This window comes from Rattus rattus, chromosome 8, assembly GCF_011064425.1.
Source record: "Rattus rattus isolate New Zealand chromosome 8, Rrattus_CSIRO_v1, whole genome shotgun sequence".
Taxonomy (NCBI): Eukaryota; Metazoa; Chordata; class Mammalia; order Rodentia; family Muridae; genus Rattus; species Rattus rattus.
Window position 1 is genome coordinate 89,927,993 of NC_046161.1, and position 71,670 is coordinate 89,999,662.

The following is a 71,670-nucleotide window of genomic DNA, read 5'->3' on the forward strand; positions in this document are numbered from 1 at the left end:
TCGGAGCTGGGGACGGAACCCAGGGCCTTGCGCTTCCTAGGCAAGCGCTCTACCACTGAGCTAAATCCCCAACCCCGGTTCCTGTTCTTAATCTGTGGCCCTTACAATGTTCTGAGCCTTGAAAACCCCATGGTGATCGATTACACTTAAAGTGTGATAAGCCAGGTAATGAATTCATCAGACTGGTGACTGGAAAAATTAAAAAAAAAAAAAAGGCATTTCTGTGAAACGAAGTTGGCTGAAGGGGAAGGAAGGTTGTCCATGCACGGTTGGAAGTGGTGCCAAAACCCAACCAAACCTACAGTTAAATGTACCTCACCACGACAGAGTTTGCTGGTAGAAAACACTTTGTCCTTGGGGTGTCACCTCCTCTCATCTCTCCGTGTACTGGGACCACTTCTTTACCCCTTTTCTGAAGGGACTATACTGGCTGGCTTTGTGTATCAACTCGACACAAACTAGAGTCATCCGAAAGGAGGAACCCTCAACTGAGAAGATGCTTCCATAAGGTCTGTTCATTCCTTAGGTGATGAACAGCAATGTGGAAGTGTAAGCCCAATAAACCCTTTCCTCCCCAACTTGCCGTTTTGGTCATGGTTGTCTATCGCAGCAATAGAAAATCTAAGACAAGTTGGTACCAGGACCTGACAATGTTGGCGTAGGTTATGGAAGGACTTTGGGACTTCAGGCTAGAACAGCTAATTGAGTGTTGAGAGCTCAGTGGGCTGTTCTGTAGCTGCTCAGAAGATAAGACTGTTAAGAGAAGTGCAGAAGATGGAGGTCTGGCTTGTGAAGCCTCAGAGGGAAGTTTAAAGACCCTACTGGGGCCATTTGTTGTTTTGAATTGAGATTCTGTCATGCTGGTCAGCTGGGGCTGAAGTAATCAGCTTGTGATTAACAGGAGACGGGCAACATTGAAGAGAAACCCTTGTGTTACTGGGACAATCGATGGTGGTTAGTTAGAGCTGAGAGGTTAGAAGTGATTGAGAAGAGGCCAGCATCACTGAGCTGGAATCCTCTGGGAAGTGTTAGTTCAGGATCAGTAAGTACAAGGTAAATTCCAGAAGTGGCTGAGGTTGTTCCTTGTGCTGGCAGCCAAACTTGGTAGTGTAAGAGTGGAACTGGTTTTGAAGGCATGAAGGGGTCATGGAGAGCAGTTTAGGCTGGGCACTGTGAGAGGCCGGGAGAGTTCATGGGTGAAGATGCAGCCTTAGCAGCAGTTAAAGGCCCAGGACTGAGGGATCCATGCAAAGCAGTTGAATTTAGGTGCCTTGAAAGAGCCTATGAGAGGCTATTGGCGAAAGTGCTGCCCAGTTGCAGCAGAAGACATCGGTGATTTGGAGATGGGGGTACCATGAGGTGACCACCAAGAACAGCAGCAGCAGCAGCAGCAGCAGCAGCAGCAGCAGAGTAGCTTAGAAGACAAGTCATGTGTACTGCAGAGGGCAGAGCTGGAAGAGTGACTCAAGTGCCTTGGAGGAGCCCAGAAGACCGTGAGTCCCAGATAAGTGACATTAAGTTATTTATATGGTTGGAGTCTTGTTTTGCTTCATTCAGACTGTGACTGTGCCCTGGTTCTTCCCTCTAGAAGAAGGTATTTAATTTAACTTTGATTTTGACAGAAATCCACAGCTGAAAAACTTTGAACTTTTAAAATTTTGGATGTTTTATCTGTAGAGATTGGGTATTTTAAAGACTAAAATTTTAATGTGTTTGAATTTGTAAAGATTGCGGGACTTTTAAAGTTATTTGCTTTTAATGTCAGATCTTGGGGACCTAATAGTGATGTGTTTGTGGCTTAATAGTGATGTGTTTGTGTGTCAAGTTAACAAGAGATCAGTTGTACTGACGGGCTCTGTATGTCGTTTTGACACACACTAGAGGTTTCTGAAAGGAGGGACCTTTAATTGAGAAAATGCTTCCATGAGAACGTGGGATATTTTCTTCTCCATGGCTGCCTTGTCTGGCCTCCGTGGGAGAAGAGGAAGCACCTAGCTTCACAGAGACTTGATTTGCCAGGGTCAGGGAATACCCAGGGGTCCCCACTCACTCAGAGGAGAAGGGAAGGGAGATGGGGTAAGAATTGTGGGAGGGGTGACCAGGGGATGTGTAGTGAGTGTGATGGAAAGTGAATAAGATGGTGATGGTGGTGGTGGTGGTGGTGGTGGTGATGGTGGTGGTGGTGGTGGTGGTGGTGGTGATGGTGATTATAAAAGCCAATATTGTTAAGCTTAAAAACAAAAGATCTGCTGTAAAGCATTTTCTTAATTAGTGACCAATAGGGGAGGGTCCAGCCCCATTGTGGGTAGTTCCATCCCTGGGTTTTATAAGAAAGCAGGCTGAGCAAGCCATGAGGAGCAAGCTGGTAAGCAGCACCCCCTATGGTTTCTGCACCAGCTGCCCTGTTTGAGTTCCTGTCCTGACTTCCGTTGGTGATGGAAATGTAAGTCAAATAAACCCTTTCCTCCACAACTTGCTCTTTGGTCACAGTGTTCATCACAGCAATAGGAATCCCGAGTAGGGCAAGCAACAATACCAGGAGCCTGATGAGACCTTGTAGGGTGAGCTTTTTATCTCAGAGAGCTGGAATGTGGATGATCCTGGAAAGGAACCTGCCTAGCTAGGATGATGAAGACGTTCAGAACAAAGGCTATTTGACAATTAGGAATTCAATATTTTAATGCTATATATCTTGACATAACCAGTACATACCAACTGAATAGAAGCCCTGCTTATAGCCCTCCCTCCCCAGAGTCTCAATTCTCTTCCTCTGCTCTGTCTGTCCCCGACCTCATTCTTCTCCTTGCAATTTTAAACCTCACAATAGACTAGCTTCCCTGTATGGTTCTACTGGGAATATTCCTTAACATAAACTCATTCCTTTCTCAGAACCTGGCTCTCAGTTCCCTTGAGACAATTAAAAGGGGGCTGTATATATAATTTCTTTCTTGCAAACTGTTCGTTTCTGATGTGACAGTATTATCCTGGCAAACCAAAAGTATGTTTTATAAAGCGAAAATAAGAAGCCTTTGCTGTTCAGATTCAAATTAACTTTCCTTCAAAATGGCAAAGTCTTAGTGTGGTGCATGCCTGTACACTCACACTCAAGCTGAGGCAGTAGGATCAGGAGTTCAAAGTCATCCTTAGCTATCTAGCAAGTTTGAAGCTAGCCCTGGCTATATGAAATTCTGTCTCAAAAAAAAAAGAAAAAGAAAAATAATGAAAGAAAGAGAGGAAACATGACAGGCTCTTTAGAAACACTTTATATTAGTTTTGGGTAACTTTTTCTTCTTACATAATTTATATAAAAATCTGACTACAAATAAAATCACCTATCACCCCTCCTCACAGTCCCATACTGTCTGGGCCTTCTGTCTGTATGAAGGTATATAATGTAAAATGTAGCATTCACTTTATAAATAAATCTTTTCAAGATGAACTTACATCTGCAACCAAAATGCAGTCTGATTTAGCAAAAGCAGCAACTCATCCTTTCCAAAGCGTCATTTTGGAGTCAGTGAACCCAGCGTGGACTATCGCTGAGGTGCTCTGACGTTGAGTGGAAAGGTTCACAGTAGGACAGATGGACACGGTTCAAGTTATGTTCATAAACAAACCACATCACGAGCTCAGCCCAAGGACTTCATTTTTAAATCCTGGGGCCAGCACTACATTTGAATTCAAGTTCAATAACATCTTTAGATCAACTTAAGCTGACAAATTCCGTAGAGGAAAGTGGAATGGAGCCATTTGATGGGAATTATGCTGTGCAGAGGCTTGTCACTCCAGATATTTCACTTTTACATTCAATTTTTTCCCAATTAATTTAAAGGTAACTGCCATGTGCCAGGTAGCCAGGCCATTTGTCACCATTATTCATTTATTTTTATGCAGGTCTGTCACTTACAAGGACATAATTCTTAAGGGAACATAATTGCTCCAAACTTATCAACTTGGTTAGAAAAAACTTTGTGAAATCTTCCCCAGAAGAAAGCTAAAGGGGTTAGGACAGAGCTCACCAGGGATTGGGGACCGGCATGCACTGTCGGGCCTTTCTTGTCCTCTCTTGTCTGATGTGCTCCTTACCCTGGGTCCAAGGACCATCACCCCTATGGAATATCATTCCAAGCATGATGGAGTTGACAAAACTCACTGGTGGGGTGCGGCCTGTGGAGACAGAGAAGGAGTGCTCTGAACCCTGTGGGCTGAGCTACACATCATGTAATGGAAAAACACACATCCATCCCCAGATCCTGTAGCTATTCTTGTCACATTTACGAGCTGACAAGGGTAAGAACCACAGACTCGAGAGTCTAAAAAGCTTGAAGTGGGAAGGGACTTTAGAACCCATGATATCTATACAGCACTACCATGTTATGGTATGTCAATGCCATGACATTAGAGAGTCATAGAGTGACCCAGGAAGTCAACCCTGGGATAGAAAAGCTCCTAGAGTCGTCTGCGCATGACCTACCCCAGGGTGCTCTTAGCACCCCGTGTGTGCAGTGGGAGGCACAGAACGCTTGGGAAGGTTGTCCACCATGGGCTCCTAAAGTTCTGCAGTTGTATTTACAGTGGAAAGCAGCTCCCATCCGGGAAGTTACTCCTGCTTTCCACTCAAAACCCACTCTTCCTAAACAATGGTTAAAAGACATGAAGCTGGTGGGAAAATTAAAGGTAAAATTATATCTAAGTGAAAGCATGACCATGAGAGGCTGAAGAGACGACTTGCAGGTCTGGAGCCCTTGATGCCCTTGAAGGGGACACAAGGCTGCTTCCCATGTTTGGTGGCTTTCAACCATCTGCAACTCCAAACCTCCAGGAGGCTTCTTCTGTCCTCTGCAGATACCAAAACACTGACACCCACAGCCACATGAGGGAGGGAGTTAAAAATAAAGTAAATCTTTAAAAGAAACATAAAAACTATGACCAAATATGACCAACCTAGTTTCAGTTTTCAGTTTAAAAAAATGTATTTTTTTCCCATCACATTTTGCATCAAACTCACATGGAGTAAGTTTGTTTGAGCATATTTTGTTTTTTTAAATTAGCATCCTATTTTGAGATCCTTGACATAATAGATTTTGCAGATACTAATTCTCCTTACATTCTCTAAAGCCATCAAGACCACAGCCACCCTACTTCCTTCCAAATCATCTTCCTTCCGTGCAACCAGTGTTCTCCTGGTCCTTTTACTGACACCCCTTAGCGTGCCCTGTTCTTATTTTTAAGTTATGATTAATCAAAACTTCTGTAATCAGTCAGGCGTGGTGGCACATGCTTGTAATCCTAGCACTTGGGAGTTTGAGGCAGGGGTTAGGTTACATGGTGAGTTTTAGGCTAGCTTGGCTATATACATCAAGACCCTATCTCAAAAAATTAAAGTTTTTTTGTTTGTTTGTTTTTGGTTTTTTTGGGTGTTTTTTTGTTTGTTTGTTTGTGACAGGGTCTCCTGGCTGTCCTGGAACTCACTTTGCAGACCAGACAGGCCTCAAACTCAGAGACTTGCCTGCCTCTGCTTTTTGAGTGCTGGGGATAAAGGTACGCACCACTATGCCCAGAGAACAAAACTATTTTTAATATCTACAATCTGTCAGGCTTGTCTGCAATATCAGTACCCAGGAGGCTGGAGCAAGATCATTTTTCAAAGCTCTCTTCAGCTACATAGTAAGTTCATAAACCAGCCCGGGCTACAGATTGTGTCTCCACAAAGACCAAAAACGTTTGACAGCAGCCTCCCTCCTTCCTTCCTGCATTCTCTTTCTTCTGTCTGTCCAGTTTTCTCCTGGTTCTTATGCTGACATCCCTCACTGCTCGCCCTTTCTCTCCCCCTCCCCCTCCCCACCTCCTAGTCTTTTTCTGATTGGTTTCTCACTTGACCACTGTCACTCAGACTCCCCATATTCCTCTAATTAAAAAGTTAGGGTTTAATGGATTCAAAACAGCACGAACAAGCTTCCTTCTTTGTCGGCTCTACAAACGCCATCTTTGTGTTTATTCTAGCTTCTTGGACAGAGCGGAAGCAGATGAGAAAGTTCAAAGGCATTGGGATAACTAGATACAAACAACTTCAGTATGTTTGAGTTATAAATATCATGTCTGTCATCTGGAGAAATGTGGCCTACTGCACACTGCGTACATCCCATTTGGGTCTCAGTTTCTCCCCTATAAATTAGACAAAACAACATATACCTTTTAGATTTACCATATAAATCCCAATGGTGAGTACTTGTGGGCATGCAATAAAACATTTATTACTGTTACTTTCACACCCACTTGCCCCATACTTTATAGTCTATTTCTCCCAAATCATTTCTTCAATTGTCTCATATACCTCAGTCGTTTCCAATAGTTTACTGTATCAATGCCCCCAATCCTCCATATTTACAAATGTTCAGGTTCCAATCCCAGTCCCTTCTTCCTTCTCCCTCACTGCTTCCAAATGAATACTATTTTCCAAGCAAACATGAAATATTAGGATCTGCAAAGCATACCGTATACACTTTACAACTTGAGATTTGCCTTGAAGTCTGTGTGTGTAATGAGGCTTGTCATCCTCTAAGCTGGACCTTTTCTTTTGTTCTTGCTTTCCCCTCAGGTTAGTCATATTCTGCCCAGTATGCAATGTTTTGTGCATAACTGATCCTTCTTGTTTGTGGACTGTAACCTTCAGGGGGAGCAGCTAGCTTCCTCTTTGTGCTATTTCTCTGCTAAGCTAATATGTATTAAACAATAACAAAAACAAACCGTTTCCTTGGAGAATTTTCATTGTCGTAGCCTCTTAAAAAGAAGTGGAAATACGATGGTGGGCGAGTTAACTTTTTGTTAACTTGTCACAAGCTCAAGTCATCTGGGAAGCAGGAATCTCAATGGAGAAAATTCCTCTATCAGACTTGCCTGGAGGCAAGTCTGGGGGTGTTTTCTTGATTGAAAGTTCATATGTGTGGGCCCAGCCTACTGTAGGCAGTGCCACCCTGGGAAAATGCCCCTGGGGAGCCCAGCAAACCATGGAGAAGCAGGCAGGATGCAGCATTCTCTGTGGACTCCGCTTCTGTTCTTCCCTCCCAGGTTCAAATCTGGGTCATGTCTTGAGCTCCTGCCTTAACTTTTCTTGGTGATTGACTACATCTTGTAGTGTAAAAGAAAGCCTTTCCTCCCCAGGCTGGTTTTGGTCAGTGTTTTATCACAGTCACCGAAGTCAGACTAGAACAGATGGGGCTGGGGCTGGGGATAGGGCTGGGGGTGTTCATACAGCACTGCTCAAGCAGCGCTGGAAGGATGCCCACCTGGTTGACACAGCCATCCTAGAGATTGACCAGGTAAGACTTTAAGCTTGTTATCAATTGCAATCAACCTCTTGGGAAACCCGCTACCAATCTTCCAAGCTTGACCGTAGTCCTGTTCTTCCCCAGAGCTATTTTCCTAACCTTCCAGTCTCCTCTAAGCCAGAGTAAACAAGAGATTCTGTTTTAAGCCCACAATTGGACACTTTTAAGAAATGTGTGTGGGGGGGTGTGAATTTCTGTGTTAGTATTTGATTATTTTCTTGAAGTTTCTCTCAATCAAAACCCAAGTCCAGAGTTTTAGAGGCATTCTCTTAAAGCAGTACCTAGCATAACTTTTCATATAGTGTAAATTCAGTAGATAATTTAAAAGAAAAAAAATAGTCTTGCACAGACTGGTATTGAACTCCCAACTCTTCAAGTGCTGTGATTACATGGGCATGACACAATGGCCTGGCTAAGAGTTGACCACAGGTCACTATTGCAAAGCTTGATGTTGGTGAAGTGTGACAGAAAAAAGATGGAGATACAAAATAAACACAACACTTGGGGGCTTAACTCTCCAACAGGAAAACTATATACATCTTTGAGGCCAGACATCACACAGATTTAAGTTTTATCAACAGGTTCTGTGCAATGTAGATATTGTTTTATTTTGTACTTATTGATACTCTGTCAAATCAAAAATGCAAGAATTAAGGAATCAAAAATAATAGCTCCACTATTTTACCACACTAGATTATAGTTCACATTTAAAACATTTTCAACTGATTTTTGCAATTGGTTACTGCACAGTGTGCAATTATGTGATTATTCATCTCACTCACGTAAAATCTCATTACTGAGAGAAAATTTGTTTTTACTGAGACAAAAGAGTAAAGATGGATTTTTGGAAACTACCCAACTTTTTGTACATGAAAATCGAGGCGCATAAATCTCCCAAGAGCCAGGAACTAACTGATGAAAACACCTTCTTTCTGGAAACCTAGGCTTTTCTCCACCAGAGGTTTATAAGCAGCAAAGGGCAAGTTCCATTTGTTTCATAGCATTTGCTTTTTAAAAGGTGTATGTGTGTGTTTGTGTGTGTGTGTGTGTGTGTGTGTGTGTGTGTGTGTGTGTGTGTGTGGAAATCGGTACACAGTGCATTTGCACTTTTCCTGGCGATTCTTAGGGCGTGATATTTTCTGAAATTGAACTTATTAAAGAGCTGCTTTGGCGTAGCAGATAGAGCACGGGGTTCCCAGGGCATATCCCCCTGAGTCCAGATTCTAAACACTGCTTACTATGTCATGTTGGCCAGTAAACCCAAGTTCCTTGAGCCTTACTTTCCTAATCAATAAAATGGAAACGACTCCTGTGTGATGTTGGCTATACATTCAGCTGTAACCACACAAACGACCAGGAGGATGCTTTTTTAAGGGCAATCACTCGACTGACTCCGGGAGGATCCAGAACCAAGATCTCAGGACTCCTCGGAGCTTCAAAGGCGGGAGACGTGCCTACATCTTTTCCGCCTCGGTCGGTATCACCCAAACCAGACACCGCTCTGGGCTGGAGTACACTGTTTCAGAGCCTTCTTTTCTCCGCCAGAGGCTCATGTTGTTCGGATAGGGCTTCCGGGCCCCATCGCTGTTGCCGGCGTTAAGCAGGAATCCAGCACCCCGCTCCATCTTCTTAGCTTTCTGAACCTGCTAGCAGGTAAGCTGCCGGATGGCCGCTGGTCACCGCCCTACCCTAGCCTCAGCAATACACGGAACAGCCAACTCAACAGCTCCGCAGCAGAAGACGCGGAAGGCCGCGTTACCTAGGAAACTGGGGCGGGACTTACGCGCAGATTGCCTTACGGAGAGTTTGCGCAGGCGCAGAGCCTGGTTCCGAGTGTCGCGAGAGCCGCTTCCCGGAAGTTCCACGTCAGTGGGTCCACCGCTCCGTGGGTCTGTGTGTTCCTGAGTACCAGTGTCGCTCGGAGCCTGTGAGAGGCTGGGGCTCGGACAATCGGAGCCATGGTAGGTCGAGCCTCATAGGACAGAGAGTGGAGCCCACCGGCTACGGCGGGTTCCCGGGGCTTCCGGGCTAGGAGCCGTAGTTAGAAGCGGTCTGCGCTGCTGCTGCTGCGGCCTGGCGGGGTCCTCCTGTCCCGTTGGGAGTCCTGGGAGGAAGAAGGCCAGACCGGGAGGCTGCCGAGGTTACACGGTAGTGTAGTGGGGTGCCTGCGAGTTAGCGGCCGCCGACTCTCCTGGCAGTCAGGGCTCCTGTCAGTGCACCTGCAGTCTGCGCTGGGTCCAGTAGTGCAAGTAAATGCTAGAGGCAGGAGTCGGGCGACAAAGGCTACTTTGACAAAGTCACTTCATTCTGTCATTGAGGTGGTGTTTGCTAATCCAGGTTGCGCGCGGTGTTTGATAGTGTGCACACACCAAATTGCAAACTTAAGCAAAGGGGGGGGAAAAGTTAATTGTATGTGGAGTCAGAGGCGGAATTTCAAATGCTTTGGCGGCCCAGTTCGGCGTTTTCTAGCTGGTGTTGATTGGGCCTTCTAGGCTCACAGAGGATGGTATTTTGGGGAAAGGCCCTTAGATCTGCCTCATTTCATTTTGAGACATAGTTTTGTTTTGTTTTTTCTTGCAAAGAGACATAGTTTTAATAGTGAAACCTTGCTTTCATTCTTCAATGTATGTGAGTCCTATACCCACAAATTGAACCAGCTTTTGGTGGAAGACATTTGGGGAGAACTATTGTGTGAACATGTGCTGTTATTTTTTTCTCCTTGTGATAATATACAACAACTCTTTACATCTTTGACCCTGTATTGGTGTTGTAACTAATGTAGAGATGACCAGGAGTCATGGGTAGATTATAAGCACTAAAATAACTGAACTTGAGGGTTTTGGTTTGGTGGCGGGTACTGGAACCATGTGCAGGCACCAAAGGATGACTGTATTTTAAGTCTCCGGTAAAAAGTACAAAACACGAATTTATTTATTTGCTCACTCACCATAGGAGAACTCACTCTCCTGCATTTTGCTAAACATTTACCAGCTGATTGTCACAGCAGCCTGTAGATAATTATGAGTAATGTTTATGGTGGTTACTGTAAGCCTTGCTCTGGTCTGCTCTAACTGAACTCTGATTTTAAATCTCGGAATGCTAAGAGAGATATTATTATCCCCATTTATACAAGCCAAACCTGGGAGGCTAATTAAGCCTGACTTGAGAGCTGCAGATGAGGCTTGAATGTAGTGTGGATCTCAGTTATACTACCTGCTCCTCCCCTGCTCCCAAGTAAATACGGTGTGGAGAGAAGGACCTGGATAAGCATTGAGGCAGGCCCTTAAGAAATAATCCACTCCACAAGCAAGAAGAGCTGTGCACGTGGATGTACCGTAAACGGGGGAGAATCCTCTGGCTAGGCCAATCAGAGAGGGCGTAATGGTGGCAGCGACATTTAAACTAAGTCTGGAGTTGAGGATGCAGTGTGAGTAGGTTAATCATCTAAGACCTGGTGTGATGTCTTCTTTTTAAATCATGACTGAAATGGTAAGTATGTCTCCAGGAGCTCTTGCCTGCAGTAATGGACATTTTAAAATGGGTGTCTTTCCTTGGAGTATGTGCAGCTAGACTAGATAGTTCAGAGATCCCTGGCCATTTTGAAAATCAATTTTAAGACATTGTTAGGATTTATCCTCACAATCCTATTTCACACACACACACACACACACACACACACACACACTTACTTGGATATGTGGCTTATGTTATGTTGAAGACCCACTATGGCTCCTGGCATAATATACTTCCTGCTTGTTGTTGGGTCAAAGAAGAAGTTAAAATCCATGTCAGTAGTCAGTGGGGCAAAAATTCAGAAATCATTGAAAAGGTTTGCTTTCCTGAAATTAGCATGTGATTTGAAGATGGTGGCTTGGGTATGTAAGAGATAGGCAGGACCACACAGCAGTGGAGGAGTTCTCAAGAGAGCTGAAGAGAGAGAACACCGTCCTAATGCCGTTCTTGAAAGTGAGGGAGGCAAACATCAAGGAAGTTAGAAGTAGACAAAGACACAAAAAGAGGTGAATAAACGCCTTATTAGGTGTTTGTTTCAGGGTATTATCTCTGCCGGATCCACAGTTTGTGCTTAGAAGCAACCTTAGATTTCTGTTGAATTCATGATTGTTACAGAACAGCACAAGACACTAGCACAGAGACTCATCTGGCCAGTAAGCTTTCAGGCTGTGCATTAGGCTTATTGAAGGGGACGTGCATTTGACCTGCGCGGATAAGAGAGAGTGCTCCGGGGCATCTTTGAACGAATTAACTTTTCTTTTGTGGTGGGATCCCTAGGAGAAACGGAACACAGTCACTCAAATCAGTTTCTGTTCTGCGGTTCAGAGAAGGAGTCTAACTGGAAAGGGGCGGTTTTAAACTGTTGCTATTTAATGGCTTAATTTGTTTAAAATTGTTCTACTTTTCAGTATGTTTCTGTACATTCAAAAGACCTTTATGAACATGAGTAAACCCTTATTGATCAGGCATTACTACTTGTCTACAGTTTAAATGTCCTCCCCATCTGATTATTTTTAAAGAGCTCATTTAATATTATGGTTTAGGATTAGTACAGCTTCAGGAATGACATTTTCTGGTACAGCACTCATGCATGGACATGAAATTGTGACGTAGTTGATGTTTTGAATTTATTTACCTATCTATAAACTGGGTGTTCTAGAAGTATGTTTTGTAGTTCCTTAGAAGTCTCTTCCTGTTATCAGGACGTCACAGATCAGAAATTTTAGTGAGATGCTGCTGGCCTTTTCTGCTAGGTTTGTATCTGCACTGATGAAAGGTAACCATGCTGGTACAGTGATTCAAGAATGTGCTAGTGATACATTCTTTTTGAGACAGTTTTGTCTTATAGCTCAGGCTGACCTTGAACTCACAGTTCTGTTTCCCAGAGTGGTGAAATTGCATGAGTACACCACCACGTCCAACCTGAGTTAGTGTTCTGGTTGTCAGACACTTGTTTGTAAGGAGCCAGGTTTTAAGTGAGATTGCTGTGGATGAAACAGTAAAATATCATTAATGCTGTCAGTCTTAACACCTCAGGAGGCATCTTCTGAAGCTTCTAATTAGTGTTATGAAAGGAGGATGGATAAAGTAAGATGTGTCTGTTGGAACAAGCATTTTAGTACAGATAAAGGTTCAGGTTGCAAGCTTTACTTGAAATGATGGCCGAGAAACTAACTGCTTATCCAGATATATTTAGTAGACAGTCTGATAACTGGAAGAAGCTGGCTGGTCCCTGACCATGTTTGTTACTGATGATAGAATTCTAGTTTTCAAATGAAAGTTTGAATTTTAAAGAGTGAATGTCATGTATTTCTGATATTCAAAGATCTGTCAGTTAAAGTAGGAAGTGGTTAGTATTAATACTAATCATTAATTAGTATTAATACTAATATATTAATATAATAAATATATTTAATATATAATATATAATAATATAATAAATGTGGCTTTTGATTAAGGGTAATGAAGTTTGTTGTATATGTGGATCTGTATAACTCAATGAACTATCATTTCCCAAATGACCAATGTATTCTGTTACAAAAAACAGGCAGGAGTTAAAAATCTGCAAAGTGTAGGATAGACTAGTGGATTTTAATTTAGCCGAGTGTAAACAGTTACTCCTTAGGCTTCAGATCCCACACGTGTTCTTTAAGGAACCCCCACTTCTCAGGCAGCATCAAAGCAGAACATCCCATTCTCCAAAATGGCTGATATATTCTGTGTCCTAGCTTTATGTGTTTGAGGCCAGATGGTGGTTGTTTTGTTACATGTCAACCAAAATGGTATATCTGGAAACCAAGCCAGTTATAACAGTCTTCTAAAAAAATCAAATTGAGAGTTTTTATATAAATATAAAACATCACTTGAAGCCCTTATAAACTTTAAGGGTGTAAAGTCAGGATAAATTGGAAAACCACCTCTGAAATCTAAAAATACCCCATGCTTTAGACTAGAAACTATTCACAATTTAGCAAAGTTAAAACAGAATTTTTTTTGTAAGCCTCTTCATACACTGTTTCAAGCATATTTTATTTGGCTTAAGAATTTAATTTTATTCAACAATTGTCTTTTCCCCTTAGCCTCTTCGACTTGACATCAAGAGAAAGCTAACTGCTAGATCTGATCGGGTTAAGAGTGTGGATTTGCATCCAACTGAGCCATGGATGCTGGCTAGTCTTTACAATGGCAGTGTGTGTGTTTGGAATCATGAAACTCAGGTAAGATTTTTGAAAGGACTTCATTAGCAATAGAAGCTATAAAATACCAGCACTAATAATGAAAGAACCACCAGATTCCAAGAAGCCGTGTGTGCACTGCTTCTCGAAGTAGGATGGAGCGTTAATTTCAGGAGCTAGGTTTGTGTGGGTGTTGCCTGTGGAAGAGGTTCTTCTGGGCATAGTGTATATGATATTTAAATAGAGCAGCATCGATGTAGGGAGTGTTAGCACCAGCTTCTGTTCTGCTTATTTTCTCCCTCTGTCACCAGTGGCAAAGAGGCAGCTGCCAATCATGTGTATTGAGAGTGGAACAGCACTCTTGCAGGGCTGTTCTGCAGGGTGAGGTCCATCCGGATGGTCTTACATTCAGATAAGGAAGTATTGGAATCTCCTTGAGGTAGCAGGTCAATGTCTTAAAACAACAGCAGTGTTTTATTACTTAAATCCCCCTGCTGCTAATTTACTGGCAAGTCTTAACCACACTGAGCCTTGATTTATTCCTCTGAATGGATGCTAACTGTTGTGACCCTTGCATGAAGAAAGAACGTGGAATAAAATCTTAGGCAGTTGCTTCTCACTCACATCTTGGTGTTAGCTGTTGCTTTCTTAACTTAAATGTAGCCACTTCTGTGGTCTGGGGATGCAGCATTTTGCTCTTTCGTTTAGCTCCTGGAGTGTAAGTTGACTTTTCTTGCCCTTTGTCCAACCATGCCCCTCATGTGGTACTCAGTCATGGAGGTTCTGTAGCTGGCCTCTTGCTGCTCCACATATCCTTGGATTTGTTGATGACTCAGAAGATTTGGACATTTTTCTGCTGTTGTAGAGACTGCGTGCTCGCTTTCTCTGTTTGTTCATGCCATATTCCCTAGTAGCAGCTATGTGTCTGTGTGGCACTCAGCTTTGTCTTAGCCTGGGAAGCCAGATGGTTGCAACAGTGAGCCAATAAGATTATGGTGAGCTCCTGAGATACTCCATTAAAAATGATAAGCTTAATTTTCAGAATTTTAAAGAACGGACAAAGAGATCTCTGGTTTTCCTAGATCTCTTGAATTCCCACCTTTAATTCATGTAGATGATTCACTCTGAGCACCCAAGAAACATCTAAACCTCATAGTTTTTATGCTTATTATTACAACAACCAAACACAAACTCTCAGCATTTTTTTTCTGGAAATGTGTTGCTTTCGATGTAAAAGCAAAAAAAAAAAAAAAAAAAAAAAGAACAAAAACCAAAGAAAAAAACAAACCAAAACAAAATAAAAAACAACCCAAAAAAACCCAAAACATCTTGTTGAGTCATTTCTATGGGTTCAATATTTTTTTTCTTTGAAACAAGGTCTCGCTATACAGCCCTAACTATCATAAAGCTCACTGTGTAGAGCAGGCTGGCCTTGAACTCTCAGCGATCTACCTGCCTCTGCCTTCAGGTGCTGGGATTAAAGGCTCACGCCAGCCACTATGCCTGGTTTATGGGCTCAATTTTTTAAAAAAGGAACCTAAGCTAAGAGACAATGCTCTCAACAGAGAGTGGAGTGAACTACACAGCGGCTGAGTCACGAGCTATTGTAGGTGTGAGCTGTACAGTGGTCCTGCTTGGAGAGTGTGGTGGGGAAGAGTGAGCATGGAGTCTAGCCTAGTGCTTGGCAGTGGTGCAAGAAGGGAGCAAATGGTTTCCTGGGTAGGTTTCCAGACAGGTGCGAAAGGCAACGCTGGAAAGGAGAGGCAGACCAGGACACAGGGTCTGGAGTGCCATCCGCCTTCTGACCATCTCTTCGAAGTTTCTGATTTTCAAATCTGCTGAAGAGAAGTTGATTGCCCCCCGCCCCCCAATGTTGAGCTATCATACATTTGTTTGACTAGAAATACTTTACAGGCTGATGCTTTAATCCTAGCAGAATAAGACTCTTTAGTTACTTCTTCATAACTTAATGTGTCTATTCTTGTTAACATTTCAAGACACTGGTGAAGACCTTTGAAGTGTGTGATCTCCCTGTTCGAGCTGCGAAGTTTGTCGCAAGGAAGAACTGGGTGGTGACAGGAGCAGTAAGTAGCTCTGAGTATCAGATCCTACCCTCTCATTGGCCAGTGGTCATAGATACCAGTTACAGAGTTGTAATGCCTGGTTCATTAAGTTAATTAAACGTAGTATTCTGAAGGTAGGAGGTTATACCTTGAGCCTGTAATACAGTTTAGTTGTGTATACAGTTTATCTCATATAGTGATGCTTTAAAATCTCCATTCCTAGGATGATATGCAGATTAGAGTGTTCAATTATAACACCCTGGAGAGGGTGCACATGTTTGAAGCACACTCGGATTACATCCGTTGCATTGCTGTTCATCCCACCCAGCCGTTCATTCTCACGAGCAGTGGTAAGAGACAACCTGCTTCAGTCCTGTGCACTGAGTAATGATTTGCTTCCACGAGACATGTTGTGCTTTAACTGCTGTTGCAAGTGGAGCTCTCACTCCAAGCTTCTTTTAAACAATTTGAATCCATTACTGTGCTGTTGGTGCTGCCCACCTGTGTATTTTAGTATTTTAATAGGATTATATTGCAGTTGCTCTAATTCCTGATGGAAAATTCGAAGGTCTAGAAGCATCTGTATCTGGGGAGCAGAAAGCGCATTAGAATGCTGATGAGCAGGCTGTTGGCGGATTGCCACAGGCTCTGTTGGTTTATCTGCATATGCAGACTAGCTAGCTCGCTCCCTGGTATTAGTGTAAAGCGGACCGCAGGAGGGCCATTACCTGGGTATCCCTGAGTTGGTAGTAGTCTTTGAAATATTTATAAATTTAACAAGTGAGAACTTCTGTAAAAGCAGTTTATCTCATCAGGCAAATTCTGCCTCTTTCCACAGTCAGCTTTTTCAGCCAGACTTAGTCAGTAACCACTGGGGTTTTTTTGTTTGTTTGTTTAATTAAATTTAAGAAGTTGTCATGTTTTTTGTATGTCTTTAGTAGCTGTCTATATGCACTTTGTCCGCACTGTTCTGTAGTCAGTATGCTCTGAGGGCAGGTGAGGACTTGGAGGACTTTCCCAGTATTAGTTCTATGGCATAGGTACTGGGACTGAACTATGCTACATGTGTTACCTTAAAACTCACTGAAACTGTCTTACTACAGAGATGAAAACAATCCACAACTGACTTGGCTCTCTTTTGGTATAGATGACATGCTTATTAAGCTCTGGGACTGGGACAAAAAATGGTCTTGTTCACAAGTGTTTGAAGGACACACGCATTATGTTATGCAGATTGTGATAAACCCCAAAGATAACAATCAGTTTGCCAGTGCATCTCTCGACAGGACCATCAAGGTAGGTGTCCACTACATTGGTGCGTTACTCTGACTGGCCAGAAAGCCCCTGTGCTCCTGTGCCAGGCAGAAGCAACGCAGTAGAACATTGGTTTCCACTCTAGGATCTACAGTTAGAAGCACTGCCATGTTTCTAGGACACTGTGTGTGTGTGTGTGTGTGTGTGTGTGTGTGTGAGAGAGAGAGAGAGAGAGAGAGAGAGAGTGTGTGTGTGTGTGTGTGTGTGTGTGTGTGTGTGTGTGTGTGTGTGTCCTTTAGTCATTCTTGTCTCCTCATCATTGGTCTGTTTTATATTTAAGTTCTTTCTGTTGTCATCCCCTCTTTCTGCCTCTTGCTGTGGACTGCTTGTCTTCAGGGTCTGTTTTGTTTATTTTCTGTTGGAGAGTAAACTACAGATGTCTAAGAGTGAAATACAGGATGGTTAGGGCTAGCCTGGGCTGCTGATACAGACACCAATATGACTGACCTACTCGCTGTCCTCTAGAAATGCTCTGAGTGTTCACAGAGCAGTGCCTTCATCAGCTCTCCCTCTGACTGCAGGTCTTTGCATTCTCGGATTTGGATTTATTTTTCTTTGAGCATCTTCATAGCTCTCTAAGGGTTAGCACAGATAGTCATTATGAGAAACTCCAGTCTAGCGCTTAATGGCTGTAGACAGAGTATATGTTATTCCCTTTAGATTTTGTTTCTATTAACAGTCTTCACATTGAGTGATAATTCATGTAATTTAAAATCATTTATCCCCGTGATATCCTGGATATTTCGGATAGGAGCTGTGTCTCCCCTTGCACAGCCCCAAGGTGTTCTGGGAGAGTAGCACAGTACTTTGGCTCTACTGGATACTGACTATTTGTTGCCTTGAGTACAGTCAGATTTTCTTCATCCTCTCAGTACATTGACTTAAAATAAATTTCAAATCACATTACTTTTGCTTACACATTTGCTTACATGTATATAATATTTTTAGTAATTTAACTCATATAAGCTATTTTGTGTTTTAAGAGCTTCAGGTTTTTAACTTGACTTTGTTATCATTTGTTGAATTGCCCCTGCTTTTGACATAGATGGGAAACTGAGATCAGTTTTAACTTCTTCACTAAATTAAGTTTATCTGATTTTTTGAGTCAGGGTCTACAGTGTATGCTAAGGTGGCCTAGAATTTATTGTGTATCCACCCTACACTGGCTTCACATTCTTAATTCTCTTAACTTCCCAGACACTGGGAACACAGGCTTGTGCCTCTTTCTCTCCGTGGCGAGCTCTCTTCCATTCTAACACATGCTACTAAGCACTAAGCTCCCATCCAGTCAGTACCTAATTTAAAGTAGAGGCTTTTCAAAGTGTTAATTTGTTCATTGATTCCTGCGCGTCACCTATATACAGTTTTCTTAGTTTTCTTTCTGTTGCTGTGATAAAACACTGACCAATCCATCATCAAGGCAGGAACCTGGAGGTAAATGGAAGCAGAGCTATGGAAGAACACCGTTTATTGGCTCGCTCCTCATGATTTGCTCAGCCTGCTTTCTTGGGTGGCACCATCATGCCTTCAAAGGCTTACTATAGGCCAGATGGAGGCATTTTCTCAGTTGAATCCCCTCTTCCCAGATAAGTACTTATGTCAAGTTGAGAAAAACATAACAGGGTCACCAACTGAACTATATCTATAATCTCCATGGAGAAGCCTTAAAATTGGCATCTTCAGAGAGCAGTGATTCTGCTTTCTAAAAATTATCATGAGACCAGAGCAAATATCCTGGAACACTGTGTCTTGGGCTGTGGTGTTTGATGTCTTGTGTTGAAAGCGGGGGAACTGCCTCTGAAAGTGCTGACTGGCAGATGCCTCTGTTCTCTGAAGGTGTGGCAGCTGGGCTCTTCATCACCAAACTTCACGCTGGAGGGACATGAAAAAGGCGTGAATTGCATTGATTACTACAGTGGTGGTGACAAGCCATACCTCATTTCAGGTGCAGATGACCGGCTCGTTAAAATATGGGATTATCAGGTACAGTTTCTATAACCTTCCGTGCTGTATGCTAGACTTGGTCTTTACTGCTTCCGATAGCACCTAAGACGGAACTCTTCACAGAGTCATAGGTTAAGGCCCCAGTGTTTACAGCTAAACTGTGGTCCTAGAATTTTCCCCTTTATAAAAAAGAATGCAAATGCATTTTAAGATTTTAAAAATAAGATGCCAGCATGCTTATTGTTTGTTTAAAACCGTCATATTAAACCACGCATCTTTGAGTGTCCATGTTACCAGACTTCTGTATCTGAGTGAAACAGACACAACAGTGAGTGTTGTGAGGTAACCGTGGCACACATTTCACCATGGGAGCAGTCATAAACCTGGTTATTACCCATATTGCTATGCTTTATGTCTCTAAGGTTTTCTTACACCCCTCCCCCTTTGCTTCTAACGTAAGTTTCCCAACAGTAGAACATAGTAACTTTCTGTGTCTTGATTTCAGAATAAAACTTGTGTGCAGACCCTGGAGGGACATGCCCAGAATGTGTCATGCGCAAGTTTCCATCCTGAGCTGCCCATCATCATCACAGGGTCAGAAGACGGTAAGTTAGAGTCTGTTATGTGTGTGCTTGGCATGACTCACTGCATATTTCAATCAAGTGGTGGCCCTGCATGGCACTGGGCAGTTTCTAGCAGTTTCCATATCTTGATTAGGATTCTAGACTTAAAATACAGAAGAATAAAAGGGCTTTATCATCATCACCATTCTAATGACTTTCGACTCTATCATTTAAAGATAAGGACATCAGATATTCTAGAAAAGAACTGAAAAGGCCTGTGCATTGGAGTTTGACAGACCTGGGTTCAAAATCAGGCCCTCTCACTTTGCAAATGTATGGTTTGGGTAGACTAAGAGATAAGAACATGCTAGTCTACTCATAGGATTATAGCAAGAGGGAAGAAGAAATCACACGCAGCAAACATGTACTGCATGGTAAGCACTCTACTCAGGAAACCCTGCTGTGATTTTACAATTAAGATTAATTCTAGTTTTCTAGTTGCAAGTTTTTTTTTTTGTTATTTTATGCTTATGTTGCTTTGTAAAATCAGCTAAAGAATTAGAGATCTGAATGTCATACAGTTGCTAGAAAGTACATGTACTGACTTAGACTTCTAGCAGCTCACTCACCTGATAGCCATTTTGGATGTTCACATCCAAAGGGGATGTTTACATTGTTGATTTTTAGGAACGGTGCGAATCTGGCATTCCAGCACCTACCGGCTTGAGAGCACACTGAATTACGGAATGGAGCGAGTGTGGTGTGTGGCCAGTCTGAGAGGCTCCAACAATGTCGCTCTGGGCTACGATGAAGGGAGCATCATTGTTAAGGTAACTACTTGTTTTAAATGGATGGAGATAGGCAAAGCCATTCCAAGTCTCCAGCTTTGTTAAACTAGCACTTCTGTTGTTCTTTAGAAAAGATGAGGCAATGTCAGTTTAACGTGAAGTAAGACTCAGTGAGGGGAAGTTGGTGTGTTGTCTGGTTTTTGTTGTCCTTTTAGTTGCTAAGAGCTGTTGCCATTGTTCCAGCTTGGTCGGGAGGAACCTGCCATGTCCATGGATGCCAATGGAAAGATAATCTGGGCCAAGCATTCAGAGGTCCAGCAGGCCAACCTGAAAGCAATGGGTGACACCGAAATTAAAGATGGAGAAAGACTGCCACTAGCAGTAAAGGATATGGGCAGCTGTGAAATATATCCACAGACCATTCAGCACAATCCTAATGGGAGGTAAGCTGTCAGTGACGTCCCCCTCTGCGCTTGTGTATGGTGGAGCAACTTTGCATATGCACAGCGTGTCCCCACTCTGCCTCCTGGAGCTGTGCCCAGCCCACAGTCTGCAGTTGCCAGCTGCCAGCTCAGTTGATGGAGGTGGCATGCAAGGGGGCACAGTTACGCAGTATTGTTTCCTTGTTCTTCAGATGCCCAGGATTTGTGTTCTCTAGGTCTAGAACCTGGTGCTGTCCAGGAGTAGGTGCTGTGTACTGCTTACTGCTCTTATGGAAGACTCACTCCAATCCGTCTTCTGAAAATGCTTGGGGTTGTGAATCTTCTATTTCTTATTCATAGTTTGAATTGTCAGTTCTGTTTTCCCTTAAGATTTATAAAATAGTAGGAATCATGAGAGAAGTTTTTACTTCTCTAAGCGGTAGGTTGATGCTCAAAGCTGTAGAGCTTTTAACCCCTACTGCTGTGACACCTTAGTACAGTTCCTCATGTCGTACGACCCCAACCATAACATCATTGCTATTTCACAACTGTAATTTCGTGACTTTTATGAATTGTACTATAAATATCTGATATACAGGATATCTTACACGTGACCCCTGTGAAAGTGTCATTCAACCCTCCAAAGGGGTTGTGACCTGCAGGTTAAGAACCACTGCTCTAGAGCTTTAAAAATTATTTTACAGTGTATCTGGATGTCTTAAGCTGTAAATGACAGAGTATGGTATTAAGGCTCAATTGTTGATGTCTGTAATCATTTTTAAGTATCTTATGAAAGTTTAGGCATTGTGTGTGTGTGTGTGTGTGTGTGTGTGTGTGTTTAATACCTCCAGATATCTTTTCTGTAAGGTTTTAATCTTACCTGTGAGTGTCCTCCAATAACAGACATTATCAGGTTCTGAAGGAATTTGAAGAGAGGTATTTTGTCTTCTGGGGAAATGTTTGGCCATGTAACATTCTATTTTTACTCATTATTTAAATGTTAGTGATCCTGTTCATTGTAATAACTAATAGTTGAATACAGTGTTTTGCTCACTTAATGATGAGCATTGGTGCACAGGTAAGCATGCTGTAAAGCAGTGCCTTCTTGTGTTGTGAAGCCATGAGCATGGTTTAAGCCTCTTGGGGCTCAGCAGCCATTACTGCGTGGTTGGAGACATCTGCATCTCAGCTGTGCTTGCTCACCCCAGGCTCCGAGACTGAGGAGAGAAGGCCGCTGCAATGTCTTTGTCAGTAACCCATACTGATAATTGCTTTTGCTTTAGTTTCTTATAATATTTATTCATAGCATATTCAAAGAAATATATAGCTCTAACATTTGAAATAATAATAACTAACATAGCATTGTGTTATGGATTATTGTATCGTGAATAGGAATTACTGTTTGCTGACACTTATGTCAGTGTCCCTGCTTTCTGTCACTCCTAGGTTTGTCGTGGTGTGTGGTGATGGAGAATATATCATCTACACAGCAATGGCCTTGAGAAACAAGAGCTTTGGATCTGCCCAGGAGTTTGCATGGGCCCACGATTCTTCAGAGTAAGATGCATGAAGCCCACTTTACCCTGATTGCAAGTAGGATGTTGGTGCCAGTGTGGTTGAAAAGTTACCATGCTTTTCCATGGTAAACGACAGTTCCACCACAGCTGCTTAGCTGAAGCATTCAGAGTATAAGCTGCCCTTGCCCTGTCTGAATTGCCATGCTGCCTCAGTTGGGCAGATGTACTAAATCCATTCAATGGGGATTCAAGACTGAAATCCTTGCTGGAGCCTGTGACATGACTTGATGCTTAGGTTTAAGGCAAAGTAGCCCTGCATCAGGTGGGCCTTTAGGAAGCCGTCCCAGACATGGCCTCCAAGGGGCTCCTTTATAAACTAGTTGGGGGTGCTGCCTATGCCAGCTCCCCTTGATAAAAACTTGAATGCCTGCATGTCCCCACTGCGCATTCTCAACCCATTCAGCCTGAATTCAGAACAGCCATAAAATGCTCTCACTAAAAGCAGAAGCCATATTAATCCTTTACAATGTTAGAGCTCATAGCCACCAACACAGTCAGAATATCTCCACCCCAGTCTATTCACTCCCCAGTCCCAGGCAAACACCGATCTTTTGTTACTCTGCAGGTCAGACTCTGAGACTTCTTGGTAGTTTTATGAGTGGAGCACACACACATGCATCCTTAGATCTGGCTTTCGAGGTCATCTGTGTTTTTACCTGTATCAGTAGGGAGTGGTTTTGTGTACAGAGTAGTAGTCCATTGAGTGGATGTACCACCATTTCAGTATTCACTTTTGGATATCAGTGCCATTTCTAGTTTTGAAAATGGTTTCTAATCTTTAGTAATTTGTATAATATATAGCATGAAACTCATTATTTGTTTAATTGCAACGTTTTTACTCTATCTTAGAACAAAATTAAGCCAGTTGAATTTTCAATGAAGATAAATTTTTTATTTTTCAATAATTAATATTTTATCAGAGTATTTGAAGATATTTCTAACATTTATTGGAATTATGACTTAGTGTTTAATATGCTGTTTCCCTTGCCCCTCAGGTATGCAATAAGAGAAAGCAACAGTGTTGTAAAGATATTTAAGAACTTTAAGGAAAAGAAATCATTTAAACCTGATTTTGGAGCTGAAAGTGAGTGCTGTTCGTTTGTGATACATTTTGAGAATCTTTGTAATGTCTCCACACATTCAAGTGGGCTCTTTCTGTGTCCTTTTTAAGGTATCTATGGGGGCTTCTTGCTGGGAGTCAGGTCTGTAAATGGCTTAGCATTCTATGACTGGGAGAATACCGAACTCATCCGCAGAATTGAAATTCAGCCCAAGCACGTGAGTTTCTCCTCTGTGGTTGCTTTTGGGAGGTTTATCTTTGAAATGTCTGAGTCCCTCATGTCAAGAATGGCTCTTTATACACTGCTATACTGGGCCCATTGGGCTGCTCGCCGTGCTATTTCCCTAAGAAGTGCCCAGGATATCAGTTATGCATTGGAATCAGATAGTAATCATTGACTATTTGTAGAAGTAGAGAATACAAGTACAAATTCCAAACTCTAAGTTTAAATGTCATTAACAAAATAAACATGTTGAAGACAGCAGTTGTGGAAATATTTATAATTCATGTGATGATGGCAGGAGAACTCTAGTAGCAAACTGAGAGCTGCTGGTTGGTTGACAGCTTTCACTGTTAGACTGTGGCCACGAGAAAGTACCTTGCCTCGCTATGGTCCTGAGTCTGTCTAAAGAGACTGGGGCCATAACCCACCAAAGGTCCCGGCTTGTGGTATTATTGCTTTTCCTATCTTTATGTATAAGTGCACAATGTGTGTGGAAAAAGAGGAAGTAAGGAGTAAGAAATAGTTTTAAGGAACAAGGAACAGCCCACCCCTCCTGAATAACAGCACCCTGTTTCCCATTGGTATTCCACAACAGTGTTGTGCTGTCCGCCTTCCTGAATGAGTGTAGAAGTACACAATGACGACCTTGCTGTAAGACTGATCCTGTAGTGAACAAAGTTTGGGGTGGCTTCTCAGAAAGGCAGTCAGTCAGTCATCTGTCTATCTGTCTGTCTGTTGGGTTACAGATCTTCTGGTCTGACTCTGGAGAGCTAGTCTGTATTGCCACCGAGGAGTCATTTTTTATTCTTAAATATCTGTCAGAAAAAGTCTTGGCTGCACAGGAAACCCACGAGGGAGTTACTGAGGATGGCATTGAGGACGCCTTTGAGGTAAGTGTCTGTCTGAGTCCAGCTTAGGCTTTGTTTTAGTATTTTATATTCTTAGGACAGACAAAACTGATGTTAACATTTCTGTGAAATTAGGTCTGGGTAGGGTGACTGCAAGTTCTGATAACATGTAAAATTTTGGCACAAACAGAATCTGAAAGTGTGTGCGCCTCAGTTAGGATTTTATTGCTGTGAAGAGACACCATGGCCAAGGCCACTCATAAAGAATAACATTTTTTGGGGCTGGCTGTCCATTATCATCATGATGGGAAGCATGGCATCCTACATGGTGTAGGAGAAGCCAAGAGATCTACATCTTGATCCAAAGGCAGCCAGGAGAGACTACTGTATTTTACACTGGTCAGAGCTTGAACATATAAATTACCTCAGAGCCCCACCTCTAGTGATACACTTCCTCTAACAAGGCCATACCTGATAGTGCCACTTCCCATAGGCCAAGCTTTCAAACACATGAGTTTATGGGGGCCATACCGATTCAAACCACCACTGTATGTTTAAAATAAATATGTGCCCTGACTTCTAGGAAATCTGCAGGCTTGCTTTGCTATCCTTCACCAAGGAAACGTGAAGGTGTTTGGTTATAAGACTCTTGAGCTAGAATGGCTCAAACGCGCTCTGAGATGGGAAAAGCAAAGCATCCGCTGTTGAGACGTCCTAAAGGACGTGGAGATACTTAGCACCCCAGTTCCTGTGTTGGGCAGTTTAGATTATCCCGTTAGTTATGTTATGACTCAGCAGTGAGATCTCACACTATACTCATTGAAAACTGTTTTTAAAAAAGAAAGACAGGAATTCTTAGGAAGAATGTTCTCGAAATTGGATTTTACTTTACATTCCTTACCATTCTCATCATATCTAGCTTGTCGTTCACAGATTTCTGGTGTTGACTAAGATTGCAATAGTCTTGTTTTCTTTTTTTTAGGTTCTTGGTGAAATTCAGGAAATTGTGAAAACTGGGCTGTGGGTAGGTGACTGCTTCATCTACACAAGTTCTGTGAACAGATTAAACTATTACGTGGGAGGCGAGATTGTCACCATTGCCCACTTGGACAGGTACTGAGTACCATTTTGCTTTTGTCTTAAGCAGCCTAAATTTGAAAGTGCTTTATGAACAAAGTGCCATGTTGACTGTGTTAACAGTGATAGATAGTTATTTCCCCCACATTAGTTTTAGTAGATTTTCTGATGGTAACCAAAATCACATCCATCAAATGTAAGGATTTGAGCAAGAGAGGTGTGTGTGTGTGTGTGTGTGTGTGTGTGTGTGTGTGTGTGTGTGTGTGTGTGTGTGTTGGTATAACTGTAGATTTGGACTTCTAAGTTTGTTTCTCTTTCTCTTACAGGACCATGTACCTTCTGGGCTATATTCCAAAAGACAATAGGCTTTATCTGGGAGATAAAGAATTGAACATAGTTAGCTACTCCCTGTTAGTTTCAGTCCTGGAATACCAGACTGCTGTCATGCGGAGGGATTTCAGCATGGCTGATAAGGTGCTCCCTACCATCCCCAAAGAACAGAGGACCAGAGTTGCACACTTTTTGGAAAAGCAGGTGAGAAGTTGCCTGCCTACTTCTCTTCCCCTTCTAATAGCATCTGACATAATGTTAGTAACAGTTGTAGAATGTCATCTCATCTTCCTTACCACCGTCAGGCTTCTGTGGCAGGACAGAGCACATTGGGCTTGAACTCTTCTTCAGGCTCAGAACCCTCAGTACCTCTGGCGGTGTTGGCGCTGGTTTTATCACTCTTCTCCTTACACCCCCTTTAATTCCAGCACTAGGCGGGCAGAGGTAGTTCCAGAGTTCCAGGCCAGCCAGGGCTACAGAGACTGTGTCTCTAAAAACAAAATACCCAAGCTGGATTTTTTTTCTCGTTTTAACTCTTTTTAAAAATGTGGTAAAATGTCCCTGATAAAATGTATCGTTATCAGTGTGCCTTTGCACTGTGTCCAGTTATATAGTCACAGCTTACGGAGTGGGTTCTGCCATGTGTAAACTAGATGAAACCAGATGTTCTTCCCTGCCCTTCCTATTTGCCCGAAGTACTGACTGTCTTCATGACGAAGGATGCAGCAGGACATTGATTCTCGTTCTTCAGCTTTATGTGGAACCGAAGCCTAGGAGCACGATACATCACAGGGCGGGCACAGCCTTTGTAGAGGGCTTAGGTTTGGTTCGGGACTACTTACCAGCTTACACGTGCTGGAGACTCCCGTTCCAGGGGGACTCAGTGTCCTCTTCCGGCTTCTGTAGGCATCGGGCACATAGATAGGATGCTTATATACATGTATGCCAAATGTTCATATGCAAAAATAAGTCTTAAAACAAAAGTTCTCTTTAAAATTTGTTCAGTCATATTTTCTCTCCTTTTGTAGTATGTCCTTAGGCGTTTAGGCCCCACACACACACAAAAATTACATGTAGTGTCGTCTTAGTGGGGATTGGAAATACAGCAAAAGCAAGGACAGGTCACCCTCTTCCTCTGTTCTGCTCTGTCCCTACCTGACCAGTTCCAACCATCTGCTGTCTGCTCTGGGTTTTCTGCTGTGTCAGTGCTAGTGAGGAAAAGCAGTGACTTGGATTATTTAGAAGCAGTGTTTACAGCACCAGTGGGTAGCTGGGAGTGGAACGTTTCCAGCAACATGAAGATTGAACTCTGAAAGTTGTCCAGCTTCTCTGTCCTGCCCACCCTATACTAAAGCATTTCCTTCAGTGTGCTGAGAAGTAAATCACACAAGTTTCCTTCTGACTGCCACTTTCCCAGAGCTGCAAAAACTTGCCCATCAGTGTAAACTGGTAACTGTAACTTGTTTTACAGAAGTTAACTTTGTAATGGCAGTTACAGGACAGTAGTTAATTTATTTAAAAGCCTGTCCTGTGGCTTTATACCCTAATGGAGCCCTAATGGGAGGGATACTTGATAGGCTGAATCTGAGAGCAAAATAAAGCATAACTGATGACAGCCCCTCAGTGCCTGGAGCCTGGCTATAGGCTTAATGACCTACAGATAAGAGAATATTGGAAAGTTTACCTTTGGCTTCCCATTCTCTTCCCATTTCTGTCACTAACCTCTATACGATCAGTCTTTATGTGTATGTCTGGCATGGTGGCACCTTGCCTTGGGAACTAGATGGGAAGAGAGATTGTTGCCAGGCTCAGAAAGTAGCCTGTGAGAGGGGTTGGGACTAGTGGGTGAGTCATATGACTGAGATGAAAATATCTAACAGATGCCATGAGGCACTATGGTGCCGGATCTAGTGTGGGATAAGAAAACTTTTTTTTTAATTTTACAGCAACAGGACTAGATAACTCCTAAGGCTCATTTCTGAAGTTTCCAGCAGCTGAATTTACCTCCCCATGCAATAAAATTTTATTTTATATTTAATTAGGACCTAAATTATGTGAAGTACATTAGTTCTTTAGTTCTGATCCACATCCTAACTCTCCCAGAAGTCTTTTAAATTTACGTATTTATTCCTGTAGCATTTTTGTTACAGAATGATCTTAAAGACCTAAGTATGAAATTGTGCAAAATAGACATTTTAAAGAAGAAATGGGAAAGCAAACTTGATTTGCTAAAAATGGCTCCCATTTTACATTGTTGGTAGCATATTCATGGATGCTAATTGGTATCTGGTTGCTGGGGTTAGATTCCATTTGGTTCACTGAAATAGATGGCTGTGGGATCTTCCTGTCTATAAGGTCTTTTGAGAGAATAATTTGTTGCGTGTGTATACTATATATTCACAGTCTTCTGAATGTCTAAGTCACACATTTTCTTTTTTAAAATGTGCAGGGCTTCAAGCAGCAAGCACTCACAGTATCCACAGATCCTGAACATCGTTTTGAGCTTGCTCTTCAACTTGGGGAGCTGAAAATTGCTTACCAGTTAGCAGTGGAGGCAGAGGTATGTTCTAATCCCAGACTTTCCCATAACCCAGGGAAGGCTTAGTAGGTACTTGGCTGTACCTACTATATATATATATGTGTGTGTGCGTGTGTACTGGAAATTAGGGGTTAAGTATAGCATTTCATGAGTAAATTATTTTCAGACTGTACAAAAAATTAGCTGTCAAGATCATTTAAATGTGCATTTTATTTGATTTCTGAGAAGCTACAAATGAATGACCACATTCATTAAATATTTAAGGATGTAATTTTCCACTCGTCCTAAAAGTGTTACTAATTTACTTGTTAAAATAATTGTAGTCTAATGACATTTTAATTCCATTTACATGGTTTTAGATTCAGTTTCACTGTGTAAGTAAAAATTGAAAATGAGTTAATTATTCAAGTATCATTTGAATTACTTTTATTCATGTGATTTTCATTTCCTCATTGCACATTTTTATCATGTCTTTGACTGACAGCCAATTTACCAAGCACAACTCAAAAATTACATGTATGTCTTATATAAATATCTTCTAATTGTCATCACAGTGATATTCAAAGTAACAGGATGTTGGTGTTGAAATGCTATTTCCAAAGATGTTTTATCTTAAATTCTTATAGTCGGAGCAGAAGTGGAAACAACTTGCCGAACTTGCCATTAGTAAATGTCAGTTCAGCCTAGCCCAGGAGTGTTTGCACCATGCCCAGGACTACGGTGGTCTGCTGCTCTTGGCCACTGCCTCTGGAAACGCTAGTATGGTGAACAAGCTGGCAGAAGGTGCGGAGAGAGATGGCAAAAATAACGTGGCATTCATGAGCTATTTCTTACAGGGCAAGTAAGTATTATCTCAAGGTCTAAAAATCTCAAGGAGCTGTAAGCAGTATTTCTCCATTGCCTGTGAGGATGGTATTTGAGAGGAATATGAAACAAACCCTGGGGACAGCTGGTGAAGGTTGACTGCTGGTGAATAGTGGAGGCAGCCAGAGAGCACTGCTGCCTACCGTGGTGGCACCAGCCTTTAGCAAGGAATGCTCTGTAACTTTCGATCTGTATCTTTATGCTTGAGCTGTTAATTAAATGTGTCATTCGGAGTCAAAGAGCCTATCAGATACTTACTCCTAGACCACTTTACTGAATATAGGAGGCTGCTGTTCTTCTCCAGTTGGTACCTGATGGTAGGCAGAGGACGTCTGCACCAGGCAGGTCTCCTCTGTTATGTGCAAAGATAAAGGATTAACATGCTATTGCTATTTGAGCTCAACTGTGAAAACAGTGTGAATTTTTAAGTCTAACAACAGTTAATGTGAGCTGAGTCACATGGACATCGGTTTGCCTTTTGGAAATAAACACACTAGTATTACTAGTCTTGCTCTATATGCCAATTCTTAAAAACCCCAGGCCTCACCATCAGACGTCTTTGTTGAGGTATGCTAAGGGGCTGATCTCCAGGGATTTGTGCTCACTGGATAAATGTTCACTGCTGAGCTACTGTGCCTCACTTCCAGACCTGCCATAAAAGTTGTTCAAATAAGCTGAAAGCTGTCATGAACACTGTTGTGCCTCACACCCATCAAGTTTCAACATTAAAAGGCTTAGCAACAGAAGTGAATGTGTAAGGGGCACTGGAGGATTTTGCCTCTGCAACAGGTTCACACTTTGAACTTTATCTGCCATCACTGTTTATTTCTCTAACAGGATCTCTGTTTACTCTGTAGGCTTGATGCTTGCCTAGAGCTCTTGATCAGAACAGGAAGACTCCCAGAAGCTGCCTTCCTGGCCCGAACTTACTTACCCAGCCAGGTCTCAAGGTATGGACTTAGTTTAGAGAGAAATGTTTCAGCTGAAACAGGACCCACATTCTTCATCTGTTTGGTTCTGTGATGTCTCCAATATTAGGGTAGTGAAGTTGTGGAGGGAGAATCTCTCAAAAGTCAACCAGAAAGCAGCAGAATCCCTTGCTGACCCCACAGAGTATGAAAACCTTTTCCCTGGATTAAAAGAAGCCTTTGTTGTTGAAGAATGGGTGAAGGAGACACATGCGGACTTGTGGCCAGCCAAGCAGTACCCTCTTGTCACGGTGAGTGGCAGAGTGCCAGGCTGACCACATTCACAGGTCTGGGTTTAAAATGTGCTTCATACATTAGTAAGAGCTAATGTCCTAGATTTGGACATAAGTTTTGATTTCAAAATTTTTCATTTTATCATTGTTTTATTCTGACAGCCAAATGAAGAGAGAAATGTTATGGAAGAGGCAAAAGGCTTTCAGCCCTCAAGAGCCACAGCTCAGCAGGTCTGTAGAGAACTACATGTGACAGCATGATTGACACTGTTGATTAAAGCAGTGCCACTAGCCACTTCCTCATCCTGGGCTCCCTCTGCATGGCGGGGTAGTTACATCTCGGGCCAGTTCCTTGCACTTCATATTTACCTCTTATTTTTTAGGAACCTGATGGGAAACCTGCTTCTAGCCCAGTTATCATGGCCTCCCAAACCACTCACAAAGAAGAAAAGGTGGGTCAGCCATCCTCTACCCCAAGTCCCGGGTCAGGAGCAGGCCTCTGAGGGTTAGATGTCTTTGGCATCCTAATTCAGAGAGGAGGCTTCAAAGTCAGATGATGATGCTCTTGTCGGTAGTAAGGAAATGTGGGTCTGGCTTTGGACTGTGAACCAGGTAACACAGTACTGTGTAACATTTACCCCCCCCCCCTCTCCCTGCAGAGTTTCCAGGATCTAGAAGATGATTTAGATACCATGGAATTAGAGGATATTGATACAACAGACATCAATCTGGATGAAGATATTCTGGATGACTAAAGTTTGCCATTTACTCTAGTAAGAGATTATTATGGCATATACAAATCAGTCACCACCCTGACCAGAACTGTGGCAATCCTTGCTCTGCACACGTAAACAAGGAGGAACATAGCCCCTTCATCTTCAGGGCAGAGTTTAACTGAAACAGACACTTGTGCTTTTTTCATATTGTCATTAAACCACCCCTCATAAAATCTTTTGAATTAATGAAAAACCCTGAGTTTCCTTCCTAATGAAAATGGCCATTGGGCTTTAGATGGCTGAGCCAAAACACCTCACTCAGGATCAGCTTCACCCTTTGCTTGAATAACTAAGGGCATTTTTCAAAGCCTTGTTCTGACCTTGCTACTGAGCATCTGTCCTGATTATCTAGCTGGGCTCTCAACGTAACCTGTTGGTCTCTGTGTTAGTTAGGCTTTTACTGCTGTGAACAGACACCATGACTGAGGCAAGTCTTATAAAGGACAGCATTTAATTGGGCTGGCTTACTGGTTCAGAGGCTCAGTACATCTTCATCTGAAGGCTGCTAGTGGAAGAATGACTTCCAGGCAGCTAGGGTGAGGGTCTTAAGCCCACACCCACAGTGACACACCTACTCCAACAAGGCCACACCTACTAAGAGGGCCACTCCCTGGGCCAAGCATATACAAACCATCACAGCCTCTTCTGGTATTGTGGCAGTCGGTTTTGTTTTTGTTTTTTATGTGCACTGATATAAAAAGAGGAATTCATACCCAGGCACTCACATATAAATGTCAGTCATCCCCATGTCACCTAGAAACTGAGTAGGATAACATACTTGAGAATTTAAAAAAGCAGAAAACAAATTACAGAAAACTTTAAGTTAGTAAATACCTTTTAATTCCAAGATTTTTAAATGTTTAGCTCAGTATTACCAAAATGGAAGGGCATTAACATGAAACACATTTTGAATTCTTGTTCTCAGGATGTTGCAGAATGGCTGATGACTATTTCTTGATAAGTCTGAAGTGCTAATTCTATATATGCTCCTCTCTGTGCTTCTGTTTTTGCAAAGACCTATGGAAATAGAAAAACAAATTCTAGAATGTGAGAGCAATAGGCTACTAAGTGTATAAAGTCAGTTTTAAGATGTCATTAACACTTTTGCAGTTGGGACACAGTTTCCAATAAGGTCTTCAGTGTCACAATAATCTCCCTGAATAGATGAGTATATATGGACAGAAGCACTTTATCCAAAAGCTGCAGCAATAGTAATTCTAAACTTAGAATGGCTCTCATCTCTATAATTATTAAACTATCAGCAAAGATTAAGACCCTGACATTGTACCTCCTGCTACATCAAAATGAAAACCATTATAGAGAAACCAGAGAGAATGAAAGCTAGCAAGCTTACTTCTCTCTCTCTCTCTCTCTCTCTCTCTCTCTCTCGCTCTCTCTCTCTCTCTCTCTCTCTCTCTCTGCCTAGCTTAGCACGGAAAGTCATGGTGAGTACCAGTTTGTGCTCCCTTTAGAGGTATCACCCATCACTTCTGTCCTTAGGAACTGATAGAGAAAATACTGTATTAACTTAACTTAGCATTGAGGATATGTCTGGGGAGCCCAGGCTTGAGTGGTGTACAGTTCCAAAATGGTCATAGAACCAAGGTTTCCTGACACCCGCTTGTCCCTGATGAATGTGGGAGGCTGTTCAGACCTGTGGGAACTTGACCACCTTCTTCCCACTGTCTGAACCTCTCAACTACAGCTGCCAGCTTGCCTACTACAGCATCTAGAGTACCACACAATTCCCCACATGCCCCCAGTTCATGTAACAGGAACAATGGAGTTTACATTCACATTAATGATTTCATATTCACATGTATCATTAAATATGACCCACGTCTGGATTTTTCCCAACTCAGTCATCACCACAAGACCGACCAAAGGATGCTACCTTAATTAAGTTGACTCCCTCAGCAGCCTGCTCTTTGGCCTCTTGGGCTGACTGGCCATCTGGATGGAGCATGTGGTACAGCTGGACCAGGCTGGTGGCATCATCAACCCTGAGAGTGAAGACACCCAGCATTACCAAGGGCTTTGCATTGGTTACACAACCCTGTGAAAATGTTTGCCAGTTCTAAGCTGAATTACATTTCAGACTTAACTCTGGTGAGGGAGAAGGTAGTTCTGTAGTTCCAAAGCATCTGAAGGGCAGAGGGATGGCTTAGCAAGTAAAAAGCACTTGGTGCACAAGCCTGATGACCTGAGTCCTATCCAGGAGCCCACATGGAGGTGGATGGAGAGAACCAAGCCTACAAGGTTGCCCTCTTGTCTTCCAACCTATGAGGCAGGTAAGACAAGAGGCCATACAGGAAGTGCCCTCTTTATGAAAATATGGCTGTGTTCTTTGGAAGACGGAACATCCCTTTCCATAAAGACAATTCCTAGTGGCAAGGATTTCCAGACCAGGCAACTTGGTCAACATGAAGTAGGTTGATACAACTCAGGACACAAATTCTGCTTTGTACTTCTTAATTTCTATGGAAATGAAAACTCTTAGCTGTCCCCAAAACAATCTTCCCACACAGTCCACACCTTCTAACCACTTTTCGCTCAAAGCTGAGGGATGAGGAGGACATTTTGAGGCTTACACTTAGCTCCTGGCTTCCAGTTGAGGAGATAAAGGTGAGGAAACCATAATTCAGTGCTGGGCCAAAGTTGTCTCTGACTATCCCCACTTTCTAAATGGCTGGAGATGGTGGGAGTGCAGACATAATGCCTGAAGCCACAGTGACCTAGTGAAATGCTCTAGGAAAAGGAATCAGCTGCCCAAACTACAAGCTTTTCTGGGGCAACAAGTTGAAATGGCCATTACCTGTCTACCCTGCTTAATCTCTGTTAGCTTAATGTCTGTTAGCTGTAATCTCTAACAGATAATAAAGGCACCAATAAAACGTCTCTTCCTAATACAAAATGAAAATAATTCCCTTTAAAACTTGGGCATACTGGCTCTATGGGTTTCCACACTTCAGAGTTATGTTTAAGTCTTATGCTGAAGCTAATGCTGGTGTCTGTCTCGATTTAAATGTAGCTTAAAAACCACTCTACACTTAAAATTGGAGCAAATTATTACTTTCAAAAACAAAGGAGTGAAATCAGTCTGCAGAATCCTAATTCTGGACTAATCACTTGGTCTCTTTTTAGTAGAGAATGCACCCTCTTCCATCCAACATGGGCTGTGCAGTTGTTCACAGTCCAGAACTGTTAGAAAGTTAAAAGCTCTTCCTGGCAAGCACAAACCATTTCAGAGGTTAACTTTTACAGAATAAGGAGTAATAGGAGAATACCACAAATTATTACCACACACCATAGCTTCAGTATCCAGATATTCTATCCTTATACTAAGTGCATCATCGTCTGCATTTGAGGAGTTTGAGGAGACAGTTTATAGGTCACATAATACAAAAAGGCATAGCACTTCTGACCACCCCCAGGTAGGCCACTGGATGAACTGAATCACACTATGTGCTGGTGAAGCAGGCTACCCAGGAATTACCACTAGGAAAGCTGTCCTATGGACAGCAACGCTGCATCTTAGAGGAGTGTAAGCTTTGAGTGCGACATTCAAACGGCAAGTAAGACACTTCTATGGCTTGAGGATGGGATGACTACTGATCCCTCTTCTTACTCAATCTATTAGTCCAGCAAGGGCTTCAGGGAAAGTTAACTACATGCATACCTCAGAAATACTGAGTTCTGTCCATAACCACAGCAATAAACAAGTCATGAATTTTAAGTTTACTAGTGTAACAGTTATACTATACAGTAGTCTATTAACGGTGCAATATATTAGGTAATTTTAATAAACAATAGCATCGACAAACTTCCTTAACTAAAGACACCAACTATCCCTTTTTTGTTTTTAGACAGGGCCTAACTAAGTAGACCAGGCTGGCCTGAAACTCAAAAGCTCCTCCCATTTCAGCCCCCAGGCATCGCCATTCCCAGGCAGACTTTAATTTGTAAAGATGTAAACCCTTCACAGCACAGTGTGATGAGTGATGTTTGTTCTGTTCAGCTAGCAGCTTGGGAGCAACATCAACCTGATGCCAACAATACATTCTTTTACACCACTTTGAAAATAAGTTTACTGAAACCTTAGAAGCTTTTCGAAAAACCAAGGGCCATCAAAAAAAAGTTAATTCCATAGGCTAAACATGTCAATGGGGAAGTCCTACAGGTAGAGAGAGTAGTTCTGCTAGAAAATAGGTGCCCACCAGATCTTACATTTACTTTACAATTGCCATGTAATAGCCTTGAGTGCCTAGAAAACCCACCAATACCCAGGAACACTGGAAAGTAAGGGTGAAAAAACATCTCTTAAGATGCAGTCATACATATTTTCTGATTATGTGACAAAAGCAAAGACTAGAAGAACTATGCTAGAGAAGCAAATCCAATGGAAATCAGTGAAAACCTATCACTGGACAATACACTGCCATTGCAAAAATACTGACTTACTGTTGGGCAGTAAATGACTAATTATTCTCATACTTACAAGTCTCTCTGGATCTGATCGATGAGCAAACCATCGATCTTCTTGTTATTTACCAAATACCAAGCCATTCCACCAAAGTGTCTTGTTGAACGTAAAATCTCATATTTTCCATGTCTGTCTATATCTTCGTAGGTCTGGTGATGAACCTATTTACATAAAACGCACAGAAACATGAGAAGTGGGTGGCATCACATGGTTCATACCAAGTACCAGGAATGCTGCCACAAGTCAGAGTATAACCAGGTCTACCTGCAAGCTGTCTCTCTAGCCTAGCTCAACTCAGTAATGCACTTGCATCGCTCAAAAGCACAGGACCTGAGTGATCCTCAGAACCCACGTTAAACTATATGTGGTAGGCACATATTCCCAATGATGGCAAAATGGGTCCCTGCAAGTTCACTGGTCATCTTGCCTAGCCAGCTAAGCAAAGGTCCAGGCCCAGTGACCCTGTGTCAAACAAAGACTACCTGAAGGACCCAAGATTGTCCTCTGACCCGTGCATAGAACTGAGCACTTGTCTAGAACAGCGTATCTATGCCTTCCCTACTATAGAATGTATCAGCCTGTGTATACTGTCCTTTGAGTACAGAGCTCAAGATCACCGGGATTCCCCTCGTCCTTGCCCTCCAACATTGGAGTTGCAGATATGTGCCAACTCCCCTGGCTTTTACGGGTGCTGAGACTCTCAGCAGCAGTACTTTACCCACTGAGCCTCTCCCCAGCCCGTCCAAAAGGCTTTAAAACTGATGCCATTTTAAAGATGAAGAGAGTTCCTTACCTAGCACTGGGTCACATTTGATACGGCCCATCCACCTTGAACCATCCATCCCCCTGCATAGGCACTGTATGTACAAACACACCTTTCAAGCTTACTTGGTTATTTTCTACCTTCTGCTTTGTCCTTTCAAACACCTCTACTCACCAAACTCCCCTCTCTCACACTGTTCCTTGCACTTCTGGAACCCCTTTCAAGACACCTAGGAAGCCTTTTCTGAGAGTACTGTTAACACCTAACATTTTAGGCTAGAGATGACAAGTCTGCACACTGTCTTTTCCTATATATCACTGCTGGAGCACGGGCCTTGACACCCACTCAATCCTGGTTCCTGGCATCAGCTATGCTACCTGCGATAAAACTGCCCATGAAACCAGGCTCTCCGAACATATTCTTACTAAGCTATAAGACACTCAGTGCACTTGGACAATTCTAATGGGTAACTGTTCCTATAAGGGGAGTAGAAAGGAGAAAGAAAGGCTTTGTCATCATCTGTTAGTGGAACTAACAAGCCAGTTCACTCTACAAGCCCAGCTTCCCTCACTCTTAGAGGTGCTGAACACATAACACATGTATCCACACTCAACAGATTTCAAGGTAATTCCCTTTCCTACAGCTGCATCAAAGCCTGGAGTGGAATTCGAGGGTTACATTAAAAACCTTTTGCACCACCATATTTAAATCACACTCTGGGAGTTATTTTAAGTACACTCACCTTGATATACTCAGTGGAATCTGGCTCAAACTGGGCAACACAGAGATTGAGGACATCAGCATGCCGGTCTTGGCTGTACATGGTCTAAAACCACATAGCAAAGTGGGAATCAGCGGAGACCGTGGGCGTTTCCATCTGCCCTGACACCCTGGCAGGCCTGCCCAGTACACAAGCCACCTGTGTGCCTACCAAGAGCACACCGGGAGCTGCATGTGGTGGTGAGGCCTTTAATCCCAGCATTTGGGTTGAAAGAGGCAGGCGGATTTTTGTGAGTTCAATGCCAGTCTGGTCTACACAGTTCCAGGTCAGCCAAAGCTACACAGACCCTGACTCAAACAAAACAACAAAAAAGGAAAAACAAAATAAATACAATTTTAAAAAGCATACAGAAATGGCACAGGTTCTGTGAATGCCACACCTGGATTCAAACCCCAACTAAACTCACTGTGTGAGAGCCCTCCCTCACCAAGTTACTGCTACATTAGTGTCTGTCTTTACCTTTGTGAAATTACCAGCAGCACCACAGCTGACTGCTTCAACAGATGATCATCACAGAAACGGAACTCACCGTACCTTAAGGTTCTCATCTTTGAAAATTACTGGTGGCAAAACTCTACGACCTTCTTTCGGGAAATAAATTTGTATCACCCTGTCCCGTTCTTCCCATGAAGCTTTGCGTAGTGTGCCACTTGGTTCTCTAACAACAATAAAACGTTCCTGAAACAGAAAGCAGCCAGAGATGGGTAAGTTGTGAAGACTTCCGTTTAGCTCTTGCGATAGCAAGCACTATGAACGTGGCAGGATCTACAATCACCTTAGAGACAATGTGAGAGAGGCATTATCTAGATTAGGTTGAGACAGGCAGCCCCACCCTAATGTGGGCAGCACCCTTCCATGAGCTTGGGTCCTGGACTGCATGCAGTGTGACCACAAGTTGGCACAGATAAAGACAGCTGAAATCCTGAAATCCTGACTTGTAACCACAATTGTGATGACTGAGCGAGGAGGGGCCACTTTTCTAACCTCACCGCTCATCGGCATTTTAATGCGTTCTGAGGGCCCAACTACAAATCACTCCTGTCCGTCACGTAAATGGTTCAAGTAAAAAGCTGCTGGTTTCAGATGACATGCTACTCTTTTAAACTGGTAATCAAGAAACTACAGTGGAAGCAGTAATGTCTGAAAACTACCCATGAAACTTCTGATGGTTCTACTAAAAAGTGACAAATCCATTGGGAAGTTTGGGTTTCTTACATTATTGATCTCAGCACTTGAGAAACGTGCAGATAGATCTTTGAGCTCAAGGACAGCCTGGTCTACAGAGTGAGTTCCAAGACAGCTAGGAATATATACTGAGATCTTGTTTCGAAAAACAAACAAACAGCATATAAAAAGAAGACAGACAGACAGACAGAATAAGATACCACTCCACCTTGCTCAAGTCTAAACGGGACATCTATACCACAGCCCTCCAGGGCTCGGGTCAGGCCTGAAGAAGGGCAGAAGGCAGGTAAGAGCAGGAGGTGGAGAGGATAGCTGTGCTGTCAAATACTGCTGTAAGGACACAGCATGGCTGCTGCACTCATGAACTCCCTACAACGCTGACTGCCTACATGAGACCTGCACAGATGTAAGACCAGGCCAGCGAACACGTCATCATGGACCAGGAGGGGCACAAAAGGCCCCACCCCTCCCTGGGCATCATTCTTAGTTAGGGTTACTATCACGGTGATGAAACACCATGACCAAAAGCAAGCTGGGGAGAAGTGTTTGCCTTGCCTACACTTCCACATCACAGTTCCTCTCAAAGGAAGTGAGGACTGGAACTCTCACAAGACAGGAACCTGGAGGTAGAAGCTGGTGTGCAGGAATGGAGGGTGCTGCTTTCTGCCTTGGTCATCATGGCTTGTTAACCTGCTTTTCTATAGAAACCAGGACCACCTCAGGGATAGCACCAGATCGAGAAAACCCTCGATCTTCTCCAGAAGGGCCAACTAAGGAAGCCAGTCTAGCCTAGGTAAACTGAATGTCTCTTTCTTTCTGACACTGCTGTCTGTGCCGTCTGCCTGGCTACACTTGCCTCCTGTGTCTCAGCACAAGTGTCTTAGGGTTTCTACTGCTGTGATAAAAACAAATGACCAATACAACCTGGGGGGAACCGTTTACCTCATCCCACAACTCTCCAGTCACACACAATCCATCACGGGAGAAGTCAGGGCGGAGCCTGGGGGCGGACAATGAAGCAGAGGCCATAGGGGAACGCTCCTATGGGTTTGCTCCCCGTGGCTTTCTCAGCCTGCTTTCTTACAGCACCCAGAACCACCAGCCCAGGGGCGGCACCACCCCTGGTGAGCTGGGTCTTCTCACATCAATCATCAAACAGAAAAAGGGAGCACACAACTGCCCACAGGCCAATGTGGTGGGGACATTTTCTCAATTTAGGCCCCGTCTTCCAAAATGAAAGCACAATGATGCTAGCTTTGTTGAGTTAACAGTAAAACCAGCCAGAACAACATGTTTCTGGTATCAGTGTGGCATGCACTAAGTCCACAGTATCTAACAACATGACGTGGACCTGCCCGCAGTTCTTGCTTCTTTAGAGGCAAAGCTTGCTTTGGAAGCTTCAGAGAGGTGGGGGGGAGTCACATCATCCCTCAGACCCATGTGGTATTTCGAAGATTATCCTGTAATCTGGAGTATACTCACCCGGTGTGGTATGTTATACGATATGTCAGTAAACACATATTTGTTTGTTTCTGTTCCTTCCAAGATCTTATCCTCGGCTAACACATCATTTATTGGCTTTCGTTCTTCCAGAACTGGTGGCATCTTTAATCGTACTTTAGCTGCCTCAACTGCCAGTCTCGTAGCCTAAAGAAATAAAATATCTCTTAAGAAAAGCCACACTGTCCAAAAGCGACATTTGATAAAGCAGATACTCATCAAAAATGCTGCTAACTACAACGAAAAGAAGCTGCAGCCATGAACCCATGAGTGAAAGCCAAACCTGGACTGAGGGCCTGGTCTTTGCTGTGGTGACAAGAACACCGGCTGCCCGCTTACCTATCCAAGCAGCAACGGAATGCCGCAGCCAGAGCCGTGCTGCGGAGACTCTTGCAGCAAAGCCTGCATCTGTTGTGTTTGCCATGCGCCGAACAGGCGCCGAGGTGACGGCGTGGCTGTGAAGAGCACTGGCTGCTCACGCAAGGGTCCTGGGTTCGGTTCCCAGCATCTACATGGTGGCTCACAACCACATGTAACCCCAGTTCCAGGGGTGCCGTGCCCTCTTCTGACTTCCATGGGTACCAGGCATGTACATGGTACACATACATACATGCAAGGAAAACACCCATACATGTAAAACGGAGGAAACCAAGTGTACTGGGTTCCCTCAATGCCCCAAACCTACAAGAGTTGTTATTGTCCTCTCCATCTGATGGAAAGCAAGAGTTACACAGGGGACAGCACTAGGAGCTGCTGCATGGGTGACGGAACTGAGCTCCAAAGCCTCCACTCTCGGGCCGGGTGACGGAACTGAGCTCCAAAGCCTCCACTCTCAGGCCGGGTGACAGAACTGAGCTCCAAAGCCTCCACTCTCGGGCCGGGTGACGGAACTGCGCTCCAAAGCCTCACACGGAACTGAGCTCCAAAGCCTCCACTCTCGGGCCGGGACTGTGCTTGGTGCCAGTGTTTACAGAGATGCTGCTGGATACTGACTCGGAAAGAAGTGTGTCGATGCCTCATACACTCACGCAGCAGAGTATACTCCACACAGGATGGAAACTCTGCTACCTGAAGAGGGTGCTGCTCAGAAGATTTCTAATTTCAGCAAACTTTCAGCTCCAAGGCTGCTGAGGGGAAAGGGCAGACATTTTTCCAGGAAGGGAGCTGGAGCAGGCAGGATGAAACATGAGAAGGCTGGTTTGGGGCAGCGAGAAGGTTCAGGGTAGACACCTAGACTTTACCGCAATATGCTCAACCACGGCCACACCTCTGCTCCTCTCTGCCTGCCTACTCACATGTCTCTCCTCAGCTCTATGCCTCCTTCGCCCCTCACCCATGCCTATGGAGGAACAGCACTGAGCTCTACGGTGGACTCTAAGTCTTATACTCAAGCGGACATACCTCCTCCAGCTGTGCCTGGGTCATTAACTTGTAGGTTGGTGGCTTCAGTGGTTGTACAGCAGGCTTGAAAGTCTTCTGCAAGTCCAGGCCTGTCATCTTGGTGAGGATGCTCTGCACCTCCTCATCCATAAAAGTAGGTTTCTTGACTTCTGAGCTACCAGATTCTGTAAAATGATTTCAGTAATAAGAAGCTGCCCACAATGGCAGGCAGAGACCTCTAAGTGGGAAAGTTAACAATAAAAACCGTCTGTACAGGGGTTGGGGAATACGCTCCAAAAGTACATGATGCTAACTAACATCTAAGGAATCCTCTAATTCATTCAGCACTTAAAATGTCCTGAACATTCACCATGACATGCGCTGCCTGCCAAGAAGACAAGACAGTCTGCTACTGTGAGCACCATGAAACCTAAAGCTGACAACCACTGTCACCTGGCACTGACATGTCTCCTCTTTTTGGTATTTTGGAGGTGCTGGAAACGGAGCGGGGGACCTGGCATGCAGTACTCTACTAGAAAGCTACACTCTGCCCCTCAGATTGGCTTCCTAGAAGCCAGACGCAGCACACCCACAAAACAGGTCCTACCTCCCAATTTTACCAATGAGGGTGCCAATGCTAATCCACAGAAAACTAGCTATTAGGAACAGTGGTTTGACCAGGGTTCACTGGGTCTAGAACCCCATCACCTCCCATCTAAGCCCAGCTCTGGCTCACACAATTTCCCTCTTCCTTTGACTCCCTTCTTGTTCTCTCTCCTGTAGGCATAATGTCTGTCCACTGTGTAAAGTTTACCCTGTTACTCTCACACTCATCTCCCTGCCCTCGTACCTTGTTTCAGTCTGGACACAGCATTGATTCCTGTCTCAGGTTTGTATAAACAGCTCTTACCATTTATTCTGTGCCTTGTCAATAAATGCTGATCACCCAATGGCTGGGCAGAGAGAGAATAGGGTAGGACATGGGACTTCCACCAGCCCAAGGAAGGAGAGAGGAAGAAAGCAAGATTCAGATCAGCAAGGAGGATGGAGGACTTGGCACCACAAAGAAGGGATCCAGAGAGAGAGATCACAGAAACGCACATGACACCCAAAGAGCCAGGTCAATGATAATATGCAATTATCATGGGATAGGGCTGGGAGGCAGCCAGATTAGCATAGAAGATTAAGGTAGATCATTTAACTGCCTGGTTATTCAGGTGCAGTTTTAAATAAATTTTGGTTTCTTTGTGTGGATATTGGAGACTAGCATAAGGTAAAGAAATACAGCCACTGGATTAGTTTACTGCTAATATTTATATTAAAGATAGTTCATTAATATTTTCCAATGTTAAGTAAACATTTTTCAATGAAAAGTGAAAGGCCATCTATTCCTGGGTTCCTCTTAGCCCTTAGTCCTATAGATACAGTGCCTTGCAGGTTCCTGGCCTATTTCCTTCTTTCCCTATTCATCATCTCACTGGGTACTTTTCTAGCTTTCTATGGGTTTAATTACATCCATCTGCCAGAGACTCTAAAATCCCAATCTCTGCCCAAGATCATTTACACCCACTTCCCAGTGGGCATCTCATCTGTAACCCAATACTACCAAACCATAACACCCCCCTGCAATCTTTTCTTGTCTCGTATCTGCCGTCCTAGAATCTAGTCTCTATCACAGCAAGGTCCATCGGGTCATTCAGCCCAGAAACTTAAAATTACTCCTGACTTCTCTCGTACCCACCACACACACACACACACACACACACACACACACACACACACAGCAGTTAAAACGACAGGAATGACCATTATGAACACAGAGATGATATTTACTGTGTAGAGCTTATGTGCCATGGTCAGAATATTCAGTTCTCACAGCAACCCTATGAAGTCATATTGCAATCGTCCCAGTTCTACAAAAAAGCACACTGAATATAACACTTTAGCTAACCGTCTCTTTTTAGATCTATTTCCCACTGCCATTCCTCTGGCCAAGGCCATCCTTACTCCTTACCTTGGCTTGCCTGACTCTTTTCTGACCTCGCTACAAACCATTCCTACAACGAGATTCCTCGAGAGTAATTGGCTTAAAAACCACAATCAAAATGACTATCACGTTTAAAACTCGCATGGTTTGGCTGTGTCCCCCACTTAGAGATGTAGTCTCTGTCCTAGTTAGGGTTTCTATTACTGCAATGAATCACCATGGCCATAAGCAAGCTCGAGAGGAGAGGGTTTAGCTTACACTTCCACATCGTAGTCTATCATCGAAGGAAGTCAGGACACAAAAAACAAATTGCCCGGAGGCAGAAGTTGATGCTGAGGCCAAGGAGAGCTGCTGCTTACCGGCTTGCTCAGCCTGCTTTTTCTTATAGAATCCAGGACTCCCAGCCCAAATTAAGAAAATGTCCTCCAGCTGGATCTTATGGAGGTGTTTCTCTCCATTCAGGTAACTCTAGCTTGTGTCAAGTTGACACAAAACTAGCCAGAACATTTTTGAAGACCAAAATCCTGTTTTCATGCTCATGGTCACCCACGAGCTCCAGTAACAATAAATGTTCGGCACTACACACACTTAGGACAATCTCACCCACCTGCGCAACTTTAGCGATCGTTTTCACTCTGATGCTCTTCAAGTTCAATCTAGCTACATATTGGACCCGGAATAACAAAGACATCTCAAATTCTATACAAAACAATATAATTCCCCTCCCTTCTCATTTTTAATTTTCATTTTTACCTAGTCATCCATTCAAACTCAAAAATCAAACACATAAACAATGTTTCTACCACTAATATTCTCTATTCAACTACGTACACCTGGAAACGTACTTAAGAGACATCATCGATCCTAACTCCAAAATAGGTTCCCCAAAATACCAGCGTTCAGTTTCTTCTCTGTACGTCTGCTCATGATCTCCCCTTGTTCAGAATGCTTATTTTCACCTTAGCATAGTTAGCCTGGTGGTAGCTTTGACTGTATTTTCCCTGGAGCTCATCCCTGTCCGACCAACCCAGTTTGAAATGCTCCTAGGTCCGCCGCCCGACGCAACCCGGATCCTGGTGCTCTGTCAATCGCCACTGGGGTAAAAGAGCCCGGGTCAACCTTACAGCATGCCCCAAGCTTGGCAAAGAGCGGAGCGCAAGCACTAGTGGCTGAGTGAATGAATGAATAAAAGGGGGCTCAGATAAGCTCTGCAAGGACAGACAGAAGCCGATGCTGTCTGACAACCTGCCGTGCAGTTTTCACTAGTTAAGAGTAAGTTCTTAAGTTTCCCAGTCTCTCAACAGAGTTCTGGCGGTCACTCACCTGCCTCGGAGCTGAGAGGGCGGCGAGGCTGCCCCACTTCAAAGGGCTGGGACCACGTCGCGAGCAGAGCATCGGAGTGGCGCTGGGCTGCGACCTGAGTACAGACCCGCCGTGCTCGCCGAATGCTCAACTGGAACCTCCACAAAGACAACGGAGATCTGACTGCAGCCATGATTGCCTGACGCCCTTTGCGCCGGAATCGATAGATCAACTTCCGACTTGCAAGGCTTTGTACAGCATTCTGGGAAATGTAGTCTGGGTGGAGGCAAGACGCTGCGGAAGCGTTTTAAAACTAATAAAGTCCGAGGCTTTGTGCAAGCAAGGCAAGCATTGTAAGAAATGAGCTATATCCCCAGTGTGTGTGTGTGTGTGTGTGTGTGTGTGTGTGTGTGTGTGTGTGTGTGTGTGTGTGTGTGTAAAACGCACATTTGGTAGCAGGTATTTTCACCACCTGAACAGGAATCTGACCAGCCCATTTACTTATTGTTTGTTTGTTTATAGTCTTAGCTTTCTTATTTGTATACAAGACATATTGATAGTACATACATACACACATACATACATACATACATACATACATACATACATGTCAGAGAAATGTTAAGAGTACACACATTAAAAAAATAAAATAAGGGTTTAGAATATAGCTGAGTACTAGAGTACTTGTCCAGCATGTGTGATGCCCTAAGTTCAGGTTCCAGCAATCATGCACATAGGCAACATTCCACCAACTACTTATTCACAAGTATGTGTTTGAGTCTCTCGCTCTGTGTACAGTTTTTTTTTGGGGGGGGTTGTTGCATTTGTTTTGTTTTGTTTTTGCTATGTGCTCCTTTTCTTTCTTTTTTGTATTTGTTTTTATGGTTCAAAATAATAAATTTGTATTGTCTGCCTAGACCTTTTCTCCCACCTGCAGGGTTAAATCCAACTGCTTGCAGTTCTTTCAAACTTTACATACACACTCCAAATGTTCTTCATTCTGAACCCATAACCACCAATCACCTTATACCTTCCCTTCATAGGCCCTTCCATGATTTCTGGTCATTTTGCTTATCATCTGCTTATTTTTCTCACCAAATGAAGGCAATGCCTATGCAAATTTATTATAATATTACCTGACCTAGTGCAGCTTATGTGCAGAGCATTCATTTGTTGAATGAAAAAAAATGGATGGAGGGATGGGTGGATGGATGGATGGATGGATGGATGGATGGATGGATAAGTGGGTGGATGAATGAGTGGATGGATGGATGGTGGATGGATGAGTGGATGGATGAGTGGGTGGATGGATGAGTGGGTGGATGGATGGATGGATGGATGGATGGATGAATGAGTGGGTGGATGGTGGATGGATGGATGGATGGATGGATGGATGAGTGGGTGGATGGATGGATGAGTGGATGGATGGATGGATGGATGGAGAAGTGGATGGATGGATGGATGGATGGAGTGGATGGATGAGTGGGTGGATGGATGGAGGTGTGAGTGGATGGATGAGTGGGTGGATGGATGGATGAGTGGGTGGATGGTGGATGGACAGGCAGATGATTTCATTATGTTCTTTCCCAGGTGCCTAGGGAGTGCAACTCTTTTCCTTCCATAGAACATGCAGTTTAAGCACTTTGCCCAAGGCCTGGCAAAAGAAAGTTGTTGAACAAATGTGTGTTTGAGTTTGCTGGATAGAAAAACTTAACTCCTAACCTCACCTATTTTCTTTCCCATTTCTTATTGTGAAAATTCATTTTTCAAAGTGGAGTCATTCCTATCTTATCCCATCTTAAAGGAATCTCCTCTCCACAGGAGACACTATGGCTATGCACATTCACGGCAAGAACTGTATCATTAAATCAATCCACTCACAAAGGCTCCCTGGCTTTAAGAATAGTTTTACGTAGTAACTAGCAACAGAGCTGCTATGACCATTAGACTGGCTTTATATAGTCCTTTCTGCCGCTTGCCAGCTTTCTAAAGCAATAAAGCCCCCCCCAACCCCCAAAAAACCCACCTCCCTTCAATTCAAAGTGATTGAGACTCTCTTAGTAAAACCCACGACTTTTTCTGTGTTCACCGAACAGTATTAGGGACCATTCCAGTTTTATACACGTATGTCCCTGGTTTCTAATCCTGACCTTTGTTCCCAAATAAGTTTCTTTTTTGGAAATTCATGCTTGTGTTTCCGTTTTGCGTTTTAAAAGATAATTTGTGAATTTGATTATTTGCTTATTTGTATATGTGAGTTTGTGTGGACGTCTGTGTGCCCTGATCTATTACCCTCCTCCTATTCATATTACATCGGGGTCTCTCTCCACACCTGAGGCTCATGCTTTCGTGGACAGTCTGGAAGCCTCAGGGGCCATCCTGTCTTCACCTTCTTCTATCCGTACTGGGAGGCATGCACGAGATGTCCACCTGGTTACATGGGTTCTGGAATCTGAACTTTGGTCCTGATGCTTGTGCAGTGAGTTCCCTTAACTCCCGAGCCATTGAGGGTGACAGTGTTATGAACTCTGCTATTTGAATAGAGGGAGGAATTGACCTCTAGGCTTGACCTTAATTCAGGCAGGAGCTACAATCCTGATCTCTCCCCACCCCCATCACTCTGTGTAGTAACAAGTGCTAATAGAGGGGGCCTGAAAACAGAACACAAGCAGCAGGCTCTCACCTCAAGCATTTTTCTCTCAGAAGCGACCCTATTCTTTCTTCCCATGGCCATTGATAAGAGAGGCCAAAGAGCTTATTTTTTTTCTATATCCTGGTGTCATAGTTGCCATTCTATTGCTGTGAAGAGACCCCATGACCAAGGCAACTCTTATAAAAGGAAGTGTTTTATTGGAGGGCTTGCTTACAGTTTTAGGGGATTAGTCCTTGATCTTTATAGCAGGAAGCAGACAGACATGGTGCTGGAGTAGTAGTTGAGAGCTTCACATCCTGATCCGAAGGCATCAGGCAGAGAGATAGAAGCATATGTGGGCTTGGCATGGGCTTTTAAAATCCGTAGCCCAACACCAGTGACACACCTCTTCTAACATGGCCATACCTCCTAATCCTTCTCAAACAGCTCCACTCACTAGGGTCCAAGCATTTAAACATATGAGCCTATGTGGGCCATTCTCATTCAAACTACCACACCCAGGGACTCTATGAATGGACAAGAGGTGTATATTAATGCAAAAGGAAATGAGTCCAATAGTTGTTATATCAACTGCATGTGGCACTGTAACAGATTAGTACACATTTGATGGGTAACAATAGCAGAAATATCAAAATTCTACCTGTTAGAAATCTGATGTCAGTCTCCATTAACCAAAGCCAAAGCATCAGTAGGTCATTGCTCCTTTCAGGGGACTTACAGGAGAACCTGTCCCCATCCCTCCCAGCTATTCATGACTACAAGTCAAGTATTCTTGACTTACGGATGTATCACCCCTGTTTCTACCCCCAGCTTCCTCAGCTTTCCCCCTTCAGTTCGTATCAACAGAAAATTTCTCTTTGTCCCCCTCTAAGGAAACATGTGGAATGAAATTATAATCCTAGCTAGGCCATACAAAAGAACACAATCCAGGTATCTTATTGAGAGGCTGTAAGCCTAGATCAGGCAGATTTTTGAGCTATTCTAACTCATTCCCCAGCTATAAAGTCCCTTGCTGTTTCTTCTGGCCACATGTTCAAGGTCCTCTCCTCTCATTGCAGCCTCTTCCGTCTTCCCCCTCCCTTTTCCTACAATGCATTCCCTTCTGCCACATTCCTCAAGTCCCTCCTTTCTCATACAATAAAAGGGACGCCAATTTCTGGAGCCTCTACATTTTATGCTGATGCAAATAAATTGGGAAAGGCAGTATGTAAGTCAAAAAAAATATAAGTAAGATGGTTGAGAGTCCTTATAATTCAGTTCAAAAACCAGAGTTATATGTAGCTCTTATGGTGTTATTAGATCTTCAAGAATCTAAATATAGTGACTGACCCTCAATATGCAGAAAGAGTTGTTTTACATACAGAAACTGCTGAATCACAGGGTGATTCCAAATTTACTTCACCCTTTATTCAACTACAACAAGGATTCAGAAATAGAAAACAGTTATTATATATAACACACAACAGACTCCTTACAGGTCTACTAGGCCTGCTAGCACACAGTAATGATGAAATTGATCAGTTATTGACAGGAAGTGGGCTAGACGATTCAGAATCTCATTAAAAAAATGCAGTGTTAACTGCAAAGATTTGAAACAGGAATCTTCTATCACTTGGTAACAAGCCAAGAGGATTGTAAAGTCGTGCCCCACATGTTCTATCTATAACCAAACTCCATTACCTGCAGAAAGGAGCCCTAAGGGTACACAAAGAAATGAAATGTAGCAAATGGATGTGTTTCATTTTACAGAGTTTAGTAAACTAAAACATGTGAATTATAGACATATATCGGGATTTCAATGGACGACTGCTTTACCTTCTGAAAAGGCTGATTCTGCAGTTATGTTACAATTCTGTTGGAAGTTATGACCATTATGGGAATACCTACACAAATTAAGACCGGCAATGCTCCAGCACTAATTGTCTCTAATTAGTGAAGTAAATTTTTTTTACATATTATGGTATAAAACATGTTACAGCACACCACACAATCCTACAGGACAGGCAATTGTAGAGAGATCTAACTGTACTTTTAAAGAAATGCTTAACAAACAAAAGGAGGTAACAAAGACACCCCCTCCCCAGTGATAGATTACATGGTGCTTTATTAACTCTAAAATATTTGAATGCTAATGAACAAAAACCACAGATGCTGGGAGGTATTGGATTGGGGGCGGAGGGGAGCACCTCCTGAACTAACTAAACCAGCCTGTTTATTTTTTATATGTCCTAACCTCAGAATGGAAAAAAATGTGTTATGCTGGGGGAGAGGTTCTGCCTATATTTCCACAAGAAATATAGAACAGTGATGGGTTCTGTATTAGTCAGGGTTTCTATTCCTGCACAAACATCATGACCAAGAAGCAAGTTGGGGAGGGAAGGGTTTATTCAGCTTACAGTTCCACATTGCTGTTCATCACCAAAGGAAGTCAGGACTGGAACTCAAGCAGGTCAGGAAGCAGGAGCTGATGCAGAGGCCATGGAGGGATGTTACTTACTGGCTTGCTTCCCCTGGCTTGCTCAGCTTGCTCTCTTATAGAATCCAGGACATCAGCCCAGGGAGGGCACCATCCACAATGGGCTGGGTCCTCCCACCCCCACCACTACCTAGAAAATGCCTTACAGCTGGATCTCATGGAGGCATTTTCTCGACTGAGGCTCCTTTCTCCGTGGTAACTTCAGCTTGTGTCAAGTTGACACACAAAACCAGCCAGTACACGTTCCTTCCAAATTGATAAAACAAAACAAAACAAAACAAAGCAAAACAAAACACCAGACATGACAAAGGGAGACCCCCTGAAGATCTTGGCTATAGACAAGAAGAAACAAATCAGGACCAAAATCAGGTAATTTGCATATGGTGATCCTGTATTTGGGAACAGCTCTAAGACCGGCTGAGACCCCCCCCCCAATGTCTCCAACTAAAACATCAGCTTGCATAGCCAATAAATCTTGTTGGCTACCGACTTTCCATAACTTATTACTGCATGCCATCCTTTCATATGGCATGAATGAAGAGTTATAGTGCAGTTTGGTTATATAATCAAACTAGCTAAAGACAAAAACAAACAAACAAACAAAAACCCACAAGTCTTTCACCTGCTCAGATAGAGAGCAGAAAGTCTCCATGGGCTAAGCTGTGTACTTTGCACAGCCCATACATTGTTGGTACAGAACTATGTGTTACTTGTAAGAAATGATGCTTTCAGAAAATGAAAACTAAGGTAACAGCCCTAACAAGATCCACCCTTGAGGATGCTGGGACACCTGATCCCGCCTGGAACTGCTCCAGTGCCATTTCTCAACAGACTTGCTTCCGGAACAGCTACGGAAAGCTGACCCAGATGATCTCGATTCATCCAGACTTACAGACTGAGTCAGTCAGGACTTCACTTAAGCCTGAACTTTCTCAGCACACAGACTGGACAACAAATGATGGCAACGAGCTTTCTTCTGACTTAGCCAGTTCTCAATTTCCTTTGAGCCCTACCCCCCCCCAAGAAATTCTTCACCCCAATTCACCGGGAAGCAATTATAAGAGACCACTGTCCCAGTCCCTTTGGGTCATTTTATGAGCTATAGATATGTTGTCATTTTAGGGGATGGTTACAAATAGCTATGGTCTTGGACAGGGAGGTGAGGAGAGAAAAGAAGATACCATGGCATAGGTGAAGGTGAGGACAAGGTCAGTTGGAGTAAGAGCAGCCCAGGTGTAACGTGTCAAGTTATATCTGGGGATTTTTAATAGGGAAGTAGACAAGATAGGGTAGAGGACTGATATCTGCCCAGCTCTGGTGCTTTTAAGACTATTATAAGTATAAAGGTTTTGTGTCTTTTATCTGGGAACTGAATGATGTAAGGTGGGGTAGAACACCTTGAATAATTTTTACCACAACAGATATATACGATTGCCTTCAAGTCATGCTGATAATTGAAAATAATCTCTCCATTTTGAAACCTTTAACTTAGACACTCCTGCAAATGTTCTATTCTCATTCAACGGTCACAAATTCTGGAGATTAGGAAATACCTTTGGTGGTAAGGTAAGTAAGAAAGGTGGTTTTTAACCTACTCAACTGAGCAGGAACCATGAAGATTTTCTCTCAATAATCTAGATGAAGAGACACAGAAACTATGTGGTAGAAGCTTGAAGTAAATAGAGCTTGGGAAATTTCAGCCTTTTCCAACTGTGTGCTCGGTCATGAGTCAGTGGAGAAATCCAGTGGGCAGAGAAAGGAAACAGGGCCAATCTCAGAAGCAGAGAGGGGGCTATCTGGACCTAGATGAGAAAGGTGCTGCCCTCCCAGAGAGCCTCCCACTCTCCTATCCGAGGACCCTGGCAGTCATGGTAGGAAATTTCTGTTCCTTCTGTGGGGAGAAGGAGAACATAGGAAGGGTGCAGCCTCTCCTCGGATGAGCAAAGCAGAGGAGAGTGCCTGTAAGATTAGGGCTGGTGGAACCACTTACTGCCTCCCCCCCCCCCGGCATTATCTGTTTATCTTTAGTATTCCGCAGGACACTCTGTCTATCCTGACAGCATCCACTGGAATACATTTCCACATTTGCAAGCCAAGGCTACATCTTTCTGTGATGACAGGTGTACTCTATGTCCCGTAGCACAGGGGAAGAAATGTCAAAGTCAATGAAGCCGGATCCGTCTTGCCACCCAGCTGTAGGTGACTCAAACGCAGAGCAACCGTCCATGTGTGTCACGTCCATCACGGGTATAATCTGTACTAGAGGATGCTTGTCCCCTTTGATCCCGAGAGCTGGCTGTTGTTGGGTTTGGTATGTGGAACATTTTGTCTGAGGGACGTGTTGGCCTGGGTTGAAAGTAATTCCAGACATCTCAGAACTGGGTGGTCTGTCACACGGCTATTTTTCAATCTTGTCTGGACCCAGGAAGTCCTTTGGACTGAGATCCGGGATTTTTAAAGGTTAATAAGCCCATTGGCAATTTCCTTCATGGGAGACAGTTTTGATGGCTTTGACTTCTATCTAGTTCCCAGGAGAGAGATCTGTGCATAATTTCACTTTAGACTTAGGGCTTCCATGTTCTGAAGGTTCCCAAGGCCAGGTCTTGGGAAGGTTGGCCCTAATTGCTGCCTGTGGGGAGTCAGGACAAAATGTATGTTTTGGGGGTGTCCCAAATGTATGCCTGTGTGTATATTTAAGTATCTGTGTGGTATATACACACGTATGTGCATGTTCAAGGAATACTCATGAACTTGCATTGTACATGTATGTGGGCATTTGGGGTGGGTATGTGATGTGTGAGTGAATGCACGAGTGTGGGTGTAAGTGTGAATGTGTGCACATGCCCTTGTGTGTGACCACAGATGCAAGCATTCCATAGCGTGTATGCCAAGGTTGGACGACAACCTCAGGTGTCATTTCCTACCTTCTGCCTTGTTAGAAATATACTCTTGTTATTTGCTGCTGTGTACACCAGGCAAGCTGGGCCACAAGTTTCTAGGGAGTCTCCTGTCTCTGTCCTTCATCATTGCCTCAGGAGCTGGGATTACAGACCCCTGTGTCAGTGCCACCAAGCAGCATGCAGTCAGCAACCCTGTGACCGTCATCCCTTTTCCTTCTCATCTGAATGGGTGGCATTTATTCTACCTGCTTTATTAAAATGTCCAGGACTACAAATCAAATGAATTTATCTGAATAATACTCCAGGGAAACGAATGACCAGATAAAGACTCACATGTCTCTGGCTGCTGTAGTAAGCCAACCCCATCCATTAAGTGGTCCTCGGAAACATCCTTGTCCAATTAGCTGCTTCTACACGGGTGTGCCTTACAGCGATGCCAGAAATCAACCCCTTTTTGCTGTAATCAACATACATCTGCCCAGGAAAGAAAAGAACACATAACCATCCATGATTCCTCAGTGAAGTTGACAGACTTTTTATATTAATTATATTATATTAATATGATATATTATTTTTATAACCAGGATTATTCAGATAAATTAGCATACAATAAACTGCACATATTTAAAGCATAAAACTTATTAAGTTTTGAGATATATACCCCATACAACTGTAGCTATAGTCAAAGCAATGACCATAATAGCCACCATCCCAAAAGCCTCCTTGTGCCTCTGTATATATTTAGAGGCTGTGAATGGCAAAGTCTATGTGTTCTTGTGTATGTGGGTGTGCATGCATATGTGTGGCGGCCAGAGGTTGCCTTCAAGAGTCTCCCTCAATTGCTCTCCAGCCTGTGCTTTGAGATATAGTCTCTCAATGAGACTTGAGCTCAATATTGGAAAGACTAACTTACCAGCAAGTCTCAGAGACCTTCCTGTCGGTACCTCCCCAGGGCTGGGGATTATAGGCCTGCACCAGTGTGTTTGCCTTTTTCTGTCAATGGCGGTTATTTGAACTCAGGTCCTTGTGCTTATGTGAGATGCTCTTTGCTAACTGAGCCATTTTCAGGCCACCTCCTGCTCCTTATTAATCTCTTCCTCTTTCTACATAACCCTATCCCTCTTATAAGTAATGCTTAATTTCATCTTAGATTGTTTTGCATTGTCTAGAGTTTTATATAAAAGGGATCCCTTGTTATTTATACTCCTTTTGGTCTGGCTTCTTTCACTTAGCACAGTTATTTTAAGACTTACCCAATAGTTACATGCACCTATTGTTCTCCTTTTCACTGTTGAGTAATATTCCACTGTATAGATGTACTATGGTGGTTCGGATAGGAATGGCCCCATAGACTCATGTGTTTGAATGCTTGGCTCAAAGGGAATGGCACTATTAGGAGGTGTGGCCTTGTTAGAGTGGGTGTGGACTTGTTGGAGGAAGCGTGTCACTATGGGGCAGGCTTTGAGGTCTCCTATGCTCAAGCTGCACCTACTGTTGTAAAAGTTAATATAAATTCTAGCTAGCCTGTATAAGAGACACACAGTCCAGGTGTTTTATTTACAAACTGTAAGCCTAGATTGGGCAGGTTTTGAAGCTATTCTAACTTACATTTCAGACATACATGCCTTGTCACTTGCTGTTTCTCCTGGTCTCCTGCTCAGGGTCTATCTCCTCTCGTGGCTGCCTCCTCCTCTCCCTGTGTCCTTTCTTCTCTTCTCCCCTCTTTACCTGCCACAATCTAGCCAGGTAACTGAAAACCCGCCTACCTCTCTTAATTGCCAATTCAAGGTCTTTAGTCTTTTATTGACCAGTTAATTTGGGGATCAAGGTTCACACAACAAAAGCCGATGTACGTATTTCCTCGTGGGGGTGAGTAACCAGATCTTGGGGACCAGTATTTTGAACTCGCATACATGGTGCACCAGGCCAACCCCTTACACAGTGTGGTACACAGTCTTTCTTTGCTGCCTGAGGATCTGGATGTAGAACTCTCGGCTCCTCCAGCACCAAGTCTGCCTACACGCCACCATGTGTCCCACCCTGATGATGCTGGACTAAACCTCTGAAGCTGTAAGCCATCCTAGTTAAATGGTTCCCTTTATAAGAGTTGCCATGGTCATGGTGTCTCTTCACAGCAATGAAACTCTGAGACCTCATATTGTTATCTCTTCAGTTGTGTGGGCACTCGAGATCGTTTATAATCTGCCCCCATGAGTGTTTCTGTGGAGGTCCTTGGACGTATGTTTTCAATTCTCTTGGGTAAACTCCCAGGAGTGTACAGTGATTGGTTTAACGTCTGACGTCTTAACACAGTTAGAGTACTTTGCATGTCCCTTAGCAGCATATGGTTTTGTCCTTTTACTATCCTATCCTCACCAACACATTACCCTTTCCCATTTGAGTTACTTTTAAAATTTTGTGTGATGTTCACATTTGTGTGTTTATGTGTGCACATGTGTGTATGCATGTTTCATTCACCTGTATGTACCAATTGTTACGGAGTCACTTGTCAAAAAGATTGTCTTTTCCTTGCTAAATGGTATGTGTGCCTTTACAAAAACAAACAAACAAACAAACCAGTTGGCCGTTCATGTGTGGGCCTTTGTGGTGTTTCTGTTCCACTCTATTGTCTTAGTTTTGTATTTTTATGCCACTAATGCAGATTCAGCAACCTCGGTTTTAGAGCGACTCCTAAAAAAACAAAGAAACAAACAAAAAAACCCTGGCAATGCTATCCCTCCAATTCTGCTCTCTTTCCCTTCCCTAAAGCTGTTGTAATTGATTTATGCCCTTTGCATTGTCCATGTAAGTTTTAAAATCTGTTTTCAGATGTCTACAGAAATCCTCCTGGAATTTTTAATGAAAATATGTCAACTCTACAGACCGGTTGGGAGAGAATGTGTGTTTTAGTGAAAGTGGGTCTTTAACCTACAAACAACACTTTTCTCTTCATTTACCTATGTTCATGAAAGATGTTTGTCTTAGTCGGTGCTTTATTGCTGGGGAAGAGATGCCATGATTGGGGCTTACAGTTTCCCAGATTTAGTCCGTCTTCCTCATGGTGAGGAGCAAGGTGGCACACAGGCGGACATGAGAGTCCTGCATCCAGATCTGAAGGCAGCAGGGAAAGAGAGACATTGGGTCCGGCTTGGGCTTTTGAAACCCACCCCCAGTGACACACTTTCTCCAACAAGGCCACGCCTACTCCAATACGGTCACACCTCCTAATCCCGCTCCCTAAGCATCCAAATATATGCATCGATGGGCCATTCTTATTCAAACCATCACATTCCACTCCCTAACCTCCTTAGGCTTGTACACGAATGCACTCAGTCCAGCATCACACGTCCCCATAGTTTATCACAGTATCAGCACTGGGCAAAAGTTCAAAGTCTCTGTTGAGACTCAAGACGCTCTCTTAACTGGAACCCTGTAAACTACAAAAGCAGATCCTATACTTCCAATGTACAATGGCACAGAGAACACACTACCATCCCATAGGGGAGCATAGTGAAGAAATATCGGACCAACATAAGACCAGAAACCAGCTGGGCAAACTCTAAACTCTGCATCTCCAGGTCTGATGGCTTCAGGTCTCCGATTCCTCTCAGCTTTGTTGACTGTACTGTATTTCTCTCTCTTGGTTCCACTTCCTGTCAGTAGCTCTCCTCAGCAGGTGTCCTTTCGCTTTGCTCTGACGTCTCCACCATCTTGGGTCTCCAAGGCAACCCAGTATTCACCTTCACAGCCTCACACAATGGCCTCTCTGAGCCTCCATGCAGAAACACCCCTATACATGCCCGGTCTCAGCAGCTTTCTGTAGCCACAGAAGATTCCACAACCTCTTTCTTGTATCCTTGACTCTAGACCAGAATCATGCGGCAGACACTGGCAAGTCCTGCTGCTTGCTGGGGCTGGAACACCCCCCCCTCCGCTCCCCCTCCCCAGTTCGAATACATTTTCACCAGTTTTCTGTTTTTGATAGTTTCCTTCACTGCATACGTTTGACTGTCCTGGAATTTGATCTGCAGACCAGGATGGCCTTGAACCCAGAGATCAGTCTACCTCTGTTTCCCGAGTGCTGGGATTAAAGGCATGGACCACTATGCCCAGTCCTAGGCTTTTAAAAGTTATTTAGGGGTAAATGATCATTTGGAGAAAGAAAGATGGTGGCAGGATTCGTGGTGCTGCAAATGGAAGCGACCTGGACCTGCTTCCTTGGGGAATCCTATGAAGTCTTGCAGCCAACAACAGACCACGATGTGTCATGTGCTCATCAATATTCTCTGCTGAGAAAGGATCTCAGATGCCATGGCATTGTCCACTCTCTGTCATGGAGAGATGAGACTGGAGGTCAGGGAACATGTCTATGTCAGGAGTGGATTCCCATGTAGTGACCTGAGAGATCAGTGCAATTTTGCCTCTCTCTCTCTCTGTCTCTCTCTGTCTCTGTCTCTCTCTGTCTCTCTCTGTCTCTCTCTGTCTCTCTCTGTCTCTCTCTGTCTCTGTCTCTGTCTCTGTCTCTCTCTCTCTCTCTCTCTCTCTCTCTCTCTCTCTCTGAGACAGTGTGACAGATGGATAGAGGGGGTTGTTCTTTTTATTGCCTGGTCTTTCTGGTAAGATAGTCTGACATATCAAAAGTGTTGGGGTTACAGGTGTGCCCCCCACATGCCTGTCCAATGTTTACACCCCTATCATCCTAGTAAATGCTCAGTTCTCAGTGGCAGCTCCTAATTGTCCATTTAAGTTAGTATCATGCCCTCACTGTGTACATCAGAATAATCAATACCCCCCTCAAACTTGCTGATAATTAATTTTGCTTACAAATCTGCAAACCTGGCAGAACTTAGAGGAGGGACAGATCATTATTGCTGTCTTTTATAGTCCCTGGGGTGACACAAAGACTGGCTAGGGTAGCTGAGGAAGAGCTCAAGGCAAGGGTGGGTCCTCGTGCCAAGGTTCAAAGGCTGCTGAATGACAGAGTGGCTTAGCACCCACATCTGGTTGCTCTAGAATGCATTTCCTTGTGGAGCCAGGCACCCCCAGGCTCTGTCCAGGACTAGCAGGATGAATTTGCCTATGACTTCACCTTTCTGAAAGTCAGTTTCTCTCCCACAAAGTGAGAGAGAACATATGTCTTTCAGCGTTGTTTGGGGCTTACGTGATAACCGTCCTCAAGGGTTTGTTGGGTGCAGAGAAGAACCTAATGAGTAGCACTCGATAAAACATGGTGTTTTACCTGTTTTCATTACAGCTTTTTCCAAAGAACTTTATAGCGGGAAAGGGCACGGATAGTGGTTATGGGTGCAGGTGAAGAACGGAAACGCAGAAAGGAGCGATGCTGGAGAAGTGGACAGGGATGTCCTGGTCCTCCCATTAGGAGGGACTGCGCTGTGCGATCAGAGTTTCACTCCTTACTCAATGCTTAGCCGAGCTCTCCTAGAGTGGCACTAGATGGCGCTGTGGGACCGCTATGGGTACCCAGGCTGGCCCAATGGCCCTCCCTGGAGGTTTAGCTTTGGGCATCCTTCCAGGCTAGGCCTGAGCAGGCCTGCCAATTCCATATTCCAAGGTCAGCATCTTCCCTAGGGACAGAGAGCATCCTTTTGCCTGTAGTCTCATGTGTCTTCTCCACTGGCTTGGAGGACAGACAGACGGACAGACAGACTACCAACTTTCCCCTCCTTCTAGCTAGAAGCCAGGTGTGTTTTGGAGTTGGGGTGGTGGTACAAGAACATCCTTCTGGGAGAGAGGGTGGCCTATCTGCAAAGACATTTTATATCTCCCAAACCCAAAATCCCAGTGTCTCCTTTCTGGTTTTGGATCTTAATTATAAATTTTTATTATACCCCGCCCATTTTTTTGGACTTCTTTTTCTACTTAGAAGGACTAGTCTAGCACTTGGACCCCCACTGTGCCTAAACCTTTGTCATGAGTCTCTCAAAGTAGAGTAGAGGAGGGAGAGAGCAGGCATCAGGTGTCCACCGGAGCTCTGTCTCTACAGTCCTTGATAACAGTGAACAGGTGAGTGTGTCTTGGGGGAGCCTTGGGCCTATTGGCGTGTGGGAGGCATCTGTGTTATGTGGTTAACACATATACACAAACAATAACTGGCTTCGGCAGGCGTGGGAAATGCAGCCATAGCTGGGTAGACATCAGGGGAGGTCACAGGCTCTAAGTCAGACAGAATCAAGCACACTGAAAGTGAACTCATGTGATCCAAGCGATGATTGGAACCATGCAGGTGAGTGGAACCCCGCCTTCATAGACAAGAGGAGATGACAGAGCCCAATTGGGGGTGTCTTCAGTGCAGAAGCCAAATTCGAACCCAGCACTGCCTGCCACCACCACTTCTGTGACCCTAAGTCTCAGTCACAGAAGAGGGCCAGTGTAAGGATCAGCAGCGACAGAGAAACGGGTTCTGGAAACCGCTGTGTTTCGCCCTGCCCTCGATGAGGCTGAGTTACTGATCCTCCTCCAGTTCCTCTTGACCCTTGAAAAGAGCAGAGAGTCAGGATGACCTCATGCTTCTGTCTCCGGAGGACGACTGGCCAGGCACAGCATTTACACAGCTCAGTGCTGTTCACAGGCATGCACGTTCCTGTCTGCGCTGGTCACACTGCGAAGTCCTTGAGGTTTCATCTTTCATCCCCTAGAAAGGCAGGTAATTCAAGCCCAAAGTCCGTCTGAGATATCTCAAGAGAAAATCTGGTCTGCACAACCCAGGACAGCCCAATACACATGCACGTGCACACACACGCAAACACACAGATACACAGACACACACAAACACACACAAACACACACAGACACACACTCAGACACACAGACACACACACACACACACACACACACACACACACACACACACACACACACACACACACACACACACACACACACACACACACACACACACACACACACACACACACACACACACACACACACACAAACACAAACACAAACACACACACACACACACACACACACACAAACACAAACACACACAAACACACACAGACACACAGACACAAGCACACACAGACACACACACAAGCACACACTCAGACACACTCAGGCACACACACAGACACAGTCAGACACACACACACACACAGCACACACACAGACACACTCAGGCACACACAGACACACTCAGACACACAGGCACACGCACACAGACACACACAGACGCACTCAGACACACACACACACACACACACACACACACACACACACACCATGCTCACACTCGAGAAATGGAGAGCCTACGATGGGAAGTCACATGAACCCATAGGACTCTCTGCCTACATGCCAGCCTCCGAGGCTGTGGCGTACAGCCTGGCTTCAGTGTCTGCCTGTACCACAACCTCACCATCAGTCCTTGGAACTGCCCCCATCTCCTCCCGAGGCCTTGGCTGTTGCCAGGAGGTCTTGGGAAATTGTGGAGTGAAGAAGTCTCTGCGGGCTTTATCTGCCCTCAGCTGATAGTTTCCTGAGATGCTCACATCACAGTGGCTGGAGCTTTGGGTGGCTTTGGACAACTCTCTTGAATTGCTGTGAGCCCCAGCAACAGAAAGACAGGAATATGACACTTGGAAGAACTGAGTAGGCCTACAGACCCATGTGCAGGAGGCTCTGGAAGAAAGGCGGAGTCTGTTCATGTCTCACGCTCCACCCTCCCTCAGGATGAAGGTAGAAGCTGGGGTTCCAGGAGACTCAGCTTATGCAGTTTGAGCTCAAAAAAAGGTGCGGGCTGAGATTCAGGAGCAGTTTTACATGTCATGTGCTCTTCTCCTTATGTCAGAGCCTGGCAAGGCTCCTGAGTCAGGAAAATGTCAGAAGTCACTCCCCTTCTGTGTCCCCTGTCCCCTTCTGTGTCCCCTGCCCCCTTGGGGATCCCCTGGATAACTTCCAAGGCACACTTTGTCAATCCGTGTCTCTCCATGTGCAGTACAGGGTGAGACTTGCTCAAAGCCGTGCTTGGGGCTATCACAGGACTAGTGGGGAAGGGCGGTGTGCCATTTAGTGAAGAGCTTTGCTCCACAGTGCGGGAGGAAAGAAGCAATGTGTTCTTACTGCACACAAGCCAAACCTCTGCCCTCAAAGCCAAGTGAGCTCAAGACACCGGGCCCAAAGCAAACCTGAGGGCTGACGCTGGGATTCTGCGGAGGAGGCCTTTGAAGTGAGAGCTCCCCCCACCCTCCCTGGCTCTGGCAGCTCCCACAGCCCGGCCAGATGAAAGAGGAGAAGGGCTCTGTTGTGGTTTGACACATGCCCCAGATGTCAGGTTGCAACTCTGTTGAACAATTAGCTCTCGGAGGTGGCAGCTGTGTGCAGTGAGGACCAGGCTTAGAACTGGGGTGCCCAGGTCCCAGGGCCAGCCATATCCCCACACTCCCCTCTGGAGAACTATCCAGCATTTCCAGTAACCTGGAGATGACACTAGCATAGGTCATCTTGGGGTAGGCAGGTTGAGCAAATAAAGGCTCGATATATCCAGATAAACGTGAACCTCCAATAATACTTTCATACGTGAACCCCACAAAACAGACATTTAAGTACATACTTGTACCAAAAATACTATTCAACATTTATTTGGGATTCCAATTTAACTGGTCATGCTGTATTTTATTTGGCAAACTTATTCCTACAAGAGATTTCATAAGCAGTGTTGAGGGTGGAGGGGCTTTGAGACTGCAACGTGCTTTGAGAGTGTAACACGGGAGATACTCTACTGCAAATTAAAGGGTTGCTTTTTTAATTCCAACTTCCAAACCTCCCTCTCTTCTTCCTACTCCTCTGGGATATCTACCTTTCTGATATGCTTCCCCTCCCTTCCCACTGAACCCTGTCTCCCTCCGACCTCTCACATCCCCCACTCACATCCCCAGGAGTCTCCAGAGGCCCCCGTAGGTGTTTAGAGGTTGCTGAAGCTATTCTCTGCTCTGTTTCCTCCTGCTTTCTAGTCATCATGAGCATTTATGAACAATTATTATGGCCTGACAGCTTAAACAACAGAGATCTGCTCCTTTCTGTTCTGGAAGTTAGATGCCCGAAGTCAGGGTACTAAAGTTCTCAAGTCAGGGTACTCAAGTTCTAGAGGGGTCTGTTCCTCCTTAGAGACAGGGACATTTATCTCTATACTCGTGGCCTTCCTCCATGAGTGCTCATGGACAGGCAGGAATCTTAGCTCTCTCTGTCTTCGTGCATGTGTGCGCGCATGTGTGTGTGCATGAATGTTCATACATAGGTTAGCACCAGGTGTTACTTCCCAGGTATTCTCTACCCTGACAGTGCTTCTCATTGGAGAGTGGGGCTTCCCAATTAAGTTTGACCAACTGGCCAGTGAGTCCCAGAGATCTGTCTTCTTATCTCCTTAATTCTGGGGTTATAGGCACATACCACCATACCAGCTTTTTATGTGGTTCCTGGGGATCGAACTTGGGTCCTTATTGCTTGCATGGTAAACCTTTTACCAGCTGAGCCATCTGAGTCCCTTCTTTTAGTCTCTTTATAAGGTCACACAATCTTGGGGACTCTAGGGCCTCAACAACTCTTTATTACCTCTTAAAGATCTTATCTCTAGTCATACTGCAGCATATGGGTCTCGGCATATGAGGTTGTGGGGAGGGATTCTATTCATCACACACCCACCCCAACCCTGTTTTCAATGTGGCTTGGATTTCTGACTGGAACAGCCAGACTGGGGATCCAGGTCTGGATGTGGAAACTACCTCTCTCATACACTACTCGGTAAGCGTGGGTTTCTAGGGTTTCACTGTGGCATTCCAAGGGTTGCTTGAAGTAGTTTTTTTTCCCAGTCTTTTGGCACCCACTTGTGGGTGCACCTCCAAAAGAGACTCATTTCTACCCCAGAATTCATAGGGAAAGCAGTCTGAATTGACAGTCAGAGACATCTGCCTCTTGGCTTGCCTCTCATAACCACGTGGTCTTGGACAAGTTACTTGACCTAGTTACTTGAGAACTAATTGCATCATGCATAAAAACCACTGTCTGTATCACGAGAGACTCTCCAGGCTGGCACGAGGAAACGTGAATATGTTGTAGCAGGGGCATCCTAACACCCAGAGTGCAGTAGCTACTTCTAATCAGCACTGCCAACTGTGGGCGTTACTACAGCTGTGGGAACCACCACTTGATAGGGAAAGTAGCTTAGAGGGAGCGGCTGCCCTGGATTCACACTCAGCCCTGCCCCATGCCACCAATAAAGCTTTGGGTTTCTGGCATTCTCTCCATCAGTGTCTCCTCCAATAGTGGCTATCAGTATTGGCTGATTAAAAAAAAAAATGCAGTGAAAAGATTAACCCCTTATGGATCCAAGGGAAAGAACTTGGATCCAGGTCTAGGATGAAGCCTTGGAAAAAAGACCAGTGGTTCTCTGGCACAGGCAGTGGACTGGAAAAGTCACACAACAGGAAAGATGGGGCCCCCCAGTCCTGCTCTTGTTCTATGTGTGCCCTGGTTCTCCAGCTATAGGCAAGCCTCAGCTTCTTTTCCACCAACATCATGCGCGTGTCAGAGGGGTCCCTGAGGGTGAGAGATGGCACTCTGGTAAGGATCGTTTGAGGATGGTTTAACCGACAAACTAGTCAGAAGTCAGGTAGCATGAGCAAGTGGCAGGAAGCATCCCAGACAGCAGAGACTCCGAAGGGAGCGAGGGGGGTGTTGCCTGGGTTGCCAGACTCTGGCAATCTAGGGCAGTTTAGATTAGCTGCCTAGAGGGGTTTGGGACTTTCAGTCCAGGGACATGGGAAGCCCTTGCAGGGCTGGCTAGAGGAATAAGCATGGCTTTCATCTTCCTCTCAGCTCCAGTTGGTCCTGCTTCAGACCAGACTAACAACAGACAAGGACTGCTCACGGTATCCTTTCTGGGCAGACTCCTGGATACAGGGAAAGTCGGATGCAAACAGTGCCCAGCACAGGTGTGTATAATGAGGCTCCTTTTTAACAGGTTTCACTGGGAGCTTCTCAACGGTGATGGGTCCCTGTCTAGTGTGTCAGATTTGTGAAGAGAGCTTCATGCCGAGGTAATTTTTTTTAAAAACAATCTTATTGGGGTTCAATCAACACATAATAAGATTATGTGTTGGTCATATATTTTGGTGGCAATCATATGCACCCACATAAATCCTGACAGAGTGTTATCCTCCGTCTAGCGTTCTGTGCTGACCTGAGCAGCCACTGGCTAACTTCCTGTCACGGTGGATTCCATTACTCTTTTCCAGAGGTCACTGCAAACGGCCCGTGCTCTCTCCTGCATCTGTGTTTAGCCTCCTTGCGTTGCTCCGAGACCCACCCACATCGATGTGTTCACGGGCTTCACTGCTGAGTTAGTCTTCCGCTAGGCTTGTACATCGCCACGGTTGGACATGTGGATTGTTTTAGATTCTGGCCGTCGTGAATAAAACATCAATGGGCATTTGCATACAAAGCTCAGTAGACATATGCTTCCACTTCTCTCAGGTAAATATCCCCGAATGGCATTGCTGGGTCACATTAGAAGTATGTCTGACTTTATAAGAAACTGACCATTTTCTGGGGGCAGCTGCGTTATTACTGTTACTTCTTTGCAACCCACCAGCAATGTGTTACAGTTCCGGCTGCTCGATGTGTTTGCCAACACTTGGTCTCTCCGGTCCCTTAGCCCCAGCCAGTCTAGCAGGTGGAGAGATGAGGTCGCATTCAAATGTCTCTATTGAGAATTTCTCCAGTGACTAGCTGAGTGTTTTCTCTTGTGCATGCTAGTAGTTTAGACAACTTCGTTCCTGATCTGCTCAGATCTCCTGTCTAATTGCTTTAACAGACGATAATCAAATTGTTGAATTGTTTCCTACAAACCCATGATTTGCTCTGGGTTCTTCAGTCTTTTCAAACAGTGCCTCTTGTGATATTGTTTCCTCCCTTTGAAACGTTCCCTCCCACAGCAAGGAAGGGGGCTCACCCAGCTGACAAGAAAGTTACCTGACCCAGGAGTCCCGCTCCATGCTGTGAGAGCAGTAAGCAGATGCCTAGGGGGATGACGCTGTTTGGTGGATGGTGTAGGAAACTTCCCCAATTCGACCCACAGCACTGTGGGCTTTCTGGTGATGCAGCCACCTGTGAGTGATCCAGGCATCAGCTCCTATCAGGTGACCCCGGTCAAGTCACTGGTTCAAGCGGGACTTGGGTGGAATCATTTCTTCGGTCTGTTGTTCTCTGCCTTGGGTGAGTACAAATAGATTTTCCAGGAAAAGTAGCAAAATATCTGTAGACAACTGGGATACGGCATGAGCTCCTCAGTCTCCCTTGATCTGAAACCAACCTGAGGGACCACTTATGCTTGAAGGAGCCTGAACAGGACCTTGTTGAAGCTGCTCTCTCTTCACTGAAGTTCTCCCCCAGTGGCAGCTACAACGCCTTTCACAGCATCTTGGCCGAGTCCTCACGTGTAGTGGCATCCCTGTCTCCATCGATGAATAAGCAAAGAATCGTGGACAGGTGTGTCCATCAGCGGACATCGTCCAGACAGCAAATTTCACGAAAGGCAGTTACCCAGGAGTCACAGTGAGGAAGTTTCACAACAGAAACAACAGTGTAGATACACAGGGGAAGGATTCCTGCAGTTCCAAAGGGAGAGTCAGCTCAGATTTTCAAAGACGGGCAAATGGTTTAAGCAGACGCTTAAAAGAAGCACCAGAATTGAAGAATCCACAGCTCAGCTCAGCCGCAAAGGCAAGACCTGGAGGTTGAAGATGCGACGCTTGGGTAAGCAGCCTCTGAAAGCATCCCCAGGGCTGGCTCTGGGACTGTGCAGTTCGACACTTGCTGCCAAGGGTAGGGAGTGCAGGGTCTGGTTGATGCACAGTAGGGAGGAACAGAAAGCACACAGGAATGTGCGGGCACCCTCCGCCTTCAGCCTTTCGGGTTTCTTTTGGCAGGTGGAATTTATCTGCCACGCGCTGTCAGCTATCCCGGGGCATCATGCTGTGGTGAAGATGGACAGTGTTGTAGCTGGTGAGCAGTTGAGTCTCCATCCCCACCGAGATGGAAGCTGAAAGGGTCCGAAGCTGGGCTTGAGTGGAAATGCTTGACTCCTGCTGGGCCCAGAGGTCAGGACAGAGCGGGAGAAGTCTGAAGTATGGGGCACTGAGCAGGGCAGAGATCTGGACAGGTGGCAGCACTGTAGAGACCAAGGAGGTCACCCTAGGTCCTAAAACATAGATCTGGGGTTGTGAGGGGATAGCTATGGGTCTAGCCTGCCGAGGCACCAGCAGGAGGTTCCCATCTGTATTTTTTTTTCTCCAGTTCTCTCTCTACCTCTGTCTAAGAGTGCAGCCCAGAGTATCATTCACACATGGGCATCCCCCTAGTTAGCCTCCTCCTGCATACTCGGCTACCATTTCAGAACCATGGTCTGGCTCGAGTGGACTCAAAGCCTTGCTTTGTGGCAGGCTAGCTGTGCGAAGCTGAGTGCAGTTCTCAGTCCTTCCGTAAGATGTTAACCAAGGTAAACAGAACATCTGCCTTCCAGTGCTTGGTAGGATGACTGGTAGATCAGCCATTGCAATGACTTGTGTGCTGTTATAATAAAATGCTCAGTGAAAGCAACTTAAAGAAGGAAAGAGGTAGTCTGCCTCACAGTTCCAGGAGACACAGACCTTTGTGGCAGGAAAGATGTGGCAGCGGGAGCAGAGCAGGAGGAGGAGCAGGAAGCAGTTGGTCACATTTCCTTCAGTCAGGAAGCAGCAAGATGGACACTGGTATTCAGATCTCTCTCTCTCTTTCTTTTCTTTCTCTCTCTCTCTCTCTCTCTCTCTCTCTCTTTCTTTCTTTCTTTCTTTCTTTTCTTCCTTCTCTCTCTCTCTTTCTTTCCCTCTTCTTCCTCCTCCTCCTTCCCTTCCTCTTCTTCCCTTCCTCCTCCTCCCCCCCTCCTCCTTCCAGAATCCCAGATCATGACATGGCATTACCCACATTTAGGGTGGGTCTTCCCAACTCAATCAGCCTAATCTGGATAGTGCCTCATAGGTGTGCCCAGAAATTTGTTTTCTTTGTAATCTCTAATCCCATCAAGTTGACAATTAAGATGAGCTATCAAGCTTATGGCTACTGGGAGAGGGAGAGCCAACTTTTCCTTGGGGCTCTGAGAGGGTGGCCATGCTCCAGTAGATGGTCCCACAGTCATGCACGTACAAGCAGCACTAAGGGGGGAGAGAGAGAGAGAGAGAGAGAGAGAGAGAGAGAGAGAGAGAGAGAGAGAGAGAAGCTAGGAGAGTGTGAGGAATCAGAAAGAACAAGGGTGGATTGGATCCAAGCACATTATATGCATGTATAAATATTAAATAAAATATTTAGTTAAAAGAGTAAGCAGTGTAAGCCATCCAGCCATTGAGCTGCTGTAGTTGGTTCTGACTCATCTTCTCGGCTTTCTTTGGTCCTTCACCAGAAACGAAACCTCCTGGACATACGCACACAGCCTCCACAGGCCTTCAGGGACTGTCCTCCTCATCCATAGCCCCGACTCATCACCCCGACAGCACCTACCCAACTGATTCTTTGGGGTCCGGTTTTGGAAGGGGGGTCATCAATCCCTTCTACACTGGATCTATCCAGGCGGACAACTGGTCTGCATTGTAAGGACAGGGCCTCTGGCCTGTAGCTGACAGGCTTGTCAGCCTCAAGTCCCCACCTGCTCCCCCCACACTGTACTCCAGCCTCTGTGCACAGGATGCCCGCCTCTCCTTTGATCAGGACAGGGGGGTGCTCCGCGGTTAGTTTGGGACCATCTCTGTGATGCATTTTGACAGCCTCAGCCAAGCATGTGCTTTAAATCCTAATGAGCAAGGGTCTTTGTAAAGTGGAGAGAGAGCCCACGCCAGCCTTCAAAGGGCTTTCTGGACAAGCGAGGACCTACACAGAGGACCTCTAGTTCAGTGTCATCTTGGGACCCTGGGGACAAGGTCAATGGCACCTAAAAACGATGACTCCTGGGATGTCCTTTAACCCATACAGGTATCAGTGGAGTTGAGCTATGGACCAACTCTGCCCCAGCCTCGCCAGGTTCAGTCCCCTGAAACCCTTATCTGACTCTGTGCTGACACCAGTGTTCTCCACTGCAGCTCACATGGTGGCTTCCACAAGCCCTGTGTTCCTTCCAGTGGCCTTGGGAGGAGTCATGTAATTTGCAACAGACTCACCTGGTAAAACTTAATGAAAACAAATGATACCCAACCACAAGAACTTAGGAGAGTAGACGGGGCATTTCAAACAAACAAAAAAATCTCACCCTTTTATTCTTCTTTTGTAATTAGTCCTCCTGTCTTAGCTGATACAAACATGTCCTCTAGAGGCAACTGCCACCCGAGGTCACAGCTCTCCGACTGACAAGCAGGTCAGCTTCTCTTCCTCGAGGTGCCCAGCCCTAGACTGTGCCTCTGGGAAGGCAGAGAGGGAGGCTGCTCGGGGCTGGTGTGCCCTTCTGTGTTTAATTTTCCCACAAGTCAGCTCTGATTATGAGGATGGCCTCATGTTTCATGTATTTGGAGCTGAGCTCTGCAGAGCACCTTGTAGGGGCAGGGGAGCCCCTTGGTTGGCAGGCAGGGGCAGAAGGATGACTGCATGCCAGGTCACCTCCCCAGCACACACACGTCTGCTCCCTATCAGGTATCATTGGAGGAATGACCTGCTGGACACTGAGCTTCCCGACCAGCAGCCCCCTTTTAATGAGACCCAGGGCTGTTCCTGGCTGGTGCAGAAGACAGGGCGGAGAGGAACCCTGCAACCTGGGAAAGGTTTCCCAGTTTGTTTTCCTGCTTTGGTAGGCCCAGGAGCTTTGGGGAGTGGGTACCATCCACTCTCTGCAGAGGGCCATTGTTCTCAGGTCCCTCTAGGGACAGATGGAAGCTTCCAATGCTTCCTTGTGCTACTCAGCAGCTCTTCTGCAGGCTCGCTGCTGATGGCTCTCATCCCATGACCTTGCAGTCCTGGGGAGCAGGACAGAAGCATGGGACAAGGTGCATCAGCATATGCCACATCAAGGATAGTGCTGTGCCCAGGGAAACCCTTCTAGAAGCACAAAGCAAACAATGCATTCTACTGTTGAAGTCTCTGTTGCATCTCCTATCACCAGAAACAAAATCCCAGGCCCCAGACCAGCCCACTCCAGTCTCTGGTCTGCACACACCCCCACTCCCACAGTGTCTCCCATGACATCTATATTATCCTGCAGCTCCAGCCAGTAGCATCTCAGCTCCTCCATCTCAGATCACTCATAAACAAGGCTGTGTCCTCAAGCACTCTGGTGGCACTAATGCTTATTACCCTAACTATGATCTGATTTTTCTTCATTTATTAGTCAGTAACTTATCATGCATGCATGACAGACTTCGAGAAGTTAGGTATCCCTGTGGGAGAAGCATCCTTGTGTGTCCTGGTTGCCACTGTCCCCTAGAATGTTGCTCTGTTTGATAAGCCTAGCAGGAGAGACGTTGGATACTGGTTAAATCCATGACAGAAGAAAAAGGGTGCTTGTGTATTTGTGCATGGCAGTGCCTCACTCGAAGTGTTCCTCCCCATGGCCCTCTGTAGCAGCCAGTACTATACAGAAAAGATCTCAGCCTCATCACTTGGTAGCACTTGGTTCCCTCTTAAAGGAAACAGTAGGGCTATCAGGAGGATTGAGTGTGACATACAGTTTGTGTTCCCTGACTTGTAGTTCTCATCTCACCTCTGTCATCTCCCTCACCACCACCACCACCACCACCACCAGACAAACCATCACCACCACCATCACCAGTGTCATGGCTGTTCTTGATCACAAACTTGATGGGATTTAGAATTACCATGAAAACAAGTGTTTCTGGGTGTGCCTATGGGTGTGCCTATAAGGGTATCTCTAGGAAGGTTTAACACTTCAGGGAAGACTCACCCTGAATTTGGGTGGCACTCATGCCCTGTGGTGAGATCTTGGTCTGGAAACAAAAGAGAAAGGGAGCTGAGCTCCAGCATTCATCCCTGTCTCTCTCTGCTTCTTGTCTGTAAATGCAACAGGACCAGCTGCCTTCAAATCCTGCCACATGCCTTCCCTACCAAGAAACAGTGTCCCTAAACTATGAGCTAAAGGAAACCCTTCCTTCCATTCATTTTGTCAGGGATTTCACCCCTGCCACTAATTCCCACCATCACAACTGCTGCATCCTCCACTGCAGTTCAGCAGTTGGCCACTTGGAACATTCTCTCTGGTCTGGCTTTCACTTTTGCCGTAGGAAACTTCTTGCTCTGGAGTCCTTGCCTCACTCAAGCCATTGGCAGGCACTGTTGGTTTCTTGACCCAAAGGCCTCTTAAACTTTCTCCTGGATTCTGTGATGGATGTCTTGATTTTAGGGAAAGTGGTTCTAGCTAAAGTTGTGGGAGAAATGTCCTTGTTAGAAAAGAGAAGCATGTGGTGTAGACTTGAACACAGCCGTAGGAGAATGTGAGAATGAGAATGTCTAGATTGCGGTTGCCATATTGTAGCCATGAGGCAACAGGCATGGGGCAGATAATGCTACCAGGAAGGGTAGGAAGATACCCAGAAAGAGTCTTGATCCTCGGTAGTCATTAAACTGACTTTGGGCTGCGGGACTGGAGGCAGCTGGTCCTGATGCATGTGCAGTCACAGAGCAGAGAGAGATGAATACTGGGGTTAAGCTCTCTTTCTCCTTTCATACAGGCCAAGATCTCACCACAGAGCACAAGTGATACCCACATCCAGGGCCATCATCTTCCTGCTACATAGCCAAGTTTTCAAAATTCACTTTAAGTTACTCGCAGATCCAAAACTAAAACATCAAAGATGGTTTAAGACTGCCTACCAGGCTCTGACTGACATTCATCAGACTGATTCCTAGGCAACCATGCCATACATCTGTCCTATGAAGGCAAGTGCTAAACTAGGCTAGCTGGTGGAGGTACCCACCTTCTCTCCCACCCACACCCCACAGCTAAGGAAGAAGCATATGTGGCTTGGGGGTCTTGGGGTTTGAATGAATAGGTAAGGGGCCTCAGCAGCTTCAGCGGCTCCAGCAGAAAGTTGCCCCAAGTCAAGTGTGACAGCAGGGGAAGGGTTTCTCCAGCCAAAGCGTTACATTTCCTGTTCAGGAATTAGGTTTGCTTCGCCCTTTTATCCAACAGTTTAGACAGCTCCCACTTGAAGGGGGAAATGGGACAGAATGTCTATAAAGGCCTGTTACCTTTACAGTGTTTACAGTGATGGTCCTTAGGGATAGCAGGTAGACTTACACAGGTGACACTGACTTCAGCCAGAGTCCTTGGCCAAACTTGAGATCCACCTTGAGGCATGACCAACCATTTAAGTCTTAGACATTGGACTAAGCCCCAAAGGAGGCATCCTTCTATTTCCTATAATCTATCTGATGATGGTGGGAAGGAGGAAGCTGAGCTGAGCAGTCAGACAAACACCTTTCCAGGAAGCACTAGTGGTCTCTTCTGGCTTTTCCCCCCAAGATGGCTCTGAGGAGTTGAGAGAAGGTGATGGATGGATCTCTGTTTGGTGGATGGAAGGGCTTGAGAAAGGAGAAACGGAAGGCTGAGTGTTTCTTCATCCTTCTTACCTTCTGCTCTGAGATTTGGGTCTCCAACTCTGTGCCCTCTGGGACTCCTGGACTGTCTTGGCCCATCCTTCCTCAGTGATGCTGAGGAACCGGTCCTGCTCAGTCTCCCTCAGTCTGTGGGAGCAACTCTACTCTCATGGAGGACACTGCTTGGTGGGTACTCGTGCACAGCTCCAGGCTCCTGGAGAGGACCAGAGATTGTCACTGGGCTTGCGGGCTCTTGGCGCAGCTCTGAAGCTGTCTTCTGTGGCAGCATCATGTTGGAGGCTATACTTCTCTGAGAATGCTCATCTGCATCCATGGAAAAAATGAGATCAGAGCCACCCTCCAGCTTACCTGTGTGTCCTGATACCAGGTCTCTCTTAGAATTCCTGAGGGGCAATGGAGAAGCTGGGTAATAAGTGTTTTCTCTCCTATAGTCTGATGGGATTCCCTGCCTATCATCTGCGAGGCTGCACCTGCTTCTCATCCTGGAGCAACACCTTCCCGACTGAGTTTACAATGGGAAAGTTCAAAGGGCGCAGCTGAGTCCTGATGTTG

General features: G+C 44.7%; 2 protein-coding genes across 2 annotated transcripts; one reads left to right on the forward strand and one right to left on the reverse strand.

Annotated features, from left to right (window-relative positions):
• The first annotated feature begins 9,163 nt into the window (after positions 1-9,163).
• Copb2 (COPI coat complex subunit beta 2) lies at positions 9,164-31,298 on the forward strand. Its single transcript, XM_032910087.1, has 22 exons — positions 9,164-9,289; positions 13,421-13,558; positions 15,514-15,600; positions 15,803-15,929; positions 16,727-16,875; positions 18,730-18,876; positions 19,343-19,442; positions 20,088-20,230; positions 20,432-20,631; positions 22,057-22,167; positions 23,183-23,271; positions 23,359-23,465; positions 24,217-24,360; positions 25,301-25,431; positions 25,722-25,929; positions 28,175-28,285; positions 28,891-29,105; positions 29,986-30,078; positions 30,167-30,347; positions 30,492-30,560; positions 30,713-30,781; positions 30,989-31,298. The coding sequence occupies exons 1-22, from the start codon at positions 9,287-9,289 to the stop codon at positions 31,082-31,084; spliced, it is 2,718 nt and encodes a 905-aa protein (XP_032765978.1). The 5' UTR covers positions 9,164-9,286; the 3' UTR covers positions 31,085-31,298.
• Positions 31,299-31,922: 624 nt separating this feature from the next.
• On the reverse strand, positions 31,923-44,696 carry Mrps22 (mitochondrial ribosomal protein S22). Its single transcript, XM_032910088.1, has 8 exons — positions 44,508-44,696; positions 41,219-41,382; positions 39,800-39,964; positions 37,667-37,810; positions 37,094-37,177; positions 35,604-35,749; positions 33,000-33,108; positions 31,923-32,122 (listed from the first exon to the last, which is right to left on the reverse strand). The coding sequence occupies exons 1-8, from the start codon at positions 44,677-44,679 to the stop codon at positions 32,027-32,029; spliced, it is 1,080 nt and encodes a 359-aa protein (XP_032765979.1). The 5' UTR covers positions 44,680-44,696; the 3' UTR covers positions 31,923-32,026.
• Positions 44,697-71,670: the final 26,974 nt, after the last annotated feature.

What these genes read in the sequence shown, in the direction of transcription:
- Copb2 (XM_032910087.1), top strand. An exon ending in TTTGGAATCATGAAACTCAG is followed by an intron (nt 13,559 to 15,513) that starts GTAAGATTTTTG and finishes TAACATTTCAAG; the next exon opens with ACACTGGTGAAGACCTTTGA. An exon ending in AGCAGTACCCTCTTGTCACG is followed by an intron (nt 30,348 to 30,491) that starts GTGAGTGGCAGA and finishes TTATTCTGACAG; the next exon opens with CCAAATGAAGAGAGAAATGT.
- Mrps22 (XM_032910088.1), bottom strand. Translation starts at nt 44,679, where the DNA reads ATGGCTGCAGTCAGATCTCCGTTGTCTTTGTGGAGGTTCCAGTTGAGC. An exon ending in CCCAGGCACAGCTGGAGGAG is followed by an intron (nt 39,965 to 41,218) that starts GTATGTCCGCTT and finishes TTATTTCTTTAG; the next exon opens with GCTACGAGACTGGCAGTTGA. An exon ending in TCAAAGATGAGAACCTTAAG is followed by an intron (nt 37,178 to 37,666) that starts GTACGGTGAGTT and finishes ATGTGGTTTTAG; the next exon opens with ACCATGTACAGCCAAGACCG.